Below are 72,089 nucleotides of genomic sequence, written 5' to 3' on the forward strand. Positions count from 1 at the left end.
TCCAGTCTGTTAAGCCTGAAATCCAGTCTGTTTGCTGAAATCCAGTCTGTTTGTGCTAACATTCCACCCCTTGCCAGTTCTTGTCATGCCAAACAGGACTAGCAACGAGTGTAATGTTAGCACAGACAGACTGGATTTCAGGCTACATTTGACATGGTCCATAATGACCATCTATCTAGAGCAGACTGTCTCCTCTAATCTCAGACTATATAGTTATATACAACAGTACAATACACTGAAATACATTTAAATTCACCAGCCGGGGCACAACCATGCATAACTGTACATGCTGACATACATTTTTTAACAATGAAAGCTGAGTCAGTTCTGACAGTTCTAAGTCATTCCTTATCCAATAATTCCATGTTAACCTCAGTATACACAGATCATGTAGGTTATGAAAAGACCAGTTCATATTTAATCTGTTCCAATTCCATCTCAATAGTCTGTAGTGTACTCTTGTAGTGTTCCCTGTTGTTTCTGGATCACTAAAGCTGATTTGACTAGACYCCCTCACAGGAACCAAAAGGGTGTGATTTCACTGGGTGTCACAAGTAGTCTTTAAAATAAATACAGTATAAAGACAGGCAGTTGGAGTCATGCAGGGGTGGAAAGAGTACTGAAATATCCTACTCAAGTAGAAACATTGTTACCTTAATGACATTTTACTAATATGCAAGTAGGATTTAGCCTGGTACAAAAAGTGGGCTCCAGAGACATGAAGCCTAACTGCACCAGAAATTACATTAGAGAACATTTGTGACTGCTTGATGAATTTTACCACTGGATTTGACCATTTTGAGATCACAAAATGTCATTTACAACCGATATTTCACCAGGCTATTGTGAAGGGGCATTTTATTAAATTATTTGTCAATAATTGAGCCTGATCCATGTCAAGAGCAGTCATGTAATTTGTTGTTAATGGACTTCAAATCTTTGGGCATTAGCCATTTCCAGATTAAGCCTAAGTGTGCWTTTTACCATTCATGTTCCAGTGTTAATTAATCAATGCTGTTTGCATCCTCTCTCAGCAAAGACCCTTTGGAAATACAATGTTTGTTACACCAACATCATTTTTGTTGCTGTGTAAAAAGCATGTATGGCCTAAACAAACACCTGGGACCACTTCAACACAAATTGAATTTTATTTCAAGAACATATGTAAGTTTATTTTTCATTCTTTCCATGAAACCATCAGATGCCTGGTAGACATCTTAGTAATATGATCCACTGTTTTACATTTCCATTCAGTAGAAAGGAAACAAAGACAACACTACACATTGAGATTAGGATTCAGATCAATTTGTAAAGAAACTTGGTAAATGAACATAAACAGAATAATTATACTTTATCTACATAATGTTCCATTTCAAACCATCCAAAATATATWTWTTKTTKTTGTAAAAAACAGATATGCAATCACATTTCTCAAACAGAAATCTAAATCCAGCCAGCATCACTGTCATTAAACTATTGCATAATTCTGAAAAGATGTACACTGAGAAAAACTCGGCATCTATTTACATGAGAATGTTTAAAAGACGTGAGATTGTTTCTAAATAAAATGACAGATCCAATGCAACAACATCCATGCAAGCTTGAGTGTTAGCTGTGAGTGGAGAGACCAATGAGAAAGAAAGCAAGGGCAAGCCAGTGCATGGTTTGGCATTAGATGGTGTCCATGCCCCGTGAGAATGAAGATCCGAAGCCTAGTCCCATGCCTCTTTGAGTGTGGGTCTGGGACCTGGCCATCTCATACTGAACGTCCAGGTTATGGAACATCTCCTCYTGCTGCTGCAGGGTCTTCAGGCCTTCGTCATTGAGTGGCTTTGATGCCTCGCCTTCCTCTTCCCCCTGACARGACAGAAACCACAGTGTTAGAAATGCAAGGCTCTGCAGCATGGTACACACTCGAATGAGAAAATAAAAGGACTCCGTTATACATACTTTGATGCCCATCAGTTTACGAAATTTAACATTTTGGTCCTTATTTCCGAAGTTCAGCTTCTCCCACAACTCAGCTGTCTGTGACTTGTCCTTCAAAACAAACAATTTGCATGTATTAGTAACTTGCAACAATCATGCCACCATAAGCAAAGTTGCATGTTTTTCTCAATATTTATTTTCATTAAGTCACTAGTTCTACATTCCGGATGTTACAAAGTAAAGATAATCTTGTCCATCAAATAACCAGTGCTCTACGTATTGCACTACATAGCATAAAATCTTACCCCTTCCTTCTTTCCCTGCCAGAGCTTCTTCCTTTTCTTCTCCTGCTCGGCAAACTTCATGGGGTTGACAGCAGAGGGATTGTAATAACTGGGCACAGCAATGCCAGTCTCTGCTAAGGTTTTGGCTTGTAGGGCTGCCATCTGCGCTGCCATGGCGATCTGGGGCGTGACCTGGGTCCCTGAGGCCAGGAGAGCTGCCACATTGAGGACAGGGTTGGTAGCAGCTGCAGCAGCAACTACTACTGTGTCAGACAGCAGGGGGGCTAGAACTAGAAATGCAAAAAACAAAGTGGGTCTATGTTAGTGACCCGTTTTTATGGTTTTCCTCATGGATAACATTTTTTTGTAGGTGTAATTGATGGCCGAGGAGAGCGTCTCACCTGCAGGTACCTCCTGATGCTGCTGTTTCTCCAACATCTCCTTTTCTTTCTGCTCTTGCAGTTTCTTTGCCCTTTCCAACCTGGAGATAGAGGCAAGTAAAGAGTGTTCATATATCAGCCAGGCTTTAGGAGCAGATTGTCCGCTACTTTAACAAGTACAAGAAGTTCCGATACGACCTCCACGCAGCCATCAAACAAGCAATATAGGAATTAGGCGGAATCATACTACACTGGTTCCAATGCATGTGGCAGGGGAAGACCCAACTGACATCTGCCCAACGATGCCTCTCTTCTAGATGAACTCAATGCATTTTATGGATGCATAGACAATAACACCATACCATGCGTGAGCACCCCCACCGACCCAGAGGATTAGGAGAGCTCGCTCTGAGGCCGACATGCGGAAGGTCAATCGGGTCAACACTCACAAGGCCGCAGGGCTGGACGGCATTCTAGGGCGCGTTCTCTGAGCATGTGCAGATCAGCTGGCAGGCTTATTCATGTTCAATTTTCAACCTCTCCTTGTCCAGTCTGAAATCTCACTACCATAATGTCTGTTCTCAAGAACTAAGGCTTCATGCCACAATGACTACCACCGCTCTGTAGCACTCACATCTGTAATCATGAAGTGCTGAGAGGCTGGTTATGCACACAACTCCATTATCCTAGACCAGTGGTCACCAACTGGTTGATCGCAATCGACTGGTCGATCACCAAACATTTCTGTAGAAAACCCAACGATAAAGCCTTGAGGATTTTATTTTTAATTAAACACACCTATAGGCCTACAGCTGGCCATAAACTGTAAAAAGAAGACTCGAACGCACACCAAAGTTAATACTGCGATGACTACGAGACTCAACGAATAGAGCAAAGAGCTGCTGTTTTATTGACTAAGTTGTTATTCAGCACTATATACACTTTTAGAAGCCATACAAATGTGCATTTACCTTAATTCCAGTCAAGCTACAACCAGCACTGCCGCAGCAGTGAATGAGTATAGCATAATGTTCCGATAAGCTCGCACTGTATTAGCGGGTTGTGKTTTTTTTTCCCATATGAAGGAATATTTCACTTTCTCTGGTCATAGGAGTGACATGAATTGCTGCACAAGGCAGAAATAATGTAGTGACTCTTGAGATGCACCATCAGCTGGAAGTCTGTGTCCCCTTTTCTCAGTGGAGGGAGGGAGAGCGGAGGGACGGTGAATCGGATGAGATGCAGCCTCAACGCTGCTTCCTCACTCCCCTCAGACTGAACAGATGCAGGCCTTCAGTCAAGTACATTTTTAAAATAATATTAWGCTCACTCAGCTGTGCCTCACAAGTAATACAACAAATTAGTCCTATGTACAGTGCATTCGGAAAGTATTCAGACCCCTGGACTTTTCCCACATTGTTACGTTACAGTCTTATTCTAAAATTGATTCAATTATTTTTCCCCCTCATCTACACACAATACATGACAAAGCAAAAATAATTAAATAAAAACTGAAATATCACATTTGCACAAGTATTCAGACCATTTACTCAATACTTTGTTGAAGCCCCTTTGGCAGCGATTACAGCCTTGAGTCTTCTTAGGTATGACGCAACAAGCTTGGCACACCTGTATTTGGGGAGCTTCTCCTATTCTTCTCTGCAGATTGTTTCAAGCTGTTAGGTTGAATGGGGAGTGTCTCCGCACAGCTATTTTCAGGTCTCTCCAGAGATGTTTGATCAGGTTCAAGTCCGGGCTCTGGCTGGGCCACTCAGAGACTTGTCTTGAAGCCACTCCTGCGTTGTCTTGGCTGTGTGTTTAGGGTTGTTGTCCTGTTGGAAGGTGAACCTTTGCCCCAGTCTGAGGTCCTGAGCAATCTAAAGCATGTTTTCCATCAAGGATCTCTCTGTACTTTGCTCCGTTCAGCTTTCCCTCAATCCTGACTAGTCTCCCAGTCCCTATTGCTGAAAAACATACCCACAGCACCATGCTTCACCATAGAGATGGTGCCAGGTTTCTTCCAGATGTGACGCTTGGAATTCAGGCCAAACAGTTCAATCTTGTTTCTCATGGTCAGAGACCTTTAGGTGCCTTTTGGCAAACTCCAAGCGGGCTGTCATGTGACTTATGAGGAGTGGCTTCCGTCTGGCCATTCTACCATAAAGGTCTGATTGGTGGAGTGTTATAGACAGGTGTGGCTTTCCAAATCATGTCCAATTATTTGAATTTACCACAGGTGGACTCCAATCAAATTGTAGAAACATAAAGGATGTTGAGAAGGTTGTCTTTCGACCATCACGTTCTTGGTCACCTTCCCGAACAAGGCACTTCTCCCCCGATTGCTCAGTTTGAACGGGCGACCAGCTCTAGGAAGAGTCTTGGTGGTTCCAAACTTCTTCCATTTAAGAATGGAGGCTACTGTGTTTTTGGGGACCTTCAATGCTGCAGAATGTTTTTGGTACCCTTCCCCAGATCTGTGCCACAACACAATCCTGTCTAGGAGCTCTACGGAGAATTCCTTCGACCTCATGGCTTGGTTTTTGCTCTGACATGCACTGTCAACTGTGGGACCTTATATAGACAGGTGTGTGCCTTTCTAAATTATGTCCAATCAATTGAATTCACCACAGGTGCTCCAATCAAGTTGTAGAAACATCTCAAGGATGATCAATGGAAACAGGATGCACCTGAGCTCAATTCCGAGTCTCATAGCAAAGGGTCGATATACTTATGTAAATATGGTATGTGTTTTTTAAATATTTTTTATAAATTAGCTAAATGTCTAAACACCCGTTTTCGCTTTGTCATTACGGGGCATTGTGTAGATTGAGGATTTTTATTTAATCCATTTTAGAATAAGGCTGTAACGTAACAAAATATTGAAAAGGGGAAGAGGTCTGAACACTTTCCGAATGCACTGTACTAGAGGTCGACAGATTAATCGGAATGGCCGATTAATTAGGGCCGATTTCAAGTTTTCATAATCGGTAATCAGCATTTTTGGACACCGATCATGGCCGATTACATTGCACTTCACGAGGAAACTGCATGGCAGCCTGACTAACTGTTATGCGAGTGCAGCAAGGAGCCAAGGTAAGGTGCTAGCTAGCATTAAACGTATCTTATAAAAAACAATCAATCTTAACATAATCACTAGTTAACTACACATGGTTGATGATATTACTAGTTTATCTAGCTTGTCCTGCGTTGCATATAATCGATGCGGTGCCTGTTAATTTATCATTGAATCATAGCCTTCTTCGCCAAACGGGTGATTTAACAAGCGCATTCGCGTAAAAAGCACTGTCGTTGCACCAATGTGTCCCTAACTATAAACATCAACGCCTTTCTTAAAATCAATACACAAGTATATATTTTTAAACCTGCATATTTAGTTAATATTGCCTGCCAACATGAATTTCTTTTAACTAGGGAAATTGTGTCACTTCTCTTGCGTTCTGTGCAACAGAGTCAGGGTATATGCAGCAGTTTGGGCCGCCTGGCTCGTTGCGGACTAATTTGCCAGAATTTTATGTAATTATGACATAACATTGAAGGTTGTGCAATGTAACAGGAATATTTAGACTTATGGATGCCACCCGTTAAATAAAATACGGAACGGTTCCGTATTTCACTGAAAGAATAAACGTTTTATTTACGAAATGATAGTTTCCGGATTTGACCATATTAATGACCTAAGGCTCGTATTTCTGTGTGTTATGATGTTATAATTAAGTTTATGATTGATGTTTGATAGTGCAGTCTGACTGAGCGGTGGTAGGCAGCAGCAGGCTCGTAAGCATTCATTCAAACAGCACTTTCGTGCGTCTGCCAGCAGCTCTTCGCAATGCATCAAGCATTGCGCTGTTTATGACTTCAAGCCTATCAACTCCCGAGATTAGGCTGGTGTATCCGATATGAAATGGCTAGCTAGTTAGTAGCTAATAGCATTTCAAAAGTCACTCGCTCTGAGACTTGGAGTAGTTGTTCCCCTTGCTCTGCAAGGGCCGCGGCTTTTGCTTCGAGGGTGGCTGTTGTCGATGTGTTCCTGGTTCGAGCCCAGGTAGGGGCGAGGAGAGGAACGGAAGCTATACTGTTACACTGGCAATACTAAAGTGCCTATAAGAACATCCAATAGTCAAAGGTACATGAAATACAAATGGTATAGAGAGAAATAGTCCTATAATTCCTATAATAACCTCAACCTAAAACTTCTTACCTGGGAATATTGAAGACTCATGTTAAAAGGAACCACCAGCTTTCATATGTTCTCATGTTCTGAGCAAGAAACTTAAACGTTAGCTTTTTTACATGGCACATATTGCACTTTTACTTTCTTCTCCAACACTTTGTTTTTGCATTATTTAACTTCACTAGGGTAGGGGGCACTATTTTCACTTCCGGATGAAAAGCGTTCCCAAAGTAAACTGCCTGCTACTCAGGCCCAGAAACTAGGATATGCATATAATTGGTAGATTTGGATAGAAAACACTCTTAAGTTCCCAAAACTGTTAAAATAATGTCTGTGAGTATAACAGAACTGATATGGCAGGCAAAAACCTGAGAAAAATCCATCCAGGAAGTGGGATGTTTTTATTTTTGAAGTTTTCTATTGAATGCCATTACAGTATCCATTGACTTAGGACTCAAATTGCACTTCCCACAGCTTCCACTAGATGTCAACAGTCTTTAGAAATAGTTTCAGGCTTGTATTCTGAAAAATATGTGAGTAAGACCTCTCTGAATGAGTGGACACTGCAGTGGCCCAGAGCTTTTTCATGCGCGAGATCGAGAGCGCGCCTTTATTTACCTTTTATATTGACGACGTTATTGTCTGGTTGAAATATTATCGATTATTTAGGCTAAAAACAACATGAGGATTGATTATAAACATCGTTTGGCATGTTTCTACGAACTTTACGGATACTATTTGGATTTTTCGTGACTGCGTTTGAGCCTGTGGATTCCTGAACAAAACTGAGGTTTTTGGATATAAACAGGGACTTTATCGAACAAAACTAACATTTATTGAGTAAATGGGAGTCTCGTGAGTGCAACCATATGAAGATCATCAAAGGTAAGTGATTCATTTTATCACTATTTCTGACTTGTGTAACTCCTCTACCTGGCTGGTTACTGTTTGTAATGATTTGTCTGCTGGGCGTTGTTCTCAGATAATCGCATGGTATGCTTTCACCGTAAAGMCTTTTTGAAATCTGACACCGTGGTTGGATTAACAAGAAGTTAATCTTTAAACCGATGTATAACACTTGTATGCTTTATGAATTCTTATAATGAGTATTTCTGGGACGCTACCGTCCCACGTCCCCTAGTGAGGTTAAACCAAATTTAACATGTTTCATTATTTATTTGAGGGTAAATTGATTTGATTGATGTATTATATTAAGTTAAATTAATTGTTCATGCAGTATTGTTGTAATTGTCATTATTACAAATAAAAAATATTATAATAATTTTAAAAAATGTAATAAACGGCCGATTAATCGGTATCGGCTTTTTTTTGGTCCTCCAATAATCGGTATAGGTGTTGAAAAATCATAATCTGTCGACCTCTACACTGTACATATCTACCTCGATCACTCCAGTATCCCTCCACATTTTAAATATGGTATTGGAACCGACCCTGTATATAGCTACTTACCTTCTTGTGTTCTTATTTATTTCCATTTCTGGTGTGTTTTTGTTCTGATATTTTTAGTGCAACATTGATTTTGATTACTGCATTGTTGGGTTTGGAGTTTTTAAGAAAGGAATTTCACTGTACTGGTGCACATGACATTAAAACATGAACTACCTAACAGACACTCAACAAACAAATCTTCAGGTCACAGTTCCTCTAAGTCACTGCAGTACCTTCTGGCCAGCGCCTCCTGTGCGTCCATGGCATTGTTTCTGCCCCGGAAAGCCGGGGGGCTCACAGACCTGCTACGACTCTTCTCTTTTCTGCGCACCTTATCAGTCTTCTTCTTCCGCTCCCTAAAGAGACATCATAGCGTTTCAAGATCCACAGAAAGATATGCATTCTCACACACACGGTTACAAACTGACAAAGGGGCATACATTAGGCACACAGGAGTGGTTACCAATAGGGGTGTGAACGTGTAAACATATAGGGGAAAAAATCCCTACCCGAAACAATTATTTTTTAAACAAAATGACAACCACAGTGCAGTCATCACAAAACTACCACTAACAGGTCCTGACCATCATCGGAAAAAGTAACAATTACCTAATGCAACAATGCTGTAACGTTAGTAGGAGATATTAAACTTTTAAATTATTTGCCATAGATATAAAGTGCTCCGCACATCATCGTCGTTAACATTTGGAAAAATGGCAGAGTGAGACAGGGAAGTGACAGCAGCAACGTCCTGTATGGCAATACTTTGAAAAGTTCAATGAGAAGGTGATGAAATGCAAACTTTGTGGTGGAATTGAGCTACAGTGGCAGAACAGGTGCAATGCTGAAAGGGAGTCACCATGAGACCCAACCCGTTGCTGGTAGCAGTGTGATTAGGGAATGAGAAAGAAAATCACAGCGCTGATGACAGAAATGATTACTGTTGATATGCAGCCATTGTCARTGGTAGAGGATGTCAGCTTCAAAACCCCCTAATGACATATCTAGAACCAGACTACAAGATGCCATGTCGAAAAACCGTGACAGCCCCGATAGAGAAATTGTATGGTGATTGCTATGCAAGTACAAAGCGCTAGCTCTCAAACGCAAAACGTGGCATTAACAGATTGTTGGATGTCTAAGAGCATGCGGTCATACATCACTGCAACGAGCCATCAAACTGATTAGAAGTGGAACATGAAGTACGTACTGACATGGAGGCGCGGCACACAACAGAGAACCTAAAACGGCATTAATACCATCATTGCTGAGTGGGTGGGGGACAGCAGTAAGGTGAGCGCTGTCTGGTAGGGTTTCCACTAGTTACCACAGACACAAAGTCAAAATGGGATATATTGTAAAAATGTATGAAAACAAAAATTATAGTTAGTGTTAGGCATAAGGTCAGCAGTGTGGTTAGATTTAAAATTACAGAAGAGAAAGTATAGAAGTGGGCGGGGTTTATGACTTTGTGGCTGTGGTAACTAGTAACGACCGACCGGTAGGTAGCCAGGACTGCGATAGATAGTTACCAAAGACAAACACAAAGAATGGTAGGGAGAGTAGCAAGAGAAACCCACCTGCTTTTGCTCCTGCTCCTGTGGCGGTGTTTGGTCTTTGAACCCGACCGGGAGCTGGCCCTCTTCTTCTTCTTCTCCCGCGGGGACCGCGATCTCCGTTTGTCCCGACTTCTGCTGCGATGACGTCTAAAACAGTGTGAAAATAAAATGCTCCCCAGTTTACGGTTACTAGTCTCAATACATATCAAGACAGCATGTACCATCTCCATGAACTTAGACCCACCTGTCCCGTGAGTGTGACCTGGAGTGGCTCCGCCCCTTCTTGTCTTTGCGCCGGTGTCGCTCCTCCCCATTCTCTGCAGAAAGTCTCTCCCTGCCCCTCTCAGTCTGCTCCGGCTGCTCATCCGACTTGCTGTGAGATTTTGATGGCTTCTCAGAGTCCCTCCTTCGTGCCTGTTTTAAGAAGAAGTTGTCTCTTTCAGGAAAATAGTGCAACAAAGAGCGTTAGTACAACGGTTTGATACAGAAAATACCAAAGCATGTTGAGAACTCTTGCTCATTTCAGACAGATTTAGACTTATCACCAGAAACCGACCGACCATACAGTGCCTTTCAGAAAGTATTCCGACCCCTTGACTTTTCCCATATTTTGTTGTGTTACATCCTTATTCTAAAATTGATTAAATMATTTGTTTTATCATCAATCTACACACAATACCCCATAATGACAAAGTAAAAACAGGCGTGGAAATTTTAGCAAATTTAAAACTGAAATACCTAATTTACATAAGTATTCAGCCTTTTGCTATGAGACTCGAAATTGAGCTCAGGTGCATCCTGTTTCCATTGATCATCCTTTAGATGTTTCTTCAACTTGATTGGAGTCCACCTGTGGTGAATTCAATTGATTGGACATGATTTAGAAAAGGCACACACCTGTCTATATAAAGGACCCGTAGTCGACAGTGCATGTCAGAGCAAAAACCAATCCATGTGTTCGTAGGAATTGTCCGTAGAGCTCAGAGACACAATTGTGTCGAGGCACAGATCTGGGAAAGGGTACAACAACAAAAAAATGTCTGCAGCATTGAAGGTCCCCTAGAACACAGTGGCCTCCATCATTCTTAAATGGAGGAAGTTTGGAACCACCATGACTCTTCCTAGAGCTGGCCGCCCGGTCAAACTGAGCAATCGGGGGAGAAGGGCCTTGGTCAGGAAGGTGACTCTGACTGTGCTCTAGAGTTCCTCTGTGGAGATGGTGTAGGAGATTTTCCAGTCATCTGATGATTCTCAGTACCTATACGGTTCTCTTTGAAGTAGAAAGAATAAATCAATATAAGTTTAAATATTAGACATGTGTAAGGAGAATGAAGGCTGAAGCCCATGTGAGTGTACAATGCTGGATCATTGGACATGTAAAAAACAGAACGTAAGCAGAATCTGTGTAGATGAGGCAAGATACACTAACAAGACGTGTCTGGTCTGCGCCATGTCTGATCTTGTGAAGGCTACTGGACACGCACATGGGTTAATCATACATAGACAATATAGGTCTGAACTTGTGAAGACCTTTGGACAGGAATATTAGCTAAGGGGTATGCATATCACGCCACTAATAGAATCTATGCCCCAATATCTGAGCCAATAAGACAATGGAAACTAAGTAAGACAACATGATTCGTAAAGTGGAGTGACGATGTTATGTAAGTGTAAAACTGTATAAAAGCCCAGCACTAAGAATGAGGAGGCAGTTTTTCCATGGAATTGCTCGGCTTCTGTTACTTTTGTTATAAAGTCTAATTGAATTTACAAGCGCCTGTATCTGAGAAGTATTTGATTTAATATTTTCTACAACAATGGTTGTCCTTCTGGAAGGTTCTCCCATCGCTGCAGCACTCAGGCCTTCACAATAGTGTGGCCAGATGAAAGCCACTCCACAGTAAAAGGCACATGACAGCCCTCTTGGAGTTTGCCTAAAGGCACCTAAAAAATCTCAAGACCATGAGAAACCAAGATTATCTGGCCTGAATGCCAAGCGTCACATCTGGAAGAAACCTGGCACCATCCCTACGGTGAAGCATGGTGGTGGCAGCATCATGCTGTGGGGATGTTTTTCAAAGGCAGGGACTGGGAGACTAGTCAGGATTAAGGCAAAGATGAATGTAGCAAAGTACAGAGAGATCCTTGATGAAAATCTACTCCAGAGCACTCAGGACCTCAGACTGGGGCAAAGGATCACCTTCCAACAGGACAACGACCCTAAACACACAGCCAAGACAACGCAGGAGTGTAAGTCTTTGAATGTCCATGAGTGGCCCAGACAGAGCCCGGATTTGAACCCGATCGAACATCTCCGGAGAGACCTGAAAATAGCTGTTCAACAACACTCCCTATCCAACCTGACATCACTTGAGAGGATCTGCAGAGAAGAATGGGAGAAACTCCCCAAATACAGGTGTGTCAAGCTTGTAGAGTCATACCCAAGTAGACTCGAGTCTGTTGAATCACCTTTTGGCAGCAATTACAAAGTATTGAGTAAAGGGTCTGAAAACTTACGTAAAATGTAAAAAAAAAAAAAAAAAAATACATTTTCAAAAATTTCTCAAACCTGCTTTTGCTTTTTATTGTGTAGATTGATGATTTTTATATAAAACTCAGCAAAAAAAGAAATGTCCTCACTGTCAACTGCATTTATTTTCAGCAAACGTAACATTTTTTTTTTACATATGTTAAGACAAACAGACAAACTGAACAAGTTCCACAGACATTTGACTAACAGAAAAGGAATAATTTGTCCCTGAAATAAGGATGGGGGGGTCAAAATCAAAAGTAACAGTCAGTATCTGGTGTGGCCACCAGCTGCATTAAGTACTGCAGTGCATCTCCTCCTCATGGACTGCGTCAGATTTTCCAGTTCTTGCTGTGAGATGTTACCCCACTCTTCCACCGAGGCACCTGCAAGTTCCCAGAGATTGGCCCTAGCCCTCACCCTCCGATTAGGTCCCAGTCGTGCTCAATGGGATTGAGATCCGGGCTCTTCGCTGGACATGGCAGAACACTGACATTCCTCTCTTGCAGGAAATCACGCACAGAACGAGCAGTAGGGCTGGTGGCATTGTCATGCTGGAGGGTCATGTCAGGATGAGCCTGCAGGAAGGKTACCACATGGATGTCTTCCCTGTAACGMACAGTGTCGAGATTGCCTGTAATGACAAGCTCAGTCCGATGATGCTGTGACACACCGCCCCAGACCATGACGGACCCTCCACCTCCAAATTGATCCCGCTCCAGAGTACAGGCCTTGGTGTAACGCTCATTCCTTTGACGATAAATGCGAATCCGACCATCACCCCTGGTGTGACAAAACCGCGACTCGTCGATGAAGAGCACTTTTTGCCAGTTCTGTCTGGTCCAGCGACGGTGGGCTTGTGCCCATAGGCGACGTTGTTTCCGGTGATGTCTGGTGAGGACCTGCCTTACAACATGCATACAAGCCCTTAGTCCAGCCTCTCTCAGCCTATTTCGGACAGTCTGAGCACTGATAGAGGGATTGTGCATTCCTGGTGTAACTAGGGCAGTTGTTATTGCCATCCTGTACCTGTCCCGCAGGTGTGATGTTCGGATGTAAGGTGTTGTTACACGTGGTCTGCCACTGTGAGGACGATCAGCTGTCCATCCTGTCTCCCTGTAGCACTGTCTTATGCGTCTCACAGTACAGACACTGCAATTTATTGTCCTTGCCACATCTGCAGTCCTCATGCCTCCTTGCAGCATGCCTAAGGCACTTTGACGCAGATGAGCAGGGACCCTGGGCATCTTTCTTTTAGTGTTTTTCAGAGTCCGTAGAAAGGCCTCTTTAGTGTCCTAAGTTTTCATAACTGTGACCTTAATTGCCTACYGTTTGTAAGCATCTTAACGACCGTTCTACAGGTGCATGTTCATTAACTGTTTATGGTTCATTGAACAAGCATGGGAAACAGTGTAACTTTTTAGGGATAGGGGGCAGCATTTTCACTTTGGATGAATAGCGTGCCCAGAGTGAACTGCCTCCTACTCTGTCCCAGATGCTAATATATGCATATTATTATTACTATTGGATAGAAAACACTCTGAAGTTTCTAAAACTTTGAACGATGTCTGTGAGTATAACAGAACTCATATGGCAGGCAAAAACCTGAGAAAAAATCCAAACAGGAAGTGGGAATTCTGAGGCTGGTTGATTTTCAACTCATCGCCTATTGAAATCCCAGTGGGATATGGATCTGTTTGCACTTCCTACGGCTTACACTAGATGTCAACAGTCTGTAGAACGTTGAATTAAGCTTCTACTGTGATGTTAAACCCTTTACAATGAAGATCTAAAGTTATTTGGATTTTTATGAATTATCTTTGAAAGACAGGTTCCTGAAAAAGAGACGTTTCTTTTTTTGCTGAGTTTATATACACATACATACCACACACACTTTAGAATAAGGCTCTTACATAACAAAATGTGAAAAAGTCAAGGGGTCTGAATCACTTCAGAATGCACTGTATGTCAGAAGTATAAACGGCTCGAAGGAGCTTGATAGTCTTCACAGCTTGATAGGCTAACTGGAGAGAAATGTTTCAATGAATTGCCCTCCAACTCCAATGTATACTGAACAAAAATATAAAACGCAGTAATTGAAATTAAGAGTTACAGTTTATTTAAAAAATCAGTCAATTTAAATACATTCATTAGGCCATAATCTATGGATTTTACATGACTGGGAATACAGATATGCATTTGTTGGTCACAGAGACCTTAAAAAATGTAGGGGCGTGAATAMKAAAAGCAGTCGGTATCTGGTGTGACCACCATTTGTCTCATGCAGCGCGACACATCTCCGCAAAGAGTTGATCGGACTGTTGATTGTGGCCTGTGTAACGTTGTCCCACTCCTCTTCAATGGTTGTGCAAAGTTGCTGGATATTGGCAGGAACTGGAATACATGTTGATCCAGAGCAGCCCAAATGTGCTCAATGGGTGATGTATGGTCAGTATGCAGGCCATGGAAGAACCGGGACAGATCCTTGCGACATGGGGCCGTGCATTGTCATGCTGAAACATGAGGTGATGGCGGAGGATGAATGACACAAAAATGGGCCTCAGGGTCTCGCCAGTATCTGTGCATTCAAATTGCCATCGATAAAATGCAAGTGTGTTCATTGTCCGTAGCTTATGCCTTCCCATACCATAAACCCCACCGCCCCATGGGGCACGCTGTTCACAGTGTTGACATCAGCAAACCGCTCGCCCACACRACGCCATACATGTGGTCTGCAGTTGCGAGGCTGGTTGGATGTACTGCCACGTTCTCTGGAATGACGCTGGAGGCGGCTTATTGTAGAGAAATTAACATTCAATTCTCTGGCAACAGCGCTGGTGGACAATCCTGCAGTCAGCATGCCAATTGTACGCTCCCTCAAAACTTGAGACATCTGTGGCATTGTGTTGTGTGACAAAACCGCACATTTTAGAGCGGCCTTTAATTGTCCCTAGCAGAAGATATACCTGTGTAATGATCTTGACATGCCACACCTGTCAGGTGGATGGATTATCTTGGCAAAGGAGAAATCCTCACTAACAGGGATGCAAACAAATTTGTGCACAAAATTTKAGAGAAATAAACTTTTTGCGCATATGGAACATTTCTGGGATCTTTTATTTCAGCTCATGGAACCAACACTTTACATGTTGCATTTATATTTTTGTTCAGTGTATTTAGACTAGTAAATCCAACTTATAGTGCATATGTTTTGTCATGTCCACCACCTACTCAAGTGCACCAAGTAGTACAGCCACTTCTACTTAGTTTTGTTTCAAATATATAACGGTAGGTACATGTATTAAAAGCCTTAAACTCAATGTAGGTTACCGTAGATCATCTCAGAGACAGCTTTAATACCTTTGTTTTGGTTCATGTAACACTACATTCCCTTCCCCAACTACAAGCGCAGCTTTCAAAAGGCAGGCTAAGAATGAATTGGAATAATAAGGTTACTGCCAGCAGACTGTTTGTCTTTGAGTAATTGTAATAACAATGCAGCTTGAATTGAACCCAGTAAAAGGCTGTAATTTCCTTTATTTTCTTAATTCTAGGAGGCAAGTATGAATTTGAATGGCTGATAGTTACCTGTCCGAGTAGTAGACATATAATTTTGCTATGTCAGCAGCGTCTTCAGTTCAGTGTCTCTTCGTGCTTTAGCACGCTGAGTGTGATTTATTGTAGAAATGTTATCATGTGATCTACACACAGGATTTATTCAAAAGAAAAATATCCTACATATTCAATCTTCACCATCTAGTATGGACGGCTACACTTAGTGACAGATGTCCAAGAAGAATAAGTTCATGTAAATAAAAAAATATTTCTCTCTTCTTCAATTGAATTAATTCCATGCCCATCTTAATATCTTAAACTTTGATTCAGGTGAAATAGCCTACACTGTTGTTTGGTACTTACCATGATCTAAGACAAAAAACTAACGACATTCAAGATGGTGACAATGCTGTACTTTAGTTCACTAAAATGAACTAATATTAGTTACCTCTTTGCTCCTGCTCCGACTTCGTCTGTGCTTTTTGTCACCTGTAAAAGWAACAAAACGGATTGGTGAGAACAGTGACCAATTCTATTGCACCTTCAAATTAGGGTTGCCTTAGCCCTGGAGCGCACGCCGTCTATACACAGTTAAAGCTGCAATGTTACTTTTTGGGGTGACCCGACCAAATTCACATAGAAATGCGAGTTTGAGACTCATCACTCCAGCAAGTCCAAGAAGCGTGAGGTCTGTTCTATCTGCGCTATTTCTATGCTTCCCATTCTTAACTTTCGTTTTTGCGCCATTTACTTTCGGTTTTGTACACCAGCTTCAAACTGCTGAAAATACAATATTTTGCAACCAGGAAATGGCGGCGCGATTTTTGCATACTGCACCTCCACAATCACCCAACCTCAACTGAATTGATATGGTTTGGGATGAGTTGGACTGCAGAGTGAAGGAAAAGCAGCCAACAAATGCTCAACATGTGGGAAATCCTTCAAGACTGTTGAAAAAGCATTCCAGGTGAAGCTGGTTGAGAGATTGCCAAGAGTGTGCAAAGCTGTCATCAAGGCAAAGTGTGGCTACTTTGAAGAATCTCAAAAATATTTGGATTTGTTTTACACTTCTTTGGTTACTACATAATTCCATGTGTTATTTCATAGTTTTGATGTCTTCACTATTCTACAATGTAGAAAATAGTACAAATAATGAAAAACCCTTGAATGAGTAGGTGTCCCCAAACTGTTGACTGGTACTGTACAGTCGTGGCCAAAACTTTTGAGAATGACACAAATATTAATTTCCACAAAGTTTGCTGCGTCAGTGTCTTTAGATATTTTTCTCAGATGTTACTATGGAATTCTGACGTATAATTACAAGCATTTCATAAGTGTCAAAGACTTTTATTGACAATTACATTAAGTTGATGCAGAGTCAATATTTGCAGTGTTGACCATTMTTTTTCAAGACCTCTGCAATCCGCCCTGGCATGCTGTCAATTAACTTCCGGGCCACATCCTGACTGATGGCAGCCCATTCTTGCATAATCAATGCTTGGAGTTTGTCAGAATTTGTGGGTTTTTGTTTGTCCACCCGCCTCTTGAGGATTGACCACAATTTCTCAATGGGATTAAGTTCTGGGGAGTTTCCTGGCCATGGACCCAAAATATCAATGTTTTGTTCCCCGAGGCACATAGTTATCACTTTTGCCTGATGGCAAGGTGCTCCATCATGCTGGAAAAGGCATTGTTCGTCACCAAACTGTTCCTGGATGGTTGGGAGAAGTTGCTCTCGGAGGATGTGTTGGTACCATTCTTTATTCACGGCTGTGTTCTTAGGCAAAATTGTGAGTGAGCCCACTCCCTTGGCTGAGAAGCAACCACACATGAATGGTCTCAGGATGCGTTACTGTTGGCATGACACAGGACTGATGATAGCGCTCACCTTGTCTTCTCCGGACAAGTTTTTTTCCGGATGCCCCAAACAATCAGAAAGGGGATTCATCAGAGAAAATGACTTTAACCCAGTTCTCAGCAGTCCAATCCCTGTACCTTTTTCAGAATATCAGTCTGTCCCTGATGTTTTTCCTGGAGAGAAGTGGCTTCTTTGCTGCCCTTCTTAACACTAGGCCATCCTCCAAAAGTCTTTGCCTCACTGTGCGTGCAGATGCACTCACACCCGCCTGCTGCCATTCCTGAGCAAGCTCTGAACTGGTGGTGCCCCGATCCCGCAGCTGAATCAACTTTAGGAGACGGTCCTGGCACTTGCTGGACTTTCTTTGGCGCCCTGAAGCCTTCTTCACAACAATTGAACCACTCTCCTTGAAGTTCTTGATCCGATAAATGGTTGATTTAGGTGTAAGCTTACTGGCAGCAATATCCTTGCCTGTGAAGCCCTTTTTGTGCAAAGCAATGATGACGGCACGTGTTTCCTTGCAGGTAACCATGATTGACAGAGGAAGAACAATGATTCCAAGCACCAACCTCCTTTTGAAGCTTCCAGTCTGTTATTCGAACTCAATCAGCATGACAAGAGTGATCTCCAGCCTTGTCCTCGTCAACACTCATACCTGTGTTAACGAGAGAATCACTGACATGATGTCAGCTGGTCCTTTTGTGGCAGGGCTGAAATGCAGTGGAAATGTTTTTTGGGATTCAGTTCATTTGCATGGCAAAGAGGGACTTTGCAATTAATTGCAATTCATCTGATCACTCTTCATAACATTCTGTAGTATATGCAAATTGCCATTATACAAACTGAGGCAGCAGACTTTGTGAGAATTAATATTTGTGTCATTCTCAAAACTTTTGGCCACGACTGTATATCATAGTCAGAAGACAGTTTTATTAAACTGGCATCCCTTACATTACCTAGCAGTGCACAAGAAATTATGAAATCCAGTTACTAGATTCTATTCCCCCCTCCCCAAATCAAATATGGATGTCAATCAAACAACTGGATTTAATTATTTATTGGGCACTGTTCGGTGATGCAAATGGCGCATTCCCAACCCGAACACGGTCACAGGTCGGGAAATAACACGCAAGGTATATACAACTAGACCCGAGTTCCACTCAGTCTAGAACCTGATGAGTCACCTGTTGCACTTGACTATTTCTGACTTTTCTGTCAACAAGGTACAGCTCTGTCCCTAAACTTATGTCAAAAGACAAATGCCATGACCAGTTTGCCTGGGATCTGAAGATGGATGTGTGACCTACCAAGTGACCAGAATGTGTTAACTCAAGCTACAAACATTATGCATTATCAAATTCAGTGCATTTAACTTACTTGATTTGCRCTTTCGGTCCCTGGAGCGTGACCTCGATCGTGAATGGTGGTGTTTGGAGCTTCTGGGCGATTTGGATGATTCCATAATGTGTTTTCTTTTGTCCGTGTAAAGAGAGCCCATCAAGGGTAGCAAATCAGTCGAATCGGCGTCACGTGCCTAAATCGAAGAAAACACACACACTATTCAACCTTATAGTTATTGGTCCTTTAAAGCAGCAATCTGTGATTACTGTTTCAGCACAAAACAGTGTCCCCTCCACTAGGTTTGAGGGGAAATGAATGACGACTCAAGCCTGTGTTAACACATGGAGCTAAGGCCTAGACATTAGCCTCTACAATTCCGAGAGTGGAAGACTCCACTCTCGCCTCTAACATGTAGGCTCACTTTTTGTGAACAATCCCATCACAAGTCAGACTGTTGAATAAACTTATTTTGAACGTACTTTGTTGCCCTCTGATTTTGTCCTAGGTAATCTAGGACAAAATATCAAGAGTGTTATTAATCGAACTTTCAGTATGCTGGTCTGAAAATCGGTTTGTATTTTCAACAATTCACACAATATTGCGTTTACGTGCTAGTCGGAACTAGGAAACTAATTTCCTACTTGCTAACTGGTTTTTGTTATACAGGTGCCGTGTTCAACGAATGAGCAAGTCACAAGCACTTCCACTGATTGCGAGGGAACACGCTTAGGTTAATAACATTTGAAATGTTGTCTCGGATTACCKCCTACATAAGGACAACGTTGTTACATTCGGCTATTGTTTACATATTGTGCATCACGTGATGGCAAATACAAACAGAACCTAACGGCGCCGCCAAAAGTCAGGTAAACAACACTTTCCTGTCGTTACCCCATCTACACTTCCTACCACCAAAAGGACCATCAACATAGACAACAGGTAAAGTGCATTTAAAATGTCATCATTGTATTCAATATTCTGGCTTGTAGAGACAGACCTTTTTTTTTTACAGCGACTTCTGTCAGACTGATATCCATAGAGTAACTTGGTAACATATCTTTAGGCAACCTAGACATTAGTTCTGAGGCCCAACAAGTTTCTTTGGCAAGGTTACTCGTCAGTCACACCGACGCAACTGGACACACTGTACCTCCCTTACACTAACATTGATTCACTAAAGATTGTGTATTTTTTTCCCAAAAAGCAATCTCAGAAGTGAAAAACCCTCCCCCTGGACAGGTAATRGCAATGCAGGTATTTTCTCCAACCCTACCAATACACCCAATGAAGATCCTGATGGCCATGGGCAGCTGGTGTGTTAAAGTTGCACACCTATAAAAAGGGAGGCCGTAGCCCATACCGGAGCTACAAAACTAGTTAATTAATGAAGGGGGTCGTTCTAAACAGAGATTAATTAGCTAGATTGTAAGTGGCAAAACAACATCACTCATTCATGCATCGCTAAATTACATAGATAGTTGTCTAGCTTACGTTAGCTAGCTAGGTTTAAGTAACGGCTGTGCAAGAAAACTTTGATCAATAACTATATGAAGGAGAATTTCCATTTATTTACAAAATCAACACGACATGCCAACCAGGGAAAAGCAACCTAGCTAGCTAATGACGGTTATCAGGCCAAAGTATCTTTAGATGGCTAGCTAATTTATCTAACTAACCTAAACTCGCTGGCTTGTCGACATGGCTGCCACTACAGTATTGTAATTCCTAATGCTATGCCTGCCACGGGCAGAGAGACGCCATCTTGATGAAACAACATCTTTAAAATAGCAATAGTTAWCAAATTATTATATGAAGTCGATGGTAATGTATTTTGTGTTATTTTGTAAACAATTACCGTCATGGTACACTTGAGGAACTCCCTAAAATTAGATTGGAGTTGTTCTTTCCGTGCTATTCCAGTTCTCCCAGTCTCTTCTACTCGCTAGCGGCTAGCTATAACCTGGATGACTATCATCATTTGCGCGTGCGCACACATATCACATATTGGGGAAAATGGCTATTTGAATTTCCTTCCTCTTGTTCTGATAGCGACTTCCGTAAATCTAAAGAGCGCAAATAAATAAACAAACACCCTTATATTAGTTCATAAATGTCATAGTCCCAAAAAATTAGTAAAACTAATTAGAGTATTATCAGAGGTTTTAAATAATCATATCTCTTTTTGGTCCCACTACACAGCTTCCGGAAGTAAGTAGAGTTTTTATTTTATTTATTATGTTTATTTATTTATTTTTTATGTATTTAAAAAAAAATATTAACAACAAATCAATACAGAAAGTACATAAAGGAACACAAGTATATATAGATTATATATAATGGACAATCGAGTTAGGGGGTACAATATCACATTACAATTACACAAGGACCTTAAGGGACATACATACATTTACAATTCTAACAGCTTTTTTGTTAGTAGAGTATTTAACTGTCTTAAAATACAGTTCCATTTCTTTTTGTAGGGTAAGAAAATGTGTTTTTTTGTTAGTAAATTTACATTTGTGTATATGAAATTTGGCCAAAAGAATAATGAAATTAATTACATAAAAATGTTTCAACTTATTTCTATCGTATGTAAAGAATCCAAGCAGTACATCTCTCCACAAAATCTTCATAAATGTGTTCAATTATAAATCTACTGATGTCTTGCCACAGTTTTCTTACATTAATACAATGTCAAAAAAGATGCAACACTATTTTTGGGTGGTCATTACAAAAGGAGCAATTTGAGTTAATGTTTTCCTTAAACTTCTTCATATAGTGGTCGGCAGGATAATATTTATGAATAATTTTAAAGGAAACTTCCTTAATTTTGTTTACAAGTAGGTATGTGTGTGGCAACATCCAAACTTTTTTCCAACAGATATTATCAATAAATCCATTCCAATAAGGTATAGATAGATACAACATCCTGCTGAAACAAGGTTCGTATCGCTCTGTTGTTGAATGGACCAAAAGAGAAACAAATCTTTCCTACTGATGAGTCAACAGGGTCAATAGAAGGTAGGCTCTGAGGGTCAGGTCTTGACACGTTCCTGAATAACAGAGCAACACCTGAGGGAATTGTAAAATCTTTAGGTGTTACAGGGACCTTGTAAAGTGATAAGAATTCCTTTTAATTGAGTAAAAGACCCTCTGCATTTACCAGTTGGCTCACCAATAGGATATTATTTCGGAACCAAAAAACAAAGAAGTATTTTTATACAATATATCCCGAATATTCCATATATAATATCTGTGTGGAGAAAAATTGTGTTTATAAATTAAGGACCATGACAAGAAAACCTGCCGATGAAAAGCAGAAAGTTTCACTGGAATTTTGTCAATATTATAATTGCAAAACAACATGAAGTTAAGGCCACCAAAAGTAGAGAAGACATGATGAGGAATAAAATTCCACATAGAAGTTGGTCTTCTTAGGAATTGTTTTATCCAATTGATCTTAAAAGTATTATTTAAAGTAGTAAAGTCCAGAAAATTCAGTCCATCATTCTCATAAGTGTTCATTACAGCAGTTTTTACAAGAGTTTTGCATCTCTCATTTCTCGTGAGGGCAAAATTTACCGCCAAATTCTAAACCTTCACAGTGGGGCTGTATACTTTGCTTTAAAAAAAAGTATCTTTACCAACCTTTTATAAGCATAGACACAAAGCTGTATATCAAATATTTAGAGATGTCATTCATTGTCAGACGTGTATAATTATAAATGTTGACAATAGTTAGGCTTTAGCATGATTTTGAATKGTTGTGTATTAATGTCATAATCACATTTCTCCCACATCTGTATTGTAGGGGTGAGAAAAATACTGGTGGTGGACAATCTCATGTATGTTCATAGCACAGAGGTGAGTCCAGCTGTATCTTCATAACTCAGTTTATAATTTTATACTGTAATGAAACAGCAGGGAGCAGGTCCTTTCAAAGAGCGCGTCCTCGCGCCAGCTTGCGACTCTACGTCTTTCAGGAACGCGCTCACCGGCCAAGCACACGCACTGTCGTGGATGCAAGGTCCGATCACTTCTGACACCAATGTAATGAAACAGGCAGGGAGCAGGTCTTGAACCCTCGACCTTCTAGCCCGAGGTCCRGCACGCTATCGACTGTGCCGCAAAAGCATGCTCGTGCAGCAGAGTCGATTTCCGCGCTTATAAACCCAGGGTCGTTACAATACCTTAGCCGTTTTGGCCATTAGAGGTTTTGAAGTTAAGGGCCATCCACACCAACAACGATAACTATAAACTATACATACATTACCTTAAGAAAGTATTCACACCCCTCTGGGTTTGGTGGATGCCAGGAGAACGCTACCTGCCCCAATGGATAATGCCAACTGTAAAGTTTGTTGGAGGAGGAATAATAGTCTGGGGCTGTTTTTCATGGTTCGGGCTAGGCCCCTTAGTTCCAGTGAAGGGAAAGTTTAACGCTGCAGCATACAATGACATTCTAGACCATTCTGTGCTTCCAAATTTGTAGCAACAGTTTGGGGAATTCCCTTTCCTGTTTCACCATGACAAGGCCCCCGTGCACAAAGCGAGGTCCATACAGAAATCGTTTGTCATGATCAGTGTGGAAGAACTTGATTGGCCTGCACAGAGCCCTGACCACAAAACCCATCGAACACCTTTGGGGTGAATTGGAATGCTGACTGCAAGCCAGGCCTAATCGCCCAACATCAGTGCTCGACCTCACTAATGCTCTTGTCGCTGAATGGAAGCAAGTCCCCGCAACAATGTTCCAACATCTAGTGGAAAACCTTCCCAGAAGAGTGGAGTTTGTTATTTTACACATTTTTGAAAGGATTGTTTTTTATTTATTTTTAACCTTTATTTAACTAGGTAAGTCATTTAAGAATAAATTCTTATTTACAATGACGGCCTACACCGGCCAAACCCGGACGGCGCTGGGCCAATTGTGCACCGCCCTATTGGACTCCCAATCACGGCCGGTTGTGATACTGAGATACAGTGCCTTAGGCCGCTGCGCCACTCGGGAGCCCATTATAGCAGCAAAGGATGGACCAACTCCATATTAATAACCATGATTATGGAATGAGATGTTCGACGAGCAGGTGCCCACATACTTTTGGCCATGTAGTGTATTTCACAAACTAAAATAATACAATGAAAATATGAATGTGCATTTTGTTATAGAGCGGGTGATTGGCGTCGTGAATGGTCGGTTCCATATTCTTGATGGGCCTCTTCCTCTTCAGGTTGTGAAGACTCTGCGGGACGAAATGGAAAACAGGGAGTGTGCAGCTTTGATAAATACCTGTATGTCAGCAAGACAACTGGGAACTCGAAAAAAAGACAAGGTTGAATCATGACGCTAGAAAGAGGCCCGAGTTCACAACTTGGAATTCCTAGTTGGATGACATATTTTCCCAGTCGGAGCTCATTTTTTTCCAAGTTCCCAGTTGTCTTGAAATCGGCAGAAGTCATGCTGGATTAACAGCATGGCCAATGTTGAATGTTTATCCTTTTAAACTTGGAGAAGAGACCCTTAAACCCAGACTGGGACCACACATCCACTCCACTGAATAGCAGGCTAGTGATTGCTTTGCAATGCTTGAAGTTAGCCACTAATTCCTTCCAAACCACTCATTGTTGAATTTGCAAGTTGTTGTGTAATGTTTATGGCCGATGAGCACCGATACATTTTATCTATAATTCCTCTTCATAATTTCTCTTCATATGACATGGATTGAAAATTATTTGCCAGTAGATTGTTGAATTGATTCATGATGATGACTGCTAGCTTGCTAGCTAAGATTTTGAAAGTATGATGTTGATCAGTCCAATCAAAGCTACTGTAGATATAATGTGATTTGAGGTAATTTTATCTGTGCCCAATGAACTTGAGCCTTCTTGGYTGGGCACTTCTAATGTAACTCTGTGGCAGCACCCTAGAGGGGCTTGAATTTTCTAGCTATCCCCGTAGATTTTGCGGTGACCTAGTTATGGGGCCAATTTCATTTAATTTACACCAATCCAGATTTCAATGCTAAAAAAGTACTGCTCTTTCAGGAAGTACATTTTTGGAATTGAAATGTAATTGACCCCCAACATGAAGTCAGCTTTTAATATTTGATCAATTTAAGTGCACTTTAAAGGTAGGTAGTTACTGTTTATGCTTACCCTGCATGCACGACAATATAGACAATGGGCCTGATCGGGCAGCTCAGAGCTTCTGTTCTTTTCTGTCCATAAAAACAAATGGATAAGTGGAAAAGGCAAGGCAGACCAGGAGCAAGGAAGGAGGGTATGGTCAATCAAGGCATCCATCGAGTCTAAGTAGATTTAAAATACTTATTATAACAGAAGTAAAATATTGAACTATTTTCCTTGCCCGACATCATTTCATTTGATTTAATTTAAAACCAAATGTATTAAAGTAAAAGCTTGAAACTATGAGGGGAAAAGGAAGGGGGTGGGGTAAAATAATCAAGCCACATACGTACATACATGCGTGCACGCACACTTTTTTAGTTTATTTTTTAATATATTTTTTAATACTTTTATTTTGTGTTACTTTTGTAAAAAACTATGATGTGGGATTAAAGTCAGTCTTGCATGATTATGTTGTGAATATGGGGATATGTTTAGGTCAGTTTCAACATTATGGACATGGGTGTGTCTGTGGTCCATTTAGCCTGTCCTACAGCTTCCTTCAATGATGGATTATGGATGGCTCTGTTGATGAACTTCTGACCAATGATTGACTGTCTATTGTTGATTGATGTGAGTCCAGATATGCTGTGGGTGTAATTATTACTCATGTATCTTCGTAGTCTGTAGGCCATTTTTATTTCTAAGTTTTGGATTATCTGTAGTTGATTCATCTGCTGTGGTGAAGCTGATGTCCAGGCTGGTAGGGCATATTCAAAGAGAGATCGGATGTAACTGACTTTGTAAAACTTTTCAGCACTGTCTAAGGTGAAGCTCYGTATTTTCTTCCACACAGCGTTTTTAAGTGGTTGAGTCTTTTTCATCCCTCTCTCTTGATGTTCGCTATGTGTGTTGTCCAATGCATGTTCTTCTGAAAGGTGACTCCAAGGAATTTTGCTTATTTTTCTACTTTTATTATTTCGCCGTAAAGCTTGAGATCAGTTTTTTTTTGCTGGTGCTTCTTGTAAAGAGGACACATTGAGTATTTTGTGGATTCAGCTTTACGCGTCACATGTTAGACCACGTCTCGATCTCTTCAATAGACTGCTGGGKTTTTTTTGCAGCAAGTTAATGACATTTGGAGCTGGACCAATAGCAAAAGTCATCGGCAAACTGTGAGACTTGACCAGTGGTGTGTGGGGGTTAATACATGTCTGATATGTACAGTAGAAAAAGTAGTGGGCTTAGGACTGCCCCCTGCGGGACACCTGCTTCAGGGGTAAATGGTGGTGATTTTGCTGTAGAGACCTTCACTTTAATTGTGCGGTTATGGAGGAAGCTTGTGGTGATGTTTCTGATGGAGAGTGGTAGTTTAAGATTTGAATCTGCAAGCCGATAGCTTGTGCCACATCTTATCAAATGCGTTTTCTATATCAAAGAAAACGACCAGGGTAAGTTATTTTTTCTTGAAGTTCTCTGAAAATCTTAGAATGTTATCGGTAGTGGATCTTGTTTTTTCATCCAGTCACAGTGAGCAGCTATTATCTTCACATAATTCTTAACAGCCAGTCAGGTGTTGTGAGGCTTCTCAGTAACCCTCCAGGATGGTTTGACCTGGGTCGTGAAGATAGTGCAGTCAGAAGCTTCAGGCTTTACATGGTAAATCACCTGCACCCATCCACTTGTAAATCATTTGTGTGCTTCCAGAGATCTGTAGTTCTTCATTTTATTTGCTGTGTAAATTCCTATTTTATGAAAATAAAAAGGAAACTATCATTAACTATTCCATGTGAAAATGTACGGCTGCGCTAACGAATTTAGAATTTAAATGCATGTACCATTAAACTGTAAAAACAACTCAAATGTATTCCATTTGCATAAGAAGGCCTGTGGACTCAGATGTCAAGGTATTTTCAAGCTAAATGGTTTGTGCAGACCACTGCCAAATCAAGCAGGCACCCACACTCAAGCTAGCAGCATCAATAAACGTAGGACTGCTAACCAAGCCTGAAAAATCAAGCATCTCACTGACATATATATATATATATATATATATATATATATATATATATATATACATACGAAACAAGTATTTGAACACTGCCGATTTTGCAGGTTTCCTACTTACAAAGATGTAGAGTGCTTAATTTTTATCATAGGTACACTTCAACTGTGAGAGACGGAATCTAAAACAAAAATCCAGAAATCACATTGTATGATTTTTAAGTAATTAATTTGCATTTATTGCATGACATAAGTATTTGATCACCTACCAACCAGTAAGAATCCGGCTCTCACAGACCTGTTAGTTTTCTTTAAGAAGCCCTCCGTTCTTCACTCATTACCTGTATAACTGCACCTGTTTGAACTCGTTACCTGTATAAAGACACCTGTCCACACACTCAATCAAACAGACTCCAACCTCTCCACAATGGCCAAGACCAGAGAAGCTGTGTAAGGACATCAGGGACAATTGTAGACCTGCACAAGGCTGGGATGGGCTACAGGACAATAGGCAAGCAGCTTGGTGAGAAGGCAACAACTGTTGGCGCAATTATTAGAAAATGGAAGAAGTTCAAGATGACGGTCAATCACCCTGCGTCTGGGGCTCCATGCAAGATCTCACCTCGTGGGGCATCAATGATCATGAGGAAGGTGAGGGATCAGCCCAGAACTACACGGCAGGACTGGTCAATGACCTGAAGAGAGCTGGGACCACAGTCTCAAAGAAAACCATTAGTAACACACATGCCGTCATGGATAAAATCCTGCAGCGCACGCAAGATCCCCTGCTCAAGCCAGCGCATGTCCAGGCCGTCTGAAGTTTGCCAATGACCATCTGGATGATCCAGAGGAGGAATGGGAAAGGTCATGTGGTCTGATGAGACAAAATAGAGCTTTTTGGTCTAAACTCCACTCGCGTTTTGAGGAAGAAGAACTTTGAGTACAACCCCAAGACAACACCATCCCCACCGTGAAGCATGGAGTGGAAACATCATCTTTGGGATGCTTTTCTGCAAAGGGGACAGGACGACTGCACCGTTATGAGGGGAGGATGGATGGGCCATGTATCGCGAGATCTTGGCCAACAACCTCCTTCCCTCAGTAAGAGCATTGAAGATGGGTCGTGGCTGGTTCTTCCAGCATGACAACGACCCGAAACACACAGCCAGGGCAACTAAGGAGTGGCTCCGTAAAGAAGCATCTCAAGGTCCTGGAGTGGCCTAGCCAGTCTCCAGACCTGAACCCAATAGAAAATCTTGGAGGGAGCTGAAAGTCCGTATTGCCCAGCGACAGCCCCGAACCTGAAGGATCTGGAGAAGGTCTGTATGGAGGAGTGGGCCAAAATCCCTGCTGCAGTGTGTGCAAACCTGGTCAAGAACTACAGGAAACGTATGATCTCTGTAATTGCACACAAAGGTTTCTGTACCAAATATTAAATTCTGCTTTTCTGATGTATCAAATACTTATGTCATGCAATAAAATGCAAATTATTTACTTAAAAATCATACAATGTGATTTTCTGGATTTTTGTTTAGATTCCGTACTCTCACAGTTGAAGTGTACCTATGATAAAAATTACAGACCTCTACATGCTTTGTAAGTAGGAAAACCTGCAAAATCGGCAGTGTATCAAATACTTGTTCTCCCCACTGTATATATATATATATATATATAGCAGCAGGAATGGCTATTTAGAGCTTATAACTTAACTGAAGATCTCTCTAGATGTCCAGGTAGGAAATGTCTGGACACTGTGTAGGGTCATTGCTCCAGTTTGAAGTAGGGAGACTGAAGGGGCATGAGGGAAGATGGCTCTATCTGAACTTTTCTGTGTAACACGAGCGATCGAGGGCGGGCAGCGTTACAAAGTAATCACTCGACATGTCTGTTGCACATACAATAATCAATTTATGTGTTTAGGCTAATAAAATACCGGTGTGTAAAATATGTGAAATTACATTGACGTCTTTATAAAAATATATATATTTCACCTTTATTTAACCAGGTAGGCTAGTTGAGAACAAGTTCTCATTTACAACTGCGACCTGGCCAAGATAAAGCAAAGCAGTGCGACACAAACAACACAGAGTTACACATGGAATAAACAAACATACAGTCAATAATACAATAGAAAAAGTCTACATACAATGTGTGCAAATGAGGTAGGATAAGGGAGGTTATAAATAGGCCATAGTGGCGAAATAATTACAAATATAGCAATTAAAAACCGGAGTGATAGATGTGCAGAAGATGAGTAGAGATACTGGGGTGCAAAGGAGCAAAATAAATCAAATAAATAACAGTATGGGGATGAGGTAGTTGGATGGGATATTTACAGATGAGCTATGTGCAGATGTAGTGATCTGTGAGCTGCTCTGACAGCTGGTGCTTAAAGCTAGTGAGGGAGATATGAGTCTCCAGCTTCAGTGATTTGTGTTTGTTTTCCCCCAAAAAGGGGTGGAATCGTTAGGTATACCAAGGTACCCGTACATACCCGTCTTGATACATACACTTAATGGTGGGTGTCTTTTAGGTCCCAGTTGTTGCTAGAAATCTGACAAATGTAGTCCTGCTTTGTGGCATTTCGCGAATGCTCTATGTGATACTGATCGCACTATAAGTTTTTGTGCGTGTGGATATGGTTGTCCTTGTTCGATAGAGCCATTGGACATCTTTCAGGATTCATTGCTAAATATACAAGCTGACACATTCTTTTCCAGACTCTGAAAGACTACAACTTGTGTGGGGCTGTGTTCATGCTCTGGCCCAGTCCCTCCCCCAAGGCAGGCTTTTTTGAAAGGGAGGCGGACACTAACACAATCCTTTGGGAAAAACTGAAAGAACTGACCAGACCACAATGGCTTCACGTGATTCCTCTCATCAACACGAATTCGAAATTGGAGATTTTTTTTTTGTTGCTACATGGTGACATTCAACCATACATGTTTCAACCGGAATATAGTGAAGAGGATTCGAAATAAAGAGTTGGATTTAGCTAGATGCTCAGCTACAGCGATACTCGCTATTTATTATCTATGCATAGTCACTTTACCCTTACCTACATGTACAAATTACCTCAACTAACCTGTACCCCCGCACATTGACTTGGTACCGTACCCCCTGTATATAGCATCGTTACTGTTATTTTATTGTGTTACTTTTTATTGAATTTTTTACTTTAGTTTATGTAGTAAATATTTAGTAAATATTGTCTTAACCAACAATGCAGTTCAAGAAATAAGTTAAGAGTTAAAGGCTCGTAAGTAAGCATTTCACRGTAAGGTCTAAACCTGTTGTATTCGGCATATGTGACAAATAAAAATTGATTTGATTTGCCAGCACCAAAAAGGCAGATGACAAATACGTTGGCTAGCTAAGTAAGTACATTTTCCTGCAAGCCAACTAAACTCAGCAAAAAAATAAATGTTCCTTTTTCAGGACCCTGTCTTTCAAAGATAATTCGTAAAAATCCTAATAACTTCACAGATCTTCATTGTAAAGGGTTTAAACACTGTTTCCCATTCTTGTTCAATGAACCATAAACAATTAATGAACATGCACCTGTGGAACGGTCGTTAAGACACTAACAGCTTACAGACGGTAGGCAATTAAGGTCATAGTTATGAAAACTTAGGACACTAAAGAGGCCTTTCTACTGACTCTGATAAACACCAAAAGAAAGATGCCCAGGGTCCCTGCTCATCTGCGTCAAAGTGCCTTAGGCATGCTGCAAGGAGGCATCAGGACTGCAGATGTGGCAAGGGCAATAAATTGCAATGTCCGAACTGTGAGACGCCTAAGACAGTGCTACAGGGAGACAGGACGGACAGCTGATCGTCCTCGCAGAGGCAGACCACATGTAACAACACCTGCACAGGATCGGTACATCGGAACATCACACCTGCGGGACAGGTACAGGATGGCAACAACAACTGCCCGAGATACACCAGGAATGCACAATCCCTCCATCAGTGCTCAGACTGTCCGCAATAGGCTGAGAGAGGCTGGACTGAGGGCTTGTAGGCCTGTTGTAAGGCAGGTCCTCACCAGACATCACCGGCAACAACGTCGCCTATGGGCACAAACCCACCGTCGATGGACCAGACAGGACTGGCAAACAGTGCTCTTCACTGATGAGTCACGGTTTTGTCTCACCAGGGGTGATGGTCGGATTCACGTTTATCGTCGAAGGAATGAGCGTTACACAGAGGCCTGTACTCTGGAGCGGGATCGATTTGGAAGTGGAGGGTTCGTCATGGTCTGGGGCGGTGTGTCACAGCATCGGACTGAGCTTGTTGCAGGCAATCTCAAAGTTGTGCGTAACAGGGAAGACATCCTCCTCCTTCATGTGGTACCCTTCCTGCAGGCTCATCCTGACATGATCCTCCAGCATGACAATGCCACCAGCCATACTGCTCATTCTGTGTGTGATTTCCTGCAAGACAGGAATGTCAGTGTTCTGCCATGGCCAGGGAAGAGCCTGGATCTCAATCTCATTGAGCACGTCTGTGACCTGTTGGATCGGAGGGTGAGGGCTGGGGCCATTTCCCCCAGAAATGTCCGGGTACTTGCAGGTGCCTTGGTGGAAGAGTGGGGTAACATCTCACAGCAAGAACTGGCCAATCTGGTGCAGTCCATGAGGAGGAGATGCACTGCAGTACTTAATGCAGCTGGTGGCCACACCAGATACTGACTGTTACTTTCTTATTTTTGTTATTTTAACTTTGTTATTTTGACCCCCCCTTTGTTCAGGGACACATTATTCCATTTCTGTTAGGCACATGTCTGTGGAACTTGTTCATTTCAAGTCTGTTGTAGAATTGTTCATACAAATATTTAGCTAACTTTAGTGTACCTACTGAAATCCATATTGTGTATTGCTGGGAGAAAACATGTTTGCTAACTTAAGTAGCTAGATACAGTAGGTATCTATTCTAGCTAGCTAAGTATCTAAACAACTATAAGTAGCCATATCTATGACTAAAAATAGAAGTGGTTTTACAGTCAGATATATTTTATCTCAACTGTAAAACCTGTTCAGTTTTTAGTCATAGATATGGCTACTAAACGGCAAGCTATGACTATAATATTGAGGGTTAATCCATATTTCTTTCTATTAGGCTAGATATWTTTTTTTATGTAATCTCTGTGCCTATGCACATGTATGCATGTTCAACTAGTCTATCCTAATGGTGATATGCTGGCACAGTTCAACTGTCGTTCAAACTGTGCCATGGAGTATAATTTATTATATATTTTTGTCTTAGACAATACTGTGTGGTGCATGGGCTTCTTTCTGGCGTGGATTCTTGGAGAGAAACATAATTCCTTTGCCTGCGTGTGTCATTGTAGCAAAACTGTATCTTGTGAACTGTATCCCTCTCGATGGATTGGACATTATGCTGGATTTCAAGCAGAAGATGACTCAAGAGGAGCCGAAAGGCAGTTTGATCATGACAACTCCTCCCACTTCTGTACAAGTTTGAGTTTGAGTTTATTTTATTTTTACAGGGACAGTGCACATTAATCAACGTTTCAGTAAAAGTGCCAGTTTTAGCCAGCCGGCTAATTTTCAACCGCAGTCCCTGGGCATGTTATTAAAAACAATTACAATATAAACAATAATTGAGCAGTGAGCACACGCAGAGCAACATAGGACAAGCAAGACATAGCATACAGACAGAGCAACATAGGACAAGCAAGACGTAGCATACAGACAGAGCAACATAGAACTAAAAGCAGTAAGACAAAATTCATAAAAGCAACAAAGTGTTTGCACACCTCACAAGCTACAGACAACAGACAACATGGAAAGTGGCAATACACAGCTAGGGATTATGTTCAAAAATCTGATTGACCTTTAGCCATGTCTTCATGCATTTTGTGAAAGTGTGATATGTGGTGCAGTTATGTGTGTCTGATGGCAGTGTATTCCAGACATGGGAAGCTCTCACAGAGAAAGCGGATTTACTAAAGGTGCTTTTCCTTAAGGGAACTATACAGTCAACTCTCATGGCAGACCTTGTGGATCTGCTGCCATATGTTTGGGTTTTCTGTTTAACAAAAATACTGAGTGGAGGGGGAGCCAGGCCATTTAGGTTCTTGAATACAAGACATGCGTCGGTGTATTGCACAAGATTTTCCCAATTCAGGAGCTCATGCTTTCTGAGGATGTAACAGTGATGATGGCTATTGGGCTTCCTATCAAGCACTTTGAGAGCCTGTTTGTAGACAGACTGAATAGGTTTTAATGTTGTACAGCAAGCTTGGGCCCAACTAGTCAAGCAGTATGTTAAGTGGGGGAGTATCATAGATTTGAAGTACAGTTTTGCTACCTCCGTAGTCAAACAATTTCGTATAAATCGGAAATTAGCTAGGTTGAATTTGGTTATCTGAATTACCTTTTTCACATGCTTTTTAAAAGAGAGGTTGGAATCAAGTATGATGCCAAGGTACTTAAAATCAGATACCACCTGGAGCTTCTCCCCTGACACATAGACATCTGGCTCAGTAGCATCTGTTGCCCTCTTTGTGAAGAACATGCAAACAGTTTTTTTCACATTGAGATGCAAACACGAGTCACTGAGCCACTTTGTAACCTGGACCATTACAGTAGTGAGTTCTTGTGCAGCTTGTTGTTTGCTCTTTGCATACACATATATCACTGTATCATCTGAATACATTTGAACTTCAGACCTGGTACAGACAGAAGGCAGATCATTAATGTACAGGCTGAACAGGAGGGGCCCCAGTATTGACCCTTGGGGCACGCCCACATCATAGCTAAGAGTGGGCGACAGCTCCTTGCTCACTCTGACACACTGAGTTCTGCCTTCAAGGTATGATTTCATCCATCTCAAGGCATCGGGGAAAAGTTGAACTTGGACAATTTTGAAATGAGAATCTCATGGTTAACAGTATCAAAAGCCTTCCCTAGGTCCAGAAACACAGCCCCAACAACGCCCCCTTTGTACATCTTGGACTTCACATTTTCCAGAAGAAAGCAGTTGGCCGTTTCTGTGGAGTGTTTCGCTCTGAAGCCAAACTGCATGGAGTGTAATGTGAAGAGCTGTTGTTGAGGTGAGCAATCAGTTATTCTGCTACACACTTTTCAACAACCTTTGACACCACAGGTAGTATACTAATGGGCCTGTAGTTACTCACGTCAGCAGGGTTGCCCGATTTAAAGATGGCCGTTATTATGGCCGACTTCCATACCCTTGGAAACACCCCGAGACCAATAGATGTGTTGGTGACCTTAGTAATGGGGTCAATGAGTGACTCTTTGTAGTTTTTAAGAAAGGTAGAGTCCAGCCCAAACACATCTTTGGCTTTAGAGTTCTTTAGTGAGCTAATCACCTTGTTCACCTTTGACTCAGAAACCTCCCTTATGATGAAGACTGGTTGAGTGTCATTTACTAGCACTGAGCCCAAGAAACCAGTGGAGAGGTTCTGTGTCAGTACCCTGACAGAGTCAATAAAGTAGGAATTGAAGGCTATTGCTATTTCGACTGCATCACCATGATTTCTAGTCTTTTTGCAGTGTTACTATGGTCTTTCCCTGTTAACTTTTTTAGATTCTCCCAGATCAATTTAGAATTTCCCTTTGCTTCACCAATTATGTTAATAAAAAAGTTTGCCTTGGCCTGTCTGATTTCTTTCATCACCTTTTCTCAACATGGTAAACCTACGTCTGTCATGCTCTAATTTGGATCTTAGAGCTATTTTTAGAGCATAATCTCGTTCTTTCATCAATTTCCAGATTTCTCCATTTAGCCAAGGAAGAGTGCTCTTTTGGCCAGGTTTGGATGTGATTTTCTTTAGGAAACCATTTATTGTAGTCTGGATTGTGGATATAAAAACCTGACTATCAGCTTCCACGTCTGTATAGGACAAGAGATTCCAGTTAATTCCCTTAATTGCGTTTTCAAAATAGTTTAAATCACTCTTAGGTATTCTTAGTTGATCCGGCTTTCTAACAGTAGAGAGGTTAAACCTGCTCTTAGACAGCTTTCTGGCTATAAGTGTCAGATTATGATCAGATAGCCCAGTAACCATATTGAATGATTTAGTCACTCTCTCTGGTTTATTACTGAACACCAAATCAATCTGTGTTTTAGAGCAACAAGTCACCCTGGTTGGCCCTTTAACTAGCTGTGTAAGGTCAAAGGTTGTCTTCATAATTAATATTGAAATCTCCCATTAAGATGACCTCTTTCCCAAAATCACATTCCCTAAGCATGTTATTAAACTGATCAAAAACACACTTTTGGTGGAAGGTGGCCTATACATTCCAATAAGGGTAAAAGACATTTGGGGAGACAGTGTAACGTTCAGGCCAATACATTCTAGTTCATTATCACATGACCACTCAATTTGTTTACATCGGATATGTTCTTTAATGTAAATCATCAGAGACCCACTCCTCTTCCTTCAATCTTGTCTCTCCTGAAAACATTGTAGCCAGGCACAATCAAAGCAGCATATGGAGAGTTTTTATGGAGCCATGTCTCTGAGAGGCAGAGGAAGTCAAGGTTGGAGTCTGTGAGTAGATGTTGAATTTGATCACTTTTTGTAATGACACTACGAATGTTCAAGTGCCCCCCTAGTAGTCCCGTGGGCTTAGCTCGTGGGTCCCAGATGACTCGAGAGTGATTGACACATTGAAAAAAGTTACGTTTTCTGTGTTTTCTGACAGCTGGGTTTAGGCCGTTTTGATTAGGTGCAGTTCGGTAGTGCAATTAACAATCCCTCCCGCCTGCACTGGATGCGGGGAACTAATTAAAACAGCTTGCGTACCAGAAGCAGAGTCAGGGATCGCATATAGCGACTTGGGTATGTTTGAAGAGTCAAAATCTATCCTGGAGCCGGGTGATTCGAGAGAAACCATGGGACCATAGCACTCACCCACTTCCACAGCGGCGACGATCAGTGGACGAGGCCATCCACTGCTTTCCACTCCGGTGAGTATCGCTGGCTCGGTGATGTTAGGCCCAGGATTGAGTTGCACATCCCCGGAGGGTAGTGAACAGGTAGTGTTCCCTGAATTTACTGTATGTTTCTTTGGAATGGCAATTTCATCATGACCACCTCTCCATCATCTGCTAATCACTAGTTCTCTTCGCTACAGATTGTTACACCAGATAATGTGATTTAACCAAAGATTTTTGGTATCCATTACTGGGAGTTACAGGATAAGTACTGTTTGGTGTAGTACCGGTTTGAATTTAGAAAATGCTCCATTAATAAAATAAATACTTTTTTGCTCCATGAAGTAATCCAACAGTGTACCCCGCCGTTTTATCTATTTCAAGTCTTCTCTCATTGATCGAGTGTCCACCCCAAAGTGCCGCATGTCATGATGACTGACACCTGTCTCAATCAATGAGAGAAGACTTGAAATAGACAAGATGGTGGAGTAAACATTGTTGAATTACTTCATATAGCAAATTTCTAAATAAAAAATGACCCCCTGCAGCTGGACACAGAAATTTTATGAGACTCCTGTTTCTACGAATTGAGGACGCAGACAGCATCGCCAAGCTAAGGTTGGTTGAAAGTTCTCTGTGCTACACCAAACAGTACCTATCCTGTAACTCCCAGTAATGGATACCAAAAATCACATGGTTGTGGTGTTACCATTTTACACTTTTTTGATAAAAGTGTCAACTGATTGGGACCTAAGTGTTTAGAGACAGACTAGTGTATTTATTTAGAGACAATGTGGGACATTGGGAGCTGCTTTTGAAAATAAATATCAGTCAACATCTGGGGGGGGCTGCAAAAGGTGTGAAAGTCTTAGGAGGGCAGTTCCGACACAGTATGTATTGCTGTGTATGGGAGATTGAGGAGAAATGGCACCTTTCAATCATTCTCATACACAACAATACATTTACTGTCTCTAAACACAACCCCCTTTCCTCATCTCAAAGACCTATCTGTAAACCTCYCCCAGCCCATTGACTTTGACAGATAATTCTCGTCAATAGTAGCAGGGGAATTTTGTAGACGTGTCTTTATATTGTATTTTGAGAATCTGCAGAGAGAAGAATGAGGTGGTTGTGTCATTACTGTTGTCTTGATTTTATACCTTTCACTGTCCCTTGCTGGTTTTTGTCCAACAATCCTGTTGTGCTCCATAACCACAAGGTGTGTCCCCTCCCTTATACTACCGCTTTGGAGTATTTTTCAGCAGGGCCTGTGGAAGGACTCCAGATAACCTGAGTTTTACGAAGAGAAAAGGGGTAGACCAAAATTGATTACATGGTCTGGAAGGTTCTCTGTGGTCCAATTCATGTTTATGCCATGCTTACTGTAAATAGAGCTATTTTAGCCGTCAGCTCGTAAATATCTTAGCAAATTTACCTTCACCTTGTGCAGAGCTTGGGGTTGGGAACACATGCTGGTGGAATCGGATTAAGTACCACCTACAACAACAATACACAGTTTATTCACCCCATTAATTGTATTGATTTCTATTAGACTGGCTAGCTTTGCACACCTAACATGGACATTTCAATATTGCCAGCTTGCTGGTAGCGTCACTAAATTGGCAGCAATATTGTTAGCCAGCTGAGAACCAACTAACCAACCATAGATAATTTATACACATTCCTCATTACTGCCAACACACCGAGAGTCAGTTAGCTATATCAAAAAATTATATTTTTAGTAACAGTGTTTTGCAGACAAGGGTGGACTAGATGGCTAGCTTACGTTAGCTAGAGAGTAGAGTATTAAATATGAATCCCAATTTGGGAAATTGTTTTATCACAGCATGCATCATCAATGACTTTGTGAAGGAAAATGTCATGTTTGTGCTTTTCTAATAACCAATTCGACTGGGTTCATGCAAGTGACTGATTGATTGATCGTGCCTGGGAGGAATCCTCACTATCAGTATAATGCAATTTGGCAGTACGCCCAGAACATTGTTTTAAGATCCGAAAGGGGTGTCTCAGTTTCAAGGTCTCAGCTTGTAGTGAAGAAGCCTTGGGAGGTATTGGTTGGTCACATGCATGAACCAACAGTTAATGATGAATTAATTATGAATAATGAATAAGCTAAATCATGCAAATATAACTTGTCTGTGTAAGCAGTATGTAAGAGAACTAACGGGACTGCCAGGGCGGAGCTCCTGACAGCTGTAAACTACTTGGTGCATTGAGTTTGTTGGAACCTCTCCAGCTTGCTGATATTAAATAATGATTAATTTAATATAGACTTCAAGTGTCTCTGGTGGTAATTTCTACGACAACTTTCAATGACAGGATACGCAACAATGACCAACACATGATAAAAAACAACATATTAAGACACAAGGGCATATGCACCATAGTATCCCTAAAATAAGTCTGATTCCAGTTCTGTTTTCTATCCTACTCTGGGGGAAAACGGGCAACTACATTTTCTGATAGGACTTATAAAACAGTTAATCAATTACACTCATTAAAAAGCCCCATAGCTGTGGGTAAACCTCTCTGTGGAACATAAGGGGCAGGATGAACCTGCTACTGAAAATGCTCCTGTGTTGCATTAAAGTGCTGTGGAGTATGTTTGTGTCATTGTCCATGATCATATGTGTTTTTACTTGCAGCCTTTTTATGATCATGTCCTGCATTGATTCCAGTCTACAGCCAATTGTAGCACTGGCTTTCTTAATGATTTTGTTGAGCTTGTTTAAGTCCTCCTTAGATAAATTATCTTTCCAGCACACAATGGCATAGGTCACTACACTCGCCACGACACTGCTATAGAACATACACAGCATTTTGTCACATACATTAAAAGATCTAAGCTTCTTTTAAAAGTACAGTCTGGATTGTTTTTTTTGTTGACACTGAGAATTCTCATTCCAGTTCAGTTTGTTGTCCACTATTACACCCAAGTACTTAGAGTCAACACTGCCAATCTCTAAACCATTAATAGAAATGGGATTAAAACATCTTTGTTTTTTCTAAAATCTACCACTAGCTCCTTGGTCTTCAGTACATTCAGGTCCTAGTAATTGGCCTCACACCATTTCACAAAGGACTTGTATCCCTGTAATGAGCATCTCCTCTCATGACACAGCTTACTACTAAAAAATTACTTGTTTCAAAAAATTCTAATAAATAAAAAACGGAAAAGTGGTGCGTGCATATGTATTCACCCCCTTTGCTATAAAGCCCCTAAATAAGATCTGGTGCAACCAATTACCTTCAGAAGTCACATAATTGGTTAAATAAAGACCGCCTGTGTGCAATCTAAGTGTCACATGATCTGTCACATGATCTTAGTATATATGCACCTGTTCTGAAAGGCCCCAGAGTCTGCAACATCACTAAGCAAGGGGTATCACCAAGCAAGCGGCACTATGAAGACCAAGGAACTCTCCAAACAGGTCAGGGACAAAGTTGTAAAGAAGTACAGATCAGGGTTGTGTCATAAAACATGTCTGAAACTTTGAACATCCCAAGGAGCACCATTAAATCCATTATTAAAAAATGGAAAGAATATGGCAGCACAACAAACCTGCCAAGAGAGGGCCGCCCACCAAAACTCACAGATCATGCAAGGAGGGCATTAATCAGAGAGGCAACAAAGAGACCAAAGATAACCCTGAAGGAGCCGCAAAGCTCTACAGCGGAGATTGGAGTATCTGTCCATAGGACCACTTTAAGCCGTACGCTCCACAGAGCTGGGCTTTACGGAAGAGTGGCCAGAAAAAAAGCCCTTGCTTAAAGAAAAAATAAGCAAACACATTTGGTGTTCGCCAAAAGGCATGTGGAAACATATGGAAGAAGGTACTCTGGTCAGATGAGACTAAAATGTAGCTTTTTGGCCATCAAGGAAAAGGCTATGTCTGGCGCAAACCCAACACCTCTCATCACCTCGAGAACAACATGGTGATGGCAGCATCATGCTGTGGGGATGTTTTTCATCGGCAGGGACTGGGAAACTGGTCAGAATTGAAGGAATGATGGATGGTGCTAAATACAGGGAATATCTTGAGGGAAATCTGTTTCAGTCTTCCAGAGATTTGAGACTAGTCAAAGCCCAAACCTCAATCCAATTGAGAATCTGTGGTATGACTTAAAGATTGCTGTACACTAGCRGAACCCATCCAACTTAAAGGAGCTGGAGCAGTTTTGCCTTGAAGAATGGGCAAAAATCCCAGTGGCTAGATATGCCAAGCTTATAGAGACATACCCCAAGTGACTTGCAGCTGTAATTGCTTTGTAGAGGTGGCTCTACAAAGTATTGACATTGGGGGGGTGAATAGTTATGCACGCTCAAGTTCTGTTTTTTTGTCTTATTTCTTGTTTGTTTCACAATAAAAAATATTTTGCTTCTTCAAAGTGGTAGGCATGTTGTGTAATCAAATGATACAAACCCCCCAAAAATCCATTTGAATTCCAGGTTGTCGCTCAACACAATTGGAAAAATGCCAAGGGGGCTGAATACTTTCGCAAGCCACTGTATCTACCGACCTGGCCGGCCGGACCTACCTTGGGAGGGGGGCTAGAGTGACCACCACATTTTAAAATACTAAAATGCGAGACAACAAGATGATTTTGCGGGACAGTGTGGCCTACATCATCATTTTTTGATTATGACCCATCTCAATTGGGTTGAGGTAGGGTGATTGTGGAGGCCAGGTCATCTGATGCAGCACTCCATCACTCCTTCTTGGTCAAATAGCCCTTACACAGCCTGGAGGTGTGTTTGGTCATTGTCCTGTTGAAAAACAAATGATAGTCCCACTAAGCGCAAACCAGATGGGCTGGCGTATCGCTGCAGAATGCTGTGGTACCCATGCTGGTTAAGTGTGTCTTGAATTCTAAWAAATCATTAACAGCATCACCAGCAAAGCACCCCCACACCATCACATCTCCTTCTCCTCCATGCTTAACTGTGGGAACCACACATGCAGAGATCACACGTTCACTTACTCTGCGTTTCACAAAGACACAGCTGTTAGAACCAAAAATCTCAAATTTGGAGGCCTAATGTCCATTGTTCGTGTTTCTTGGCACAAGCATGTCTCTTCTTATTATTGGTGTCCTTTAGTAGTGGTTTATTTATAGCAATGCGACCATGAAGGCCTGATTCATGCACTCTCCTCTGAACAGTGAAATCTGAGGTGCAGTTAACTCTAATGAAGTTATCCTCTGCAGCCTGCACAAAGAATCTTTCAAAGTTTTTGACATTTTCCATATTGACTGACCTTCATGTCTTAAAGTAATGATGGATAGAGTAAGATGAATGATAGAGTATTTTGGCGCCGGAGAGGATGGCAGACGTTTTTGTTCTTTATTTGCGTTGTTTGTAACTTATTTTTTTACTTATTTCGTACATCGTGTTGCCGCTACCGTCTCTTATGACCAAAAATAACTTCTACACATCAGGACTGCGATTACTCACCACAGACTAGCAGAATCCTTTTTTTCCTTTCACGACTCTGACGAGCCCGACGCGAAGGATACACTGCTTCCTCGGGAACAGGCCCCGATCCCCGTGATCTGCGTGAGGAGGTGGAGAAAGAGAGGCCGAAGGTCAGGCTGCCTTCTGAGAATTCATAGGCTATCGAATAAACCCCCACTTCCTTCCATTCTGCTAGCAAACGTGCAATCTTTGGATAATAAAATCAACGAGTTACGCGGAAGATTAAACTACCAATGGGACATTAAAAACTGTAACATCTTATGCTTCACGGAGTTGTGGCTGAACGACGACAACATCAACATACAGCTGGCTGGTTATACGATCTACCGGCAGGATAGAACAACGGCGTCTGGTAAGACAAGGGGCGGCGGTCTATGTATTTTTGTAAACAACAGCTGGTGCACGATATCTAAGGAAGTTTCGAGCTATTGCTCGCCTGAGGTAGAGTATCTCATGATAAGCTGTAGACCACACTACCTACCGAGAGAGTTTTCATCTGTATTCTTTGTAGCTATTTACATATCACCCCAGTCATAGGCTGGCACTAAGACAACAATGAATGAGATGTATTCCGCCCTAAGCAAACAAGAAAACGCTCACCCAGAGGCGGCGCTCCTAGTAGCCGGACACTTTAATGCAGGGAAACTTAAATCTGTTTAACCAAATTTCTATCAGCATGTTAAATGTGCAGATCAATACAAATGTTGTCAGAGGAAGCAGATGCTAAGCTACAGGACTGTTTTGCTAGCACAGACTGGAATATGTTCCGGGATTCCTCCGATGGCATTGAGGAGTACACAACATCAGTCATTGGCTTCATCAGTAAGTGCATCGATGACGTCGTCCCCACAGTGACTGTACGTACATACCCCAACCAGAAGCCATGGATTACAGGCAGCATCCGCACTGAGCTAAAGGTTAGAGCTGCCGCTTTCAAGGAGCGGGACTTATAAGAAAGCTTATAAGAAATCCCGCTATGTCCTCCGAACCATCAAACAGGCAAAGCATCAATACAGGACTAAGATTGAATCGTACTACACTGGCTCTGATGCTCGTCGGATGTGGCAGGGCTTGCAAACCATTACAGACTACAAAGGGAAGAACAGCCGAGAGCTGCCCTGTGACACGAGCCTACTAGACGAGCTAAACTACTTCTATGCTCGCTTCGAGCCAAGACACTGAAACATGCATGAGAGCACCAGCTGTTCCGGAGGACTGTGTGATCACGCTCTCCGCAGCCAATGTGAGTAAGACCTTTTAAACAGGTCAACATTCACAAGGCCGCAGGGCCAGACGGATTACCAGGACGTGTACTGCGAGCATGCACTGACCAACTGGCAAGTGTCTTCACTGAGATTTTCAACCTCTCCCTGTTCAAGTCTGTAATTCCAACATGTTTTAAGCAGGCCACCATAGTCACTGTGCCCAAGAACACTAAGGTAACCGGCCTAAACTACTACCGACCCGTAGCACTCACGTCTGTAGCCATGAAGTGCTTTGAAAGGCTGGTCATGGCCCACATCAACACCATCATCCCAGAAACTCTAGACCCACTCCAATTTGCATACCGCTTTAACAGATCCACAGATGATGCAATCTCTATTGCACTCCATACTGCCCTTTCCCACCTGGACAAAAGGAACACCTATGTGAGAATGCTATTCATTGACTACAGCTCAGCGTTCAACACCATAGTGCCCTCAAAGCTCATCAATAAGCTAATGACCSTAGGACTAAACACCTCCCTCTGCAACTGGATCCTGGACTTACCGACGGGCCTCTCCCTTAACGTGATCAAGACGAAGGAGATGATTGTGGACTACAGGAAAAAGAGGACCGAGCACGTACACATTGTCATCGTCGGTGCTGCAGTGGAGCAGGTTGAGAGCTTCAAGTTCCTTGGTGTCCACATCACTAACAAACTAACATGGTCCAAGCACACCAAGACAGTTGTGAAGAGGGCACGACAAAACCTCTTCTCTCTCAGGAGACTGAAAATATTTGGCATGGGTCCTCAGATCCTCAAAAGGTTCTACAGCTGCACCATTGAGAGCATCCCGACTGGTTGCATCACTGCCTGGTATGGCAACTGCTCGGCCTCCGACCGCAAGGCACTACAGAGGGTAGTGCGAACGGACCAGTACATCACTGGGGCCAAGCTTCCTGCCATTCAGGACCTCTATACCCGGCAGAGTCAGAGAAAGGCCCTAAAAAATGTCAAAGACTCCAGCCACCCTAGTCATAGACTGTTCTTTCTGCTACCGCACGGCAAGCGGTACCGGAGTGCCAAGTCTAGGTCCAAGAGGCTTCTAAACAGCTTCTACCCCCAAGCCATAAGACTCCTGAACATCTCGTCAAATGGCTACCCAGACTATTTGCAGTGCCAACCCCCCACCCCCTCTTTACACCACTGCTACTCTCTGTTGTCATCTATGCATAGTCACTTTAATAACTCTACCTACATGTACATACTACCTCAACTAACCGGTGCCCCCGCACATTGACTCTGCATCGGTACCCCCCTGAATATATTCTCGCTATTGCTATTTTACTGCTGCTCTTTATTTACTTGTTACTTTTATCTCTTGTTCTTATCCGTATTTCTTTGAAACTGCATTGTTGGTTAGGGGCTCGTAAGTAAGCATTTCACTGTAAGGTCTACTACACCTGTTGTATTCGGCGCGTGTGACTAATAGAATTTGATTTGATTTGACTGTCGTTTCTCTTTCTCGCTTATTTGAGCTGTTCTTGCCATAATAAACTCGGCAAAAAAAGAAACGTCCTCTCACTGTCAACTGTGTTTCTTTTCAGCAATATTAACATCTGTAAATATTTACAAGATTCAACAACAGACATAAAATGAACAAGTTCCACAGACATGTGACTAACAGAAATTGAATAATGTGTCCCTGAACAAAGGGGGGGGGGGTCAAAATCAAAAGTAACAGTCAGTATCTGGTGTGGCCACCAGCTGCATTAAGTCCTGCAGTGCATCTCCTCCTCATGGACTACACCAGATTTGCTAGTTCTTGCTGTGAAATGTTACCCCACTCTTCCACAAAGGCACCTGCAAGTACCCGGACATTTCTGGGGGGAATGGCCCTAGCCCTCACCCTCCGATCCAACAGGTCACAGACGTGCTCAATGAGATTGAGATCCAGGCTCTTCACTGGCCATGGCAGAACACTGGCATTCCTGTCTTGCAGGAAATCACGCACAGAATGAGCAGTATGGCTGGTGGCATTGTCATACTGGAGGGTCATGTCAGGATGAGCCTGCAGGAAGGGTACCACATGAAGGAGGAGGATGTCTTCCCTGTTACGCACAGCTTTGAGATTGCCTGCAATGACAACAAGCTCAGTCTGATGCTGTGACACACCGCCCCAGACCATGACGGACCCTCCACTTCCAAATCGATCCCGCTCCAGAGTACAGGCCTCTGTGTAACGCTCATTCCTTCAACGATAAACGTGAATCCGACCATCACCCCTGGTGAGACAAAACCGTGACTCATCAGTGAAGAGCACTGTTTGCCAGTCCTGTCTGGTCCAGCGATGGTGGGTTTGTGCCCATAGGCAACGTTGTTGCCGGTGATGTCTGGTGAGGACCTGCCTTACAACAGGCCTACAAGCCCCCAGTCCAGCCTCTCTCAGGCCAGCCTCTCTGCTTCTCTTTTTTTACCTTTATTTAACTAGGCAGGTCAGTTAAGAACAAATTATTATTTACAATATTGACTTTTACCAAGTAGGGCTATCTTCTTTTATACCACCCCTGCCTTCTCACAACACAACTGATTGGCTCAAACGCATTAAGAAGGAAAGAAATTCCACAAATTAACTTTTAACATGGAACACCTGTTAATTGAAATACATTCCAGGTGACTACCTCATGAAGCTGGTTGACAGAATGCCAAGAGTGTACAAAGCTGCCATCAAGGCAAAGGGTGGCTACTTTGAAGAATCTCAAATATAAAATATATTTGTTTAACAGATTGTCAGATTTTTATAAAACAGCAAGACTTTGTCTATCGTTTCTGCATCACGCGTGAGGTGTAGGCTAGGTGCCGCTGGAGCAGGGGTGTAGTGCTGCCGGAGCACTACATCCCTCAAATATAAAATATAACACTTTTTTGGTTACTACATGATTCCATATGTGTTATTTCATACACATGCTTGTTCACAGGAGGGTGGTTGGAGAAATAAGTAGAGGAAGTGGGAAGTGGGAAGGACCATCTGCTCTCCTTTTCAGAAATCCTGACAACCGTAGGGCTCTCCAGAGGGTGGTGTGGTCAGCCCAACGCTTCACTGGGGGCACACTGTCTGACCTCCAGGACATCTACAGCATCCAGTGTCACAGAAAGGCCAAGAAGATCATCAAGGACCTCAGCCACCCGAGCCACGGCCTGTTCAACCCGCTACCATCTAGAAGGCAGAGACAGTGCAGGTGCATCAAAGCTGTGGACCGAGAGACTGAAATACAGCTTCTACCTCCAGGCCATCAGACTGTTAAATAGTCACCACTAGCCGGCCTTGGCCCAGTACCCTGCCCTGAACCTTAGTCACTGTTACTAGCCGGCTATTACCCGGTATTTTACCCCACAGACTACTGCACTATATACATAGTCATTGAACACTGGTAACTTTAATAATGTTTACATACTGTTTTACCCACTTCATATTTATATATTGTATTTTATTTGAGGCTAATCCTATATAACTACAGCTGTACACACCTTTTCTATTCAAATACTGTCCATACTGCCTATTTCACACCATTATATATATTTATATTCAATACATTTTGTAATTGTTATTAGAATTTTTTATTTGTGTATTGTTAGGTATTACTGCACTGTTAGAGCCAGAAACATAAGCATTTTGTTGCACCTGCGATAACATCAGCACACATTTGTACACAATTTGTACACAACCAATAAAATGTGTTTTGATTTTGATTATCTTTGTGTCTTTACATAAGCACTTCTGTTGGCCATGTGTATCACTATGTCTATACAATTCATCCCCATGAGCAAATTGAGCTCTAATTTCTGTGGTAAAAATTACCCTGTTACTGTATTTGGAATTACAAGTCATTGTCGATGTAATCTACTAGCAATATTTAAAAAATGTGTGATTTGTGACCCATTTCCAAAGATTAAGCTTACAGTTTTTGATTGGAAGTTGAGGTCAGACAAGTTTCTTGAGGGTTGGCAGAGCCTCAGGCTTTCATGCTTGCATTTTTGTGCTCTAGCCTTTCTGGGCCTTTTCCTTTCACATAGCCATAGCAGTGGAACTGACAATGCCAGTGATGAGGTTGGGCGGTTTGAAGTCATAGCTAACCAGGGCAGGAGAGGAATGTGAGAGAGCCAGTTTGTCCTGTGGTGCAAGCAAACCTTTGCTCTCTTCTCTGTGCTCCTGAAGTCGCCAAATCTTTCCTGTTTCACACACCTGCATACCTGACTCCGGAGCGTTATAGTTGCTGCTCCACACGGTGCCATGAACAGGAAATTCAGGTCCTGCAACCATGATGTTTAAATAGCAGATAGACTCTAAGTATGGAATGGAAAACAACAAAAAGGAATGATTACATTCTCTGTCACCTTCACCCTGAAACATCTCAATCTCCCCATCAAGGTACTAATCCACTGTTCAAATAAAATAAAACCTGATCGCAGTGCTCTGTCCAGGGATGATCTGTGATTACTTAGTGACAGATTTGAATAATATGTCTCATAAACAATTTTAAAACACTGCTCTGTGTGAGGTGAAGGAAAAAAGTACTCCCTCATATCCCCAATTTGGTATTTCAAAATGCTTAAAGTCATCATTTGCATTCTTCCACCACATCAAGTAGGGTCAGTGAGATCTCCAGGTGCACCTGTCTGTATTACAAAATGTGTAGAATTGCAGGAAATGCACTTTAAAACCTACATTTTTCTCTCTGCTGTCAAGAGGAGGCCACTAAAATGTTTTGCTCGCAAGGTGGGGTGCCCAACAAAATTTTGCTTAGGGCCCCCAAAAGGCTAGGGCTGGTTCTGACTGCAAGTGTGGGTATGGATGTTGGTACACAGACCCTTGAGCCACTGTGGCCCTTCAAGAAGAGTTCAGATKTTTTGTGCCCCCCACCCCCATTAAAGTTGCCCACCCCTGACCTAGTGGCATCTCACCATTAGCTTTCAAAAACACTGATGATACGGTCATGATGCTCCAAACCATCTTGTTACACCTGTAGCTCCCATAGGCAGCTCCTCCATACAGTGAGTGCACCCTACCAGCTGCCACTGTCTGAGCATGTGTCCAGTGGCAGCTGGATCACTGCACTTCAGCAGCACACGCCAAAACAAAACAAGCTCTTATATGCTTTCAGAGGAGCAAGCCTTCAGTCTTTTTAATTTCTCCAAAAAAGGTGTCAACTATAACTGGCAATTATCCTCCTGTCCAAATCATACTATACAGGATGACACTATACATTTCTAGAATGGTTMATATTCAGCATTGAATAACCTTCTCCTATGGTGTCCATCAAATAATTTTCATTCCCTTCTGTTTCCCCTATTGTTTATTACAATATCTCCCCCACTACAAACAAAGTGACAGTACATTTTCTGGTGTTTGGCTTTTTTGATCAAACTGAACTTCGTAATCTTTGTTAGCCTCTTTTTATAAAGCTGTTTTTTAATCTAAGTTTGGTGGATGTTGTTTTCTATTACATAATTGCGTACTTTTTATTAAGTATTAAGGCCTACTGTTATGCATATTCATTTTCTCAAACATGTCACTGAATGCATTGTCCTAATGTAGGCCTAATCCGTAACATCTGCTTCTCTCTGGGTTTAATCTAAGATTACTTTTCTGATACATCCATTCCCTGTTTTAATCCTGTTGACCTAAAAGCAGGCAATGATTTCCACAAGTGCCTCCCTTTTTTTCACAGAGAAAATAGTATTCTTAGCTTAAGGGTAAAGTAGTACTCGAGTTTGAGAATAAAAGAAGGACAAAATCAGCAAAATAACACTTGACTATTTTACTTTTATGCTCACTTGATCTAACTTAGCCTTTTATGGGTACAGTAGTTGCTGGTCATTCCTCGCTTGCAGTGATGAGGGTGCTGTTAAATTTGATCCCACAATGAAAACAGCAGACAGGCTGTTTTCAAACAATGGGATGAGAGGTGGCCTATCCACATAATATGCTGCTGTGCACTCACAGAACAGGCCTACAAGGGTAGACTATAGGCTATGATTAGCAAATGAAGTACATAACTGCGTCAGATGGGTTGAATTAGCTTTTGCAGTGATGTGGCCATGCCTGAAAAGAGTTGGTGGCTGCATGGCAAGCCTACTTGGCTCTATTCTAAGCACCTACATTAGCCCATTGCATCGTGTGAGGCCAAAAAACATTTTATTAGGTCATATTGGCCATTATCCAACCTGCATGTCCCCTCCTTTGTGGTTATTATGATAATACAGGCCAAAGCACAGAATCAGAATGACATACTCTCTGACAGTGATAAATGGACAGCACTGTAGTGGTGGAGAAAAATCAATTTCTTAAAAAATATATACGGTCATGATGCTCCAAATGATCTTTGGAGCATCGTACTACCGGTCAAAAGTTTTAGAACACCTACTCATTTAAAGATTATTATTATTTTTTATTTTTTTTTACCATTTTCTACATTGTTGATTAGTAGTGAAGACATCAAAACTATGAAATAACACATATGGAATCATGTAGTAACCAAAAAAGCGTTAAATAAATCAAAATATAATTTATATTTGAGATTCTTCAAAGTAGCCACCCTTTGCCTTGACGACAGCTTTGCACACTCTGGCATTCTCTCAACCAGCTTCATGAGGTAGTCACCTGGAATGCATTACAATTAACAGGTGTGCCTTGTTAAAAGTTCATTTGTGAAATTTCTTTCCTTCTTATTGCGTTTGAGCCAATCAGTTGTGTTGTGACAATGTAGGGGAGGTATACAGAAGATAACCCTATTTGGTAAAAGACCAAGTCCATATTATGGCAAGATCAACTCAAATAAGTAAAGAGAAATGACAGTCCATCATTTCTTTACGACATGAAGGTCAGTCAATCCAGAAAATTTCAAGAACTTTGAAAGTTTCTTCAAGTGCAGTCGCAGAAACCATCAAGCGCAATGATGAAACTGGCTCTCATGAGGACCACCACAGGAAAGGAAGACTCAGAGTTACCTCTGCTGCAGAGGATAAGTTCATTAGTTAACAGCCTCAGAAATTGCTGCCCAAATAAATGCTTCATAGAGCTCAAGTAATTCAAGCTCAACTCACGGTTCCGGAGTTCCAAATTAAGCAGCAGCAGCTGAAAAGATGAGCTCCTACAAATATTGAAATTTAAATGTTTTTTTAGAGTAAAGTACATCGAAAAAAATTCAAAAGAAAACTGCAAACTGAATAGGAGACCAAACAAGCAGCAAACAAAGAAGAAAGGCTTTTGAAAAAGTAACAATTTTTCATAAAATTATACCGTTTTCTTAGCTAGCTAAGTTGTTTACCTGTTGCTAGGCAGTTGCTAGGGACATTCCTGAAAGAAGCTAGCTAGCTAACAAGGAGTGTCTAGTTGGCAGAAGAGAAGAAGGGACAAAGAAGGGACAAAATAAGGACAGAAGAAAAGGGAAAGGGGACATTAAGGTGTGAAGCGTCCTCTAAAGGACACAAAAGACAATATACAAGAGACAAACACTCTATGCCTCTCCCTCTACGATACGCCACTCCGGTTTGGTTGGAGCGAGTTAGTTGCATTTCCGCTTTGCCTCCACAGGTAGTATTACAGGTTCTATTTAGTATACATTTCATTTTCATTACAGTTTATCAACAGTTTAGATTTGTTGATCTTCGGCTGGCTACATAGCCGTCTTTATCCATATGAAGCTATCTGGTAGTCTAGTAGTAATTGTCGTTGAGTTACCTAGCCAGCTACACTTTCAAACAAATTCAACAACGCAGCCACTGCTAGCGCCTATCACCAAGCCAGCGAGTTAGCATTAATGCGATTTTAGAGTCAATAGATTATGATTCTGCACGAACGGTAGCTTAACTTTCTGCAAAACATCGAGAACTGGTAGTCCACTTTCGATTCCAATCTCCTTGCCCATAGCGTAGCCTCATTCTTGTAGCCTTTCAACTATGTGTCTGTCTATCCCTGTTCTCTCCTCTCTGCACAACCGATGTACAAACGTTCACACGCGTGGCCGCTGCTACTCTAAACCTGGTCCCGGTCCCAGCGCGAGCACGACCCACGTGCTGGAATTTAGGTTTCAGGTCCTCAGGCAAGCCTCTGGACCATCTGCGATCTGCGGCCAACAGGGCAATAGGAGTTCATCTCAGAGCGCCTATGCTTCCCTCCAGTCCCTCGACTTCTTGGCACTGACGAAACATGGATTACCACTTTTGATAAAAACCCACTATGCTTACTGCCTAGCTGCTCTCTCCTCCTCGTCTGCCCAACTGTCTCTCCAACACCCCGAGAGCTTCTTGGTCAGCGGGGTGGTTGGACTGGGATCCTGCATCTCTCCTCAAGTGGACACTTCTCTCTTTCTCCCTTGCCCATCTGTCGTATCGCCTCTTTGATTCACATGCTGTCACAGTTACCAGCCCTTTCAGAAGTTGTAACATCCTTCTTATACATTTATCGCCCTCCAGGTTCCCTTGGAGAGTCATCAATTGAGCTTGACGCCCTGATAAGTTCCTTGTGCCCTGAGGAATGCCTCCACCTCTCACAGTTCTGCGGTACTTTACACCTCCCCCACCCGATCATACCTATTACTCATTCCTCTTCTGCCTCCTTCTTTACCACTCGCCGTCTCTCTCTTTTGACCTCTGCACTCTCACCTTCCCCCCTACTCACAAGGCAGGCAATACGCTTGACCTCACTCTTTACTAGATGCTGTTTCTTCACTAATCTCATTGCAACTCCCCTCCAATCTCGACCACTACTTGGTATCCTGTGTTCCCTCGTCGCTCTCATCCAACACTTCCCACACGGCCCCTACTCGGATGGTATACGCGCCGTCCCAACCTTCGCTCCTCATCTTCTCCCCCCGCTGACTCTTCCTCTTCCATTCCTTCATCATCTCTTCTCCCTAAGCTCAAACCTTCTCCAAACCTATTCTCCTGATTCTGCCTCCCAAACCCTCCTCTCCTCCCTTTCTGCATTCCATTTGACTCTCTATGTCCCCGTGTCCTCCAGGGCCGGCTCGGTGCCTCCCCTCCTCTCCGTGGCTCCGACGACTCTATTGCCAGCTCACAGAACAGGGCGCCGGGCAGCTGAGCGCGAAATGGAGGAAACTCGCCTCCCTGCGACCTGGCATCCCTTTCACTCCCTCCTCTCTACATTCTCCTTCTTCTGCTCTGCTGCTAAAGCCAATGTCTACCACTCTAAATTCCAAGCATCTGCCTCTAACCCTAGGAAGCTCTTTTGCCACCTTCTCCTCCCTCCTGAATCCTCCTCCCCCTCCTCCCCCCTCCTCCCTCTCTGCTGATGACTTCGTCAACCATTTTGAAAAGAAGGTCGACGACATCCGATCCTCGTTTGCTAAGTCAAACGACACCGCTGGTTCTGCTCACACTGCCCTACCCTGTGCTTTGACCTCTTTCTCCCCTCTCTCTCCAGATGAAATCTCGCGTCTTGTGACGGCCGGCCGCCCAACAACCTGCCCGCTTGACCCTATCCCCTCCTCTCTTCTCCAGACCATTTCCGGAGACCTTCTCCCTTACCTCACCTCGCTCATCAACTCATCCTTGACCGCTGGCTACGTCCCTTCCGTCTTCAAGAGAGCGAGAGTTGCACCCCTTCTGAAAAAACCTACACTCGATCCTCCGATGTCAACAACTACAGACCAGTATCCCTTCTTTCTTTTCTCTCCAAAACTCTTGAACGTGCCGTCCTTGGCCAGCTCTCCTGCATCTCTCTCAGAATGACCTTCTTGATCCAAATCAGTCAGGTTTCAAGACTAGTCATTCAACTGAGACTGCTCTTCTCTGTGTCACGGAGGCGCTCCGCACTGCTAAAGCTAACTCTCTCTCCTCTGCTCTCATCCTTCTAGACCTATCGGCTGCCTTTGATACTGTGAACCATCAGATCCTCCTCTCACCCTCTCCGAGCTGCGGCATCTCCGGCGCGGCGCCACGCTTGGATTGCGTCCTACCTGACAGGTCGCTCCTACCAGGTGGGCGTGGCGAGAATCTGTCTCCGCCACCACGTGCTCTCACCACTGGTGTCCCCCAGGGCTCTGTTCTAGCCTCTCCTATTCTCGCTATACACCAAGTCACTTGCTCTGTCATATCCTCACATGGTCTCTCCTATCATTGCTATGCAGACGACACACAATTAATCTTCTCCTTTCCCCCCTCTGATAACCAGGTGGTGAATCGCATCTCTGCATGTCTGCGCAGACATATCAGTGTGGATGAACGGATCACCACCTCAAGCTGAACCTCGGCAAGACGGAGCTGCTCTTCCTCCCGGGGAAGGACTGCCCGTTCCATGATCTCGCCATCACGGTTGACAACTCCATTGTGTCCTCCTCCCAGAGTGCTAAGAACCTTGGCGTGATCCTGGACAACACCCTGTCGTTCTCAACTAACATCAAGGCGGTGACCCGTTCCTGTAGGTTCATGCTCTACAACATTCGCAGAGTACGACCCTGCCTCACGCAGGAAGCGGCGCAGGTCCTAATCCAGGCACTTGTCATCTCCCGTCTGGATTACTGCAACTCGCGTGTGCTGGGCTCCCTGCCTGTGCCATTTAAACCCCTAAACTCATCCAGAACGCCGCAGCCCGTCTGGTGTTCAACTTTCCCAAGTTCTCTCACGTCACCCCGCTCCTCCGCTCTCTCCACTGGCTTCCAGTTGAAGCTCGCATCCGTTACAAGACCATGGTGCTTGCCACGGAGCTGTGAGGGAACGGCACCTCCGTACCTTCAGGCTCTGATCAGGCCCTACACCCAAACAAGGGCACTGCGTTCATCCACCTCTGGCCTGCTCGCCTCCCTACCTCTGAGGAAGTACAGTTCCCGCTCAGCCCAGTCAAAACTGTTCGCTGCTCTGGCACCCCAATGGTGGAACAAAACTCCCTCACGACGCCAGGTCAGCGGAGTCAATCACCACCTTCCGGAGACACCTGAAACCCCACCTCTTTAAGGAATACCTAGGATAGGATAAAGTAATCCTTCTAACCACCCCCCCCCCCTTAAAGAGTTAGATGCACTATTTAAAGTGGTTGTTCCACTGGATATCATAAGGTGAATGCACCAATTTGTAAGTCGCTCTGGATAAGAGCGTCTGCTAAATGACTTAAATGTAAATGTAAATGTAAGTAACAGACACATCTCAACATCAACTGTTCAGAGAAACTGCGGGAATCAGGCCTTCATGGTCGAATTGCTGCAAAGAACCCACTACTAAAGGACACCAATAATAAGAAGAGACTTGCTTGGGCCAAGAAATACGAGCAATGGACATTAGACCAGTGGAAATCTGTCCTTTGGCTGATGAGTCCAAATTTGAGATTTTTGGTTCTAACCGCTGTGTCTTTGTGAGAGTAGGTGAATGGATTATCTCCACATGTGTGGTTCCCACCCAAAAACCTTGGAATGAGTAGGTGTTCTAAAAACTTTTGACCAGTAGTGTATATATATATATACATTATATACTGTATATTTTTTGTATACGTTTTTTCAAGATGAGTGATGAGAAGAGAATCATCCAGCCCATTGGGTATCTCACTACACCACCCATATCTCATGTCTTGAAACATGCAGACAGATAGATTAAAATAAAATGTATTTCATAATACTTCTGACAGCCAACTTTCTAGCTCAACCCCAAATTTCCGGACTTCATAGCATTCCCAGAAAGCATGGATCAGTGAGTCATTATTAGATTTACACTTAAGACATGACTCTGCCATTGTGCTGTAGAATTTGTGAATTTTGACTTGTATAATACATTCTATACATTAGTCTATACTGGATTAAGCATATGTGTTTGTTAACTGTAATTTCATTAGTTATGCTTCAACTTTCCTTCAATCTTGTGCCAACATCAGTTATTTTTAAGAATTAGTTCCAATAGTTTATATTTTTTTCTAGAGTTTGTCAGTTTGATAGGCTCCCTGCAAGGTTATCTTCCCTCTCAAATGAACATAATTTTCTGACTCAAATAAGATCTCTCTCTGGGAGGAGAAAGAGGGAGAGCGAGAAAGCGAGAGAGAGAGAGAGAGAGAGAGAGAGAGAGAGAGATGGATGTCAACAGACCACCTACCTACTACCCTGAGACAAGGCTGAGTATAGCCCACGAAGATCTCCTCCACCGCATGAGTCCAAGAGGGCGCAAGACTGGACAGGAAGATCAGGTCAGTAACTCAACCCACTCTTCGTCACTCCAGTGCCTTGCCGTTCACGTTCGCACCCCTGGGCCAGACTACACTCAATCATAGAACCTACTGAAGAGATGAGTCTTCAGTAAAGAAATAATGGTCAAGACAGAGTCTGCGGCTCTTGCATTGATAGGCAGACAATTCCATAAAATTGGGCTCTAGGAGAAAGGCCTGGCTTCAGCTGTTTGCTTAGAAATTCTAAGGACCATAAGGAGGCCTGCGTCTTGAGACCGTAGCATATGTGTAGGTATGTACGGCAGGACCAACATGGAGAGATAGGTAGGAGCAAGTCCATGTAATGCTTTGTAGGTTAGCAGTAAAACCTTGAAATCAGCCTTAGCCTTCATAGGAAGCCAGAAGATAGCACTGGAGTAATATGATAAAATTATATTACTAGCAGCCGTATTTAGCACTAAGTGAAGTTTATTTAGTGCTTTATCCAGGTAGCCGGAAAGTAGAGCATTGCAGTAGTCTAAGTGACAAAAGCATGGATTAGCTTTTCTGCTATTTTTTTTGACAAAAAAAATCAGATTTTTGCAATGTTACGAAGATGGAAAAAATATGAAAATATACTTGATATGTTCGTCAAAAGAGAGATCAGGGTCCAGAATAACGCCGAGGTCCTTCACAGTTTTATTTGAGATGACTGTACAACCATCAAGATTAATTGTCAGATCAAACAGCAGATCTCTTTGTTTCTTTGGACCTAGAACTAGCATCTCTGTTTTGTTCGAGTTTAAAAGTAAAACATCTGCCGTCATCCACTTCCTTATGTCTGAAACACAGGCTTCGATGGTAGGCAATTTTGGGGCATCACCATGTTTCATCTAAATGTACAGCTGTATGTCGTCCACATAGCAGTGAAAGTTGACATTGTGTTTCCGAATGACATCCCCAACAGGTAGAATATATAGTGAAAACAATAGTGGTCCTAAAACGGAACCTTGAGGAACACTGAAACTTACCATTGATTTGTCAGAGGACAAACCATCCACGGAGACAAACTGATATCTTTCTGACAGATAAGATCTTTAAATAGTCCTGCAGGGCGAGCCTTTTAAAGGGGCAATCTGGGATTCAAACAATAACAAAGCGCCTTCGCCGTCACCTTATTTTGTTAAACAGCTGAGGAATGGGGTAGGAGAAATGTAACCACTCTCAAATATATAGATGCAAGGACTCTCACATATGGATGCAATTACTGACCATCCAGATCAAAATTATAGTTTTGAAACTATACAGTGTTTGTTTACAATGACATTGTTTACAAATAACGGAGTAAAACAAGCTTATATTTTGAGTTCTGATGGGGTAAGACCATTGCTCATGAGGCATTTATTCAAGAATCAATAGCTATATATTAATAATAAGTCCAAAAATGGATGTACAAATCCCAGATTGCCCCATTAATGGAATTMATTGAATTAATGAATTTATTAAATCTGATGTCAACCTGATGTCATCCAACAGGCACCAACACACATCAACAAAACTCTCCAATCCATTAATACACACATGCACACTCACACGTGTGATTGACGATAATATATACATAAGGTTATCCTTGAAAGTTGGAGGGCGTGATGCAAAGTGCACATTGGATTCATGTGATACAGATCATCTAAACGTATCTCATAATAATGACTTACTATCTCATAATTATAACTTACTATCTCATAACACGTATTCWGATTTTTTTTTTKKKGGGGGGGGGGGSGGRRARGGGSTTCCATGGGTCTGCTGATAAAACGCCAGCTATATCATCACAACAGCTCTGTAGTCTTATAATAACATTCCAGTTGTGAGGTGAAGAAAAATAAACCCGTGCCATTTTAATAGCCTACTTCATGAGTGACGTAAACGGTCTCCCTGTAGCATGGGCTCCCCCCGTGATTCTATGTGCGAACTACTGTGGTATCCTCCGTAGACGACGATCCCCACGTAAAAAGAAACGTTACATTCATTTCGCTTCTACCTCATCTGGTTAAGGTTGCTGCCTCCAAATGTCACTCGCGGACGTCTAACGCCTGGAACCAGTTGTTTGTGCATTGCTTCTACCAAAAACTTGAAGGAGATAAATACTTTCACTGGTTTTATAACCGAACATTTTCCTCGAGTGGGAATTTGTTACAAACACTCCATATGTCGAATATCCTTTAAGAGTTTAACCGGCTTCCAAGACGCGAGGATGAATTCCATACGACGGGTGCCTTCAAGGGTGAAAACCAAAATGACCGAAACCAATTTAGGTGCGGAGAGGGAACATTTTGACAAGCAGCAGGTAAATATGAATAACCTTGTGATGGTGGATGCATTTGCCCAGCTCAGCTGTTTGTTTTGGCGCTTTTCGACAAACCAGTGTTTGAAATAGCATGTGAGGTCTTTAATTTCTCCAATGTTAATTTTATTTGCGCACAGGCAGGGTAGCGTGTTTCCCAAAACAGCGCTTGTGAACTGTATAACTGTAATATGATGCTTGAGAACGTTTTGACGCAAAATCTGCACCTGGTCCATCACACGAGTTGCTATTTTGGTAGGCCAGTGGCACCCCGCGTGGCGAATCATTATTCCCAACATAATTGAACGTTCTGTATGCCATTCAAGTAGCTGGTAGTGGTTGCTTGTGATGAATAATTGAGGTTGAGATGTAGGCCTAATTCCTTTACATTGATCAGCCATGTCGCTATCGCAAAAATATATACGTCTCACTGTCCAGACATTTTAACKGTATCATTACCATCATCCAGAATTGATTGCCTAATCATCTATTTCCAAATAATTTATTAGGAAATTACACGATGTCGTGTTAATGACATCGTCAGTAGTAGACCTTTTTTTGTTGAAGTATTTTAGAATTTGTATTTGCTTTTTGCTTTTATTTTCTTCAGTGTCATTTACTTACTATCAGGGATCTGATTGGCAATACAGTGTCTGCCTCTCAGGGAAGTCCTGGTTCTCAATACAAGGCCTATCATGTTAAGCTAATCATTCTTGTTTGGCTACCTTGTCCTGACTTTCCCCTTGCTCTTTTTCCTAAATCCGTTAATTGAGACTGTGGCAGCAGACCCAGAGCTATCCTTTATAGAGTGTATTGAAATAGTAGTGCAAACTAACTTTAGAAACAACTTCCTGTGGATGGTTTGCTGCATGGCAAATGCATCACCGAAGTTGAAATTACGTTGTAACCTGCTGGACTGCTCCATCTGGAATGACTGGACGTCCTGCAAATGCAAAACGGCAACAGCCTGTGTGACCCTGGCAAGAGAAATCTCTGCCATCTCCTTGTGCCTTTGTTACAGTACCCCATTTGAATATATTGGATTGATTTGCTGCAAAAATACAGAACCTATTAGTGTTGTCACACTTCCAGTATCAGAATACTAGGAAGTAAGGAAGCAAAGGAAACAACATGAAGCGGACAAAGTTTGAGGAAAACAGTTCTAATGTTGGAAAAAAACAGCCTTATGTTGTGACCCAGGGTCACATTTGTTTATTTTGCAAGCTAATGTACAATAATTTACAAAGTAGGTTTTAAAKAACTGTAGAGTTTAGTCTGCTTTGTTTTCTTTTTTGCCAAGGAAAATCTGGTTTCATAGTATCGCAATACTGGTTTCATGACAACACTAGAACCTATAGGCACACAAGGTCAGCCAGACAAAGTTAGGCAGTGATGATACTGAATCAATGAGGAAGAGAAAATACATTCCTTTGGCCTGCTAGATGGAAGGAGAGGGAGATTGTGTGGTCCCTTTGACTGCATTGTTGACTGGATGTTTAAATTTGTCAAAGATTAGCACATCAGATCATGTAAGAGGCGCAGTCACATGCCCTTGGCACGTCTCTGTTCAGCGCTGCCATAGACATGAGATCCTGACATGTTACACCCAAACAGTGACTGGCTTTAGGTCTAGCCATTAGTCAGTAGGGCCCTATGAAATCCATTAGATTTTTTTTCCAAATTCAGTTTTTTTCCATTTAAATTCTTTCTGTGTTTTATGATTTATGCTAATTTTATCATCAGAAAGCGTGTCTAATAATGTGAATGAATAAAACGTTAACAATTTAATAAAATATAACCGTACAATTGTAATGATGCAACACAACATTGCGCTATTTTTTTAATCAAAGCAAGTGCTTCAATACAGAGTTCTACTAAGTGTCTCATTATAAATGAAAAAAAGTTATGCAAGAATCTAGGCAACAATGCAGCAAGCAATAGGCAAAGCTAGAGTTATACTTATGTAAAAAAAACTAAACTTTGCATATATTGTTTTTTGTCAAATAAAGTGCTTCACATAAGTGTTTCATTATAAATAAATTTAAAAAAAGATTCATGCAAGAATCTAGGCAATAATGCAGCAATAGGCAAAACCTATGGAACTAACTTATGAGCGCCTATGTCTGCCCATTGTAAGTTTTCCATCTATCACAGACATCTCCATTGAAGTACATGATTGTCAGCCTCTTTGTGTTGAGCTCGGTGAGTGCCTCTCGCTTGTCTGTGAGTAGAGTCTTGTATTTGCTGAAACTCCTCTCACAGTCGACTGAGCTGACTGGGAAGTAGATGTAGGGCACTGCCACGTCTGCAACTCTTGGGAATCTCGCACTCAGGCCCCTCCAGTAATCCGAAAGCTCCAAAGCAGGTGAGGGCTCACTGGACACACAGTGCTGATAGGCAATCCATTCTTCACTGAGCTCTGTTGATGGGCTTGCCATGGGTTTCACTTGTGTGCAGGCTTCAATCTGCTTTTCCATGGCTGGAGCCTGCCTAGGATCGTACACCGTAGCCAGCCTGTAGACCTCTCTGGCTGGATGTGTAGAATGCATCATGGAGCGGTCTTGGCGCCATACCCACATGTTTTTGCCGTTCCATTCACTAGGTAAGAGCCCAGATCCTCAATGACATTGTATGCAGACACTGCTGTGGGATGGTGGGTTCCTTCCAGGATTGACAGAGCTGTCATCAGTTTGACGCAGCCCTCCGAGATAAAGGTTAGCTTAACAGTGAGGGCCTGCACATTCTCCTCTGTTTCCAGCTGGCTGAGGATATTTGTGACTGCCTGGGTTGATTACTTTTCTGCCAACAAACTCTCTGTACAGATGAACATGCTCTGCATGGTACTTCACTGCCTCTAACCAGCTATTTAATCTGGAGCTCACTGCTTCAGGAGGAGCCTTGGCCTGCACAAACTCCTTCATAATGAGGAAGCTCACCTGTCTTCTCTTTGTGGCAGGCTTCTTGAAGAAGACAGATCTCATCCATGTCACAAGTGATGCAACTTCAGAAAAGTATTTGCAGTGCTGCCATGTCTCACCCTCCAGATTGATGACATGGTAGAGACAGGTTATATGGACACTGTTGGGCATCACTCCTTTCAGGCATTATCTGTGACCACTGCCCAGGCATCATTCAGGTTCAGATGGTTGCTGTGGAGGGAGGCTAGTACAGCTGGGAAAACGTTGAGTAGTTGCATCTGTCCATGAAAATGACATCCACCAGAAAGTACTGGTTTTCAACACCACAATGAAAGATCATTTGTTTTTCCTTATGTTTCAACTAAGTGTTCTTTAAATTTAAGTCTAAACGCAATATAGATACAGCGATAGTTGGCTAGATGGAGAGGCAGACAGCTGCTGACATTATGCATCGTTATATTTCACCACAATAGCTCGTCGTTTGGAATTTCACAATTTGCATGCGGACAATTCACATTGGAGTTCCAAATTGGTAACGAAATTACAAAAAATCAGTAATGGAATTACTGCAACTGAATTGGCTACAATGGGGAAATCATAATATTCACAATCCACAGTTGTGTCACTGTTTTCGTTTTCTTTTGTCTGGTGGTCAAAACGAGTTTTAAAACAGTCTGACTCTGGACATCTCACACACACACTCTTTCCATTTACTGTAACCAGTTTCTTGCTGTTTAAGTACTTACCTAGATGACTAACTTACCTCAGTTTGACCTGTTGCTTTTAAGTGCAACGCATCCTTGTTGCCAGTGTACAATTCCCTGGGTTGTCCAAGCATCTACGGGAAAATGAAGAAGCCAGGGGAGCTATGGTGGGGGTGGTTTGGTAAGGGTTATTATTATTATTTACAGCTGACATCATCAATTTTGGGTGGCACAGCATAGTTAGACACTTAGGGGAGTGAAAGCACAAACATCCGGTAGCATAGTCATGGTGCTGACACACAGGGCTAATGTGAACATTTTTGAGAGGTGGAGGAGGAGACTGGAATGACTGTAGTACCATTTTAAGGTAACACTGCAGTGGTAGTAGACTTCTGCCTCCCTTGAGTGGGTGTGGGAAAGACGGATCGCTTGGGATGTTTGGGTTCTATCAGAATCTCACAGGCTTGTTGTCCAGAAGAGGAAGTGTGTGTCTCCAGCACAGAACACTCCCCTTTATATCCAACCATTGTAGGATGGTTTGAAGCAATGGCAAGTCCTTGTTGCGTCACCTACAGTGCATTCGGAAAGTATTCAGACCCTTTGACTTTTTTCCACATTTGTTACATTATAGCATTATTCTAAAATTGATTATCTTTTTTCCCCTCATCAATCTACACAACCTGTTTTTCGCTTTATCATTATGGGGTATTTTTAGAAATTTTGGCAAATGTATTAAAAATAAACATACCTTATTTACATACAGTACCAGTCAAAAGTTTGGACACCTACTCATTCCAGGGTTTTACTTTATTTTTTACTATTTTCTACATTGTAGAATAATAGTGAAGMCATCACAACTATTAAATAACACACGGAATCATATAGTAACCAAAAAAGTGTTAAACAAATCTATATATATTTATTTGAGATTCTTCAAAGTAGCCACCCTTTGCCTTCATGACAGCTTTGCACACTTTTGGCATTCTCTCAACCAGCTTCATGAGGTAGTCACCTGGAATGCATTTCAATTAACAGGTGTGCCTTGTTAAAAGTTAATTTGTGGAATTTCTTTCCTTAACCTCTCTGGGATAGGTGGGACGCAATCGTCCCACCTGGCCAATAGCCAGGGAAAATACAGAGCGCCATATTCAAATAAAATGATATAAAATCAAACTTTCATTAAATCACACATGTAAGATACCAAATTAAAGCTACACTCGTTGTGAATCCAGCCAACATGTCCGATTTCAAAAAGGCTTTTCGGCGAAAGCATAAGATGCTATTATCTGATGATAGCACAACAGTAAACAAAGAGAGTAGCATATTTCAACACTGCAGGCACGACACAAAACGCAGAAATAAAAATATAATTAATGCCTTACCTTTGACGAAATTCTTTTGTTGGCACTCCAATATGTCCCATAAACATCACAAATGGTCCTTTTATTCGATTAATTCCGTCGATATATATCCAAAATGTCAATTTATTTGGCGCGTTTCATCCAGAAAAACACAGCTTCCAACTTGCGCAACGTCACTACAAAATATATCAAAAGTTACATGTAAACTTTACCAAAACATTTCAAACTACTTTTGTAATACAACGTTAAGTATTTTTAAACGTTAATAATCGATCAATTTGAAGACGGGATGATCTGTGTTCAATACAAAAAGAAAACAAACTGACGTAACTTTTTTGGTAATGTGCCTCTCTCAAACAATTTACTTCAAGTGAACCTCGTTTACGATGGCCGTACTTCTTCATTACACAAAGGAATAACCTCAACCAATTTTCAAAGACTGGTGACATCCAGTGGAAGCGGTAGGAACTGCAAACAAGTCCCTTAAATCTGGTGTCCCAATGAAAACTCATTGAAAAGACAGTGACCCCCAAAAAATAAAAATTCTGAATGGTTTGTCCTCGGGGTTTTGCCTGCTACATAAGTTCTGTAATACTCACAGACATCATTCAAACAGTTTTAGAAACTTAAGAGTGTTTCCTATCAAAATCTACTAATAATATGCATATCTTATATTCTGGGGAGGAGTAGCAGGCAGTTGAATTTGGGCATGCTATTCATCCAAAAGTGAAAATGCTGCCCCCTACCCCGAAGAAGTTAATGCGTTTGAGCCAGTCAGTTGTGTTGTGACATGGTAGGGGTGGTATACAGAAAATAGTCCATATTATGGCAAGAACAGCTCAAATTAGCAAATAGAAACGACAGGCCATTACTTTAATGCGGGAAATGTCAACAACTTTGAAAGTTTCTTCAAGTGCAGTCGCAAAAACCATCAAGCGCTGTGATGAAACTGGCTCTCATGAGGACGGTCACAGGAAAGGAAGACCCAGAGTTACTTCTGCTGCAGAGGATAAGTTCATTAGAGTTAACTGCACCTCCGATTGCAGCCCAAATAAATGCTTCAGAGTTCAATAACAGACACATCTCAACATCAACTGTTCAAAGTAGACTGCGTGAATCAGGCCTTCATKGTCGAATTGGTGCAAAGAAACCACTATTAAAGGACACCAATAATAAGAAGAGACTTGGTTGGGCCAACACAAGCAATGAACATTAGACCGGTGAAAATCTGTCCTTTTGGTCTGAGTCCAAATTTRAGATTTTTGGTTGCAACCGCCGTGTCTTTGTGAGACGCAGAGTAGGTGAACGTGTGATCGCCACGTGTGGTTCCCAACGTGAAGCATGGARGTGTGGGGCTGGTGACACTGTTGTGATTTATTTAGAATTCAAGGCACACTAAACCAGCATGGCTCCACAGCATTCTGCAGCGATACGCCATTCCACCTGGTTTGTGCTTAGTGGGACTATCATTTGTTTTTCAACAGGACAATGACCCAACACACCTCCAGGCTGTGTAAGGGCTATTTGACCAAGAGGGAGAGTGATGGAGTGCTGCTTCAGATGACCTGGCCTCCACAATCACCCAACCTCAACCCAATTGAGATGATTTGGAATGAGTTGGACTGCAGAGTGAAGGAAAAGCAGCCAACAAGTGCTCAGTATGTGGGAACTCTGTTGGAGAGACTGTTGGAAAAGCATTCCTGGTGAAGCTGGTTGAGAGTGCCAAGTGTGCAAAGCGCTATCAAGGCAAAGGGTGGCTACTTTGAAAAATATTAAATATTTGTTTAACAATTTTAGTTACTACATGATTCCATATGTGTTTTGATGTCTTCACTATTATAATTCTACAATGTAGAAAATAGTAAAAATAAAGAAACCCTTGAATGAGTTGGTGTGTCAACTTTTGACTGGTACTGTAAGTATTCAGACCCTTTGCTATGATACTCAATTGAGCTCAGGTGCATCCTGTTTCCATTGATTGTCCTTGATGTTTCTACAACTTGATTGGAGTCCACTTGTGGTAAATTCAAATGATTGGACATGATTTGGAAAGGCACACCTGTCTATATAACATCCCACAATTGACAGTACATGTCAGAGCTCCTAGACAGGATTGTGTCGAGGCACAGATCTGGGGAAGGTTACCAAAAAATGTCTGCAGCTTTGAAGGTCCCCAAGAACACAGTGGCCTCCATCCTTCTTAAATGGAAGAAGTTTGGAACCACCATGACTCTTCTAGAGCTGGCCGCCCCGCCAAACTGAGCAATCGGGGGAGAAGGGCCTTGGTCAGGGAGGTGACAGAGCTCCAGAGTTCCTCTGTGGAGATGGGAGAACCTTCCAGAAGGATAACCATCTCTGCAGCTCTCCACCAATCAGGCCTTTATGGTAGAGTGGCCAGACAGAAGCCACTCCTCAGTAAAAGGCACATGACAGCCTGCTTGGAGTTTGCCAAAAGGCACCTAAAGACTCTCAGACCATGAGAAACAAGATTCTCCGGTCTGATGAAATCAAGATTGAAGTCTTTGGCCTGAATGCCAAGCGTCACGTCTGGAGGAAATCTGGCACCATCCCTACGGTGAAGCATGGTGGTGGCAGCATCATGCTTGGGGATGTTTTTCAGCGGCAAGGAATGGGAGACTAGTCAGGATCGAGGGAAAGATGAATGGAGAAAGTACAGAGAACCTTGATGAAAACYTGCTCAGGACCTCAGTGGGGAGAACGTACACCTTCCAACAAGACAACAACACTAAGCTCACAGCCAAGACAACGCAGGAGTGGCTTCGGGACAAGTATCTGAATGTCCTTGAGTGGCCCAGATCGAACATCTCTGGCGAGACCTGAAAATAGTTGTGCAGAAAATCTCCCCATCCAACCTGACAGAGCTTGAGGATCTGCAGAGAGAATGGGAGAAACTCCCCAAATACAGGTGTGCCAAGCTTGTAGTGTCATACCTAAGACGACTTGAGGCTGTAAACGCTGCCAAAGGTGCTTCAACAAAGTACTGAGTAAAGGGTTTGAATACTTATGTAAATGTGATATTTCAGCTTTTTATTTTTAATACATTTGCAGACATTTCCAAACACTTTTTTGCTTTGTCATTATGGGGTATTGTGTGTAGATAATGGGGGAAACAATTTAATATATATAAAAAAAAAGGGAAAAAAAGTTAACATAATACAATTTGGAAAAAGTCAAGGGGTCTGAATACTTTCTGAATGCACTGTATATCTGTGTAGGATGTCTCGCTTAGGAGAAGAAGCAGCAGGGGTGAGGACAGAATAGTTTAATCAAAGGCCAGTCTAGGGCTCAGATTTCTGTCTGTATCATCGCTGTAAGAGACTGAGCCAGCAATTGTTGTGCTGTCTGGTAGACAAAATACAAGAAAGCAGGAGTCAAGGAGAAATGTAACACATGGCCATTTACATAATGGCCATGAAAGGCTGTTTTATGAAAACAGCTAGTATTTGATGTTGGGATAATGATAATTGAAACTGACTTGTTGAAATTAAATGTTTTTTTTTGTTTATTTAACCTTTTATTTAACTAGGCAAGTCAGTTAAGAACAAATTCTTATTTACAATGACGCTGGGCCAATTGTGCACCGCCCTATGGGAATCCAAATCACGGCCGGTTGTGATACAGCCTCGATTCGAACCAGGGTGTCTGTAGTGACGCCTCTAGCACAGATGCAGTGCATTAGACTGCTGCTCCACTCTTCTCAACACTCCCAGTGAATTAGTGCTAGACTAGTTAATGCTCACATAACCAGACAGTCTGTTCAGCCTCATTAGCAGTGTGTTTACACTAGTTTATTAACAGCATTAATAGTGGCAGCCGTGCAGTGCTTGGATCTGTGTCTGACCTTGACAGCCAGAGCCGCAGCAGCAGTCTGTTGAATTAAGCTGATAAGAAATGCAATACCTAGAGTCAATGCAGGGCACCTGACTGCCCAGTGTGGAGTAGACTAGAGGTGTTGCTGCTGTCTCCACTAGCTATAGTCCTTCTGTCAGGGATGTCTAAGCACATAGACACACTGCTGCTTAAAGGCAAGAAGGGAGAAGATGAAAAGGTAAGAAGGGAGTGATCGGGGATGGGAGGGGTGAAAGCGGAGTGTGTGTGTGTGGCGAGTTTCTGGTGGTGAATCTTCCGACTGGCCTCAGGGATTAGGCTGGGATCATCTCTCCCTCAATCCCTCTCACTACTTCTCCCTCTATTGGGGGATTTTAGACATGTTTGGGACCAGGTTCAATGTTATGGTGTCAGACTGTCTCTGGCCTACATAGATCACAGTTGACCAGCTTCTCCTGTTTCCAACCAGATTAATGTAAACTTTTCTGACCTTATGGCATTGCTGTTGAATGTTTTAATGATGTTTGTTTCTTTGTATGAATGAGTGGGGGATGGGGTAGGTCTTTTGTTGGTTTGTGACATTGCCAATCTCCAATTCTAGATTTCAAGCAGTTCTGTAAATTGCATTGCTCACACTTCACTGCATTATGCACTGTATGCAGTTTCTGATAAGGTTAGTGTAACAAGGATCTCCCTTCCTCCCCCTTCCCCCTCGTGTCCTTTCGCCCTCACACTCCCTATCTTTTTCACTCACACTCTCTCTGTCCCCCTCTACTTCCCTCCCTCCCCCTCTACTTCTCCCTCTCCTCTCTGAGTGACAGTTAGTCTGAATGTATTAGGGAGCCTCCCTGCAGCCATGCTGCTCCATGGCTATCTGTCAAGGCCTCTGTGCCAGAGCGTGGCCTCCCTCAACCCGATCTTCTACCCCAGCTGACGGGTCTTCCTCCTCCCACAAACCCCTCATTGTCATGCACCCCTCCAGACCACCACTTGCTCTGGACCCCTATAAGCCAGGGGGCTAGCTAGCACTAGCAGTAGCCTCACAAGGAGGGGTCCACATTAACCAAGACTCTGTCTCTTTCTCTCCTTCCAACTCTCCCCTTAGGCGCACAGTAGCCCCCCTGTGCTTTGTTTAGTGACTGTATGTTTTGGAGGAGGTTGGTGGGTTGTGGTCTGTTGCGTTTCACGAACTAAATTAGGTCTTTATGCATTTCTGGGATTGCTGGCAAATTTTGCCAGGCCTGCCTTGAATTCCGGGTGCGGAGATTGTGTTCCTCCTCCCCTATGTGTATGATAAGATGTGTGCATTCTAGAGTGAGGGAATTAACTGTGTGACTGTGTATACAGCAAGTTGGTAAAGGAAATGTGTAAGTCTGTGTGAGCCTGTTTGTGGGATTATTTTGCGATTGAGTGACTCAGTGGGGCAGAATGTATGCGTGTGTGAGTACAGACTTACATTTTCCGATGCTCGGTGTAACATACCATTGTCTCTTCTGTCGGGGTGGTGGTTTGGGACTTGTGGGTTATTGAAGGCCATGACAGTACCAGAGAATCCGCATAAATGAACCATAACAGCTCATGCATGTCACTCCAAGCTGGATTAGTCAGTTGGTTATGTAATGAATTTAAATTAAATAGAACAGCAGGCTGTGAGTGAACAGGGGATCCAGAGCTCTGAACGTCTTGTCCTTTTCACTTGATGTGTATTCATTCAGGGCCGCAGTGAGTGGGTGGTGACCTCAGAATGAGTTTCTATTGGCCAATGCTTCTGTGTTCTTGTGTGAGGAATGCTTTGTTAGTCCATTGTTCAGTGCTGTTGCTCCTCCCTTCACTCAAGTCTGGAGTCAGAATTTGGACATGTGCTACAGAATTATGTGTTACCCATATTTCCCTCATTTATTAATTGAAATCGGTAGAGCTTGTCTTCAGTGGGTCCATATGGGTCAGTCAGAAAATAGCTTGTTCTCTGCATGTTCATMACTGTTGAAGATGCATTACAGATCTTATGTTGGGACAAGCTAGACTAAGGGTGACTGGCTGAAAAGACACTGGTATTTGTATCAGATGTCACAATATGCTTGTCATGTTTGGGATTCAGAGTATTCCCCTTATCTTCTGGTGTTACTAACTAAGCCTTTATCAATGACTGGGCAACCCCGTGTACTGTACAAGCACCAGTGGAGGCTCCTCAGAGGAGGAAGGGGAGGACCATCCTCCTGTGAATTTAATAAAAATTAAGAAGTTGTCCTTTCTAGATAACTAGACAAAATATATTCGTCGCCAAATAATTGATTAAAACACAGTTTTGCAATGAAGGTCTACAGTAGCCTCAACAGTACTCTGTAGGGTAGTGCCATGGTGGAGCCCGAGGACAGCTAGCTTGACTTCATTACAAAACCTAGGAGGCTCATGGTTCTCACCCCCTTCCTTCCATAGACTTACACAGTAATTATGACAACTTCTGGAGGACATCCTCCAACCTATCAGAGCTCATGCAGCATGAACTGACATGTTGTCCACCCAATCAAAGTATCAGAGAATTAATCTAGTACTGAAAGCATGAGCTACAGCTAGCTAGCACTGCAGTGCATAACATGTGCTGAGTAGTTGACTCAAAGAGAAAGACAACAGTTTGAGACGGGGGCAGAGAGATTTCTCAACAAAAAAAACCGTTTGGTTCACTTACTTAGCTAGCTCCTTTCGCCTACTCGAACAGAGGATGCTATGTTAGCTAGCTGGGTATGACTATCCAACACTGGAACTCTTCCAAGTCAAGGTAAACTTTTTTTCTTTTGGTTTTACTAATTTGTCACTGGGCCTGCTCGTGAAAAGGGAGATAGGAAAAGAGCACGTAGATGCGAGAAGGAAAACAAGGTGTTTTGTATGTGGCTATGAAAGTGAACTGTTTGCGTGTGATCAGGGGTGTATTCATTCTGCCGATTCTGTTGAAAAACATTTCTTAAACAGAAGGAAACTGGGATAAATACCTGAATTTTCCAATAAAAACGGTTTGCAACTGTTGGACTACTGAGTACACCCTAGGTCACCTAGATGCAGGCAAGAGTGTGCAAGGTGGTATTGAATGTGTCACTGTATATGGAAAATTTGAGTATCATATAGTAGCCTAAACCTATTGATATTAAACTGGGTGAATGGAATTTGAATGACAGTCATCCAATATGCTGTAATAKAAATAAGGCCATGCTCATTAATTAAAAAACTCCTCCCTCAGCTTAAACGTCACCGATCGCCACTGAAACGCGTACGCTTTGAGGAAAGTGTTGAGACCTAGCTCTGACTATCTGCTTCTCTCACTTCCTCTCTCCATTYACTCAGACTAGTTCTACCTGTTGGCCAAGATGCCTGAGAAGCCAGGACAGAAAATAAAATTACAAAACTAAATAAAAAGTTGGTCACAACATTTTTGGGGGGGACACACCCAAGTATATAGAACAGATATACTAGTGGCTTTTTCAGTCCCCATTACTTACGGTAGCCTAAAACAACCAGATGATTGAGAGATTATTAACTTTTATTACAAAATCCTCTGTAATAAGCATTAGTGCAATGACTGGAAGTCTATGGGTATCTACTAGCATGCTAGCAGATAGCTATAAACTTCCAGTCATTGTGCTAAAGCTAGTTAGCATTGGACTCGCGAAACTATTTCTAACTTCCTTCCTTCATACTGGACACAGAAGCATATAAATGGTATCCACGAGTTCACCTGACTCTGGGGAAGTAGATAAATGGCCTCATTGCCAAAATCCTGAAGTATCCCTTTAAAATATGCTTTGTCACTGAGTGGTAGTTCAGTAGCCATAGTAACTGATGGCCTCAACCCGTCCTTTCTCTCCTCTCTCTTTCAGCTCAGCAGCATCAGCAAAGCCATCAACTCCAACGAGGCGCCTGTGAAAGAGAAACATGCACGCCGTATCCTTCAATATAACACCAAACTGGGAACAGTAAACCTTTTTTGCTATTATGTGCTCCAAACTTTGTATGCCTGATAACCCACTGTGCCGAATAACTGGGCTGTTTTTAACCACTGGGGAGTTACACTGTTGAACCCCAACCCTGTTTGATATACTGTACAATGTAATCATGTGTTCTGTAAAGGTAATTGGTTTTTAGAGCTGACTTTTGCCATGTAGGCTATACATCACTCCAATGATAAAAATAATGAAGGTTAAGACCAAAATAATTCCATGCAGAGCGTTTGAAAATTAACACATTCATTGGACCAGTGCTGTTGCTGATTCTGCAGGATTAGCATTRAAAATGTAACCAGCGGACGGAAAAATCAAGTAATAAAGTGGCTGTAGATCATTTGAAAAAAGTTTAAATGAATAAAATGACAAACAGTTATGCCATGTGTTTGTTGAGTAGTTATCTGAAATTCACTACAATTGCAAACTTTCTGTACTGCTACCGTTCTCTGTCATTTTCGCTCTGGCGCTGGTTCAGTGAATTTGTTTATTTTCTGCATGGAATTATTATGTAAGGAATAATTGAGGGGCTATGCGTTCTATGGAAAATAATAAACAATGTTGAAGGTGTGTTCCACGGCGCGCTAGTGGAGTGGAACTAACCTCCCACGGAGTTGAATTGTTTTCCAGAGAACGCATGGAGTCCTGAGTATATAGCCATTGAATTCTACCGTGCTGATATACCATGCGTTATAGGGAAGTAATGCACGCTCTAGAATGCCCTTCAAGCCAATCCGAAACAAGTATTCATCAATGCCATGGTATAAGTTATCTTCAACCTAGCATTCACCCAGGATATTTTACTGCTAAATGTATTCTATGGCAACAATGCTTATCAAATGAAATCAAAGTTTATTGGTCACGTGCACACGGTACAGTGGAATAATGACTTGCTAACTCTCCTCAATTTACAATGTRTTTTATGCTCCTGGGATGATTTAGTGTTCAGTATACATTATTAAACTGTGTTTTGTTATATGTAATGTAGTAAAATAGAGGGGCTGAAATGGTGTGATTTTTATTCTCCATCGCACATGAGAGGGAGAGAAAGTAAAATTATATGTGAGGGACCAAGTGAAGGTATTATTTTGGCTTTGTATTTTGCTGGTTGGCTCTTCCTTGATGGCCCCTACAGGGATAATTCTGGGGACCTACAGGGAGAAGGGGGCCTTTACCTTCTGGTCCTATGCCTTGGGCATCCCCTTGTCCAGCAACTCCATCCTCAGCTGGAAGTTCTGTCACGTGCTTCACAAAGTGCTGCGGGATGGCCACCATAATGTAAAAACCTGCTCTCCGCTCTATACACTACTCTGTATTAGGGTTTTTAATTCCTGCCTAAAAGTCCTGCCTAATTGGTAGCCTACATTTAAAAAAACAACAACAATGCCGTATTGCTTTGAGCTGAGCTCTCAAACTCATAGACGGTGTATTAATTAAGCATTGTTTTTTTTATGCTGACCTCCATGGCCTTAATTAGTCCAGTAATATTGGCTTAATGCTGAAATTGTATAATTGCTAAATTGAAAATTAAGTTACAGTACTATTATTGAATTGACATTATCACTCCCCCTTTTGCCCTCCAGAGCCTTCAGGACTGCATGAGACATCACGGTAACATAGTTGAGATGGGGCAACTATGGGTGAGTGGGGATTGTGCTGTGTTTTTGTCAAGGGGTGCTTGAATGGGTTGAGATTTTGGGTGAAGAAATTCAATGTCAAATTACTTAAAATGGGGAAATATCCCTTGCTTAMATTTTTTAATTTAGGTAAAAATGCAGAAGTTTTGAAAACCTCTTTTCAATCATCTTCTTTTCCCCCTCATACAGTAATTGTGCTTCTTGTGCAGCCAGAGTTGATCTCTGTTGGCTGCAGTTAGATTATCTGGTACTTTTGTATACTTTTTAGCCAGTAGTTCTGAAAGTAGCGCTCACGAGCCAAAAG

At 42.2% G+C, this 72,089-nt stretch overlaps 2 protein-coding genes across 4 annotated transcripts in view; one reads left to right on the plus strand and one right to left on the minus strand.

Annotated features, from left to right (window-relative positions):
• Positions 1-1,129: 1,129 nt before the first annotated feature.
• On the minus strand, positions 1,130-21,056 carry LOC111974230 (arginine/serine-rich coiled-coil protein 2). Its single transcript, XM_024001887.1, has 10 exons — positions 20,933-21,056; positions 19,114-19,270; positions 16,327-16,367; positions 10,038-10,207; positions 9,815-9,940; positions 8,468-8,590; positions 2,615-2,694; positions 2,235-2,503; positions 1,951-2,040; positions 1,130-1,857 (listed from the first exon to the last, which is right to left on the minus strand). The coding sequence occupies exons 1-10, from the start codon at positions 20,936-20,938 to the stop codon at positions 1,672-1,674; spliced, it is 1,248 nt and encodes a 415-aa protein (XP_023857655.1). The 5' UTR covers positions 20,939-21,056; the 3' UTR covers positions 1,130-1,671.
• A 35,904-nt stretch (positions 21,057-56,960) lies between these two features.
• The window catches only part of LOC111974603 (huntingtin-interacting protein 1-related protein-like), a 34,838-nt gene continuing 19,709 nt past the window's right edge, over positions 56,961-72,089 (plus strand). For 2 of the 3 annotated variants that reach the window (XM_024002463.2, XM_024002464.2), the window contains exons 1-4: positions 56,961-57,330; positions 70,029-70,092; positions 71,284-71,426; positions 71,732-71,788. In XM_024002463.2, the coding sequence (XP_023858231.1) occupies positions 57,238-57,330; positions 70,029-70,092; positions 71,284-71,426; positions 71,732-71,788 (357 nt within the window). In that variant the 5' untranslated portion in view covers positions 56,961-57,237. Of the gene's footprint in view, positions 57,331-66,287; positions 66,380-70,028; positions 70,093-71,283; positions 71,427-71,731; positions 71,789-72,089 lie in introns of those variants that run through there. The other variant, XM_024002465.2, reaches the window with a different exon arrangement.

Source organism: Salvelinus sp. IW2-2015, linkage group LG15, assembly GCF_002910315.2.
Source record: "Salvelinus sp. IW2-2015 linkage group LG15, ASM291031v2, whole genome shotgun sequence".
NCBI lineage: Eukaryota > Metazoa > Chordata > Actinopteri > Salmoniformes > Salmonidae > Salvelinus > Salvelinus sp. IW2-2015.